The following is a 72,089-nucleotide window of genomic DNA, read 5'->3' as shown; positions in this document are numbered from 1 at the left end:
GATGTAATATGCAGTTTCTTGACGATTGTTTAGTTTTCAGTGCTGCTACATTTGAAATATAAAGTAAGTTAGTATGAACACTTTTTTAAGCTTTTTCGTAAATTAACGCAGTACCTTGTCATACAACAGTGTCAAAAGTAGCAAAAATAGAAGATCTGCAAGCTCACAACGTGTCGCATGTGATGCGTCGTGAGCTTGTAGATATGCAATTTTTGCTATTTTTGGCTTTATTTTTTAAGAGGAAAAAAAGTGAAAGAGGTTGAGTGTGTCTGTGGGTTTTATGAATATTGAACCAATGAAAAGTATTAACAATAGCTTATAGTTCAATAATAACTACGTTTGATCCGTAGGAACACAGGTTCTCTTTCCCATTAGCACTTGGAATTGTAGGAGTTGAGGCATTACATTTTGTTTGACTAAATATTTCGGCTTTGTGGCATTTTCACAATCTTTGCCTCTTTCTTACGTAATATTTGACAATTTGGCCAATTTGGTATTAAAATTGTCACTTTAGAAATGTGCAGATACCCTGTATACACTTATACTGTATGTTGGTTGAGTGAGAAAACAATGTGCACATTAAAGGGCATGCCCACTGTAAAAAAGATCGCAAAAATTGCTAAAACTATAGAAAGCAGTAAATGAAAAAAATGTAACACTCATCTTTTATTTACTTTAATTACAAGCTAAAACAGGGGTCTTCAACGTTTTCAGCCCAAAGACCCCCTAGTTGAGAGAGATGAAGCAGGGACCCCCAATATATTGTATAAGATTGTGTTGCAGATTAAACTTATTTTCTTTTCTTTTTTTACTTGGTCTGCTCTTTTTTCCCTCTACACCTATACCTCTCTGCGAGGCGTTGTGAGCTTGTTGATCGGCTATTTTTGGCTAAGGTTCTTTTCAGAAAAGGGATGCTACGGTTCAAGTGGTTAACGAAAATATATATAAATCACACAAAAATTTGGCGGACCCCCTGTACTAACTCTGAGGACCCCCTATGGGTCCCGGACCCCCTGTTGAAGACCCCTGAGCTAAAATATAAAGCTTGGTTGTAAAAAAAACAAAGTTGTCCTTTAAGCAAATCATCTGGGGACCCCCCAAATATATATTTTTTTGGGGGGACAGAAAAAGTTAACTCAATGTTCTCTATCCATGGATTCAGGAGGTGGTGACCCTTCGTAACCTGTGGAGTTTGGGCTACCAGGTGATCGTGTCCTATGAGCTCCACCAGGCCAGCTGTCACGGTGACCTTTGGCCTCACATTCCATACTGGTGGGCCAACAAATGCAAAGCTGAAGCTCTGATCGAGGCCTTCGAGGAGATGAAGAGACACGGCCGGCCAGGTACAGCCAACATGCCACCGTTTCCCTAACTATGGGTCGGGACTCGGGACCCATTTTGCGCTCACACAACCATTTTTATGGGTTGTGAGTAAAAAAAAAAAGTTTCCTATTTAAGTATATATCATTTTTTATTATAATTTAATTCAATTTTCAAAATGTTCAAAAGATTTCTTAGATTTTGAAAAACAAAAAGCAAAGTAGTGAAAATAGCAGATCTTCAAGCTTGTAGATCAGCTTTTTTTTTTTCCTGAAACTTAAGTTAATTCATACTAGTGCATACATGGGCAACTGGCGGCCCCCACCTTCACTTAATGCGGCCCGCAGGTTAATATCGGAATACTGTAGTATAGTAGGAGTAATGTATTATTGATTTCAGCTGTTACAATTGCAAACATGACCCGCTTCAATTACTTCAGTCTATATTAGTAGCTTAATGACTAGTATTAAAATTCTATTTTCTTTTTTATGTCCAATGTATTAGTATTTAAGTTCATAAAGTTAACATAAGTATAACTAAATGCATCTTAAATTAAATAAAAATGTTACTTTTTAGGATTCCAATAAAAAAATAGCACAAAATTCCAATTCGAAAATAGCAAAAATAGCAGATCTACAAGCTCAAAACACATCACGCTGCGACACGTTTTGAGCTTGTAGATCTGCTATTTTTGCTACTTTTGTGTGACATTTGAACCGACAGCAGCCAACTATTTTTCTCCCCAATTTATTCATTATGCCAATTAATTCCTTCCCACACATTTCTGTGTGTCTGCTGTCGTAAACTGACGAGGAGAAGGAACACTTTAGACAGGTGCTGAGCACAGAACAATGTCTTACAAAAGGGAAAATAAATCACCTTGCGCACACAAAGGGCTCAGGTTGAAACGCGGTCATTTCTAACGCCCACAAGTGCCACACAGGCACTTAAATGAGTACGTTTCAACTGGAGCCCTTTGTGTGTGAGTTGGTTTTAGCCACGGCTGTCTTCTCCTTCTGACCCACCTGTCAGTGAGGAGCCCCCGTATTAAACAAAGCGACAAGTTCCCTCCCCCGCGGGCGCGTGCGTGCGTGCGTGCGTGCGTGCGTGCGTGCGTGCGTGTGTGTGCACGTGCACGTGCACGTGCGCGCAGAGGAAGCCTTTATGACCAAGGTCATTAAATACCAACCACTCCTACATACCATCTCAGAGCTGGGCTATAGCTGCAGACTATTTGTTTTTACATTTGCCAGCCTATAGGACATTATACCCACAGACTGGTTGCTAGAGGGTATCAACAATTTGGGGATGCCCCAAAAAAGAAGGCAAAAAGGCTGGCAAAGTACTGTGCTGTCTCTGACATGACTGGCAGCCGCCACATATGGCAGAGACACTGTTACTCATACCCATATATAGAGTAATGAGTGACATGCTTATTGTATCATGAAGACATACAGTAAAAGGGTTCCCAAACTTTTCAGCACACGACCCCCCAAAATAATCATATTAGAACTGGGGACCCCCCACCCTGACAAGTACATGGAATTGTAGGCATTACATTTAGTTTGACTCGGTTCCACAGATAAATATTGTGAAAATACCAGAACTACAAGCTCACAACGCCTCGCACTGCGAGGCGTTGTGAGCTTGTATGGACTATTTTAGCAATGTTTGCCTCTTTCTTGTGTAATATTTGACAATTTGGTATTACAAAGGTCTTAAAAGTCCTTAAATTGAAACTTTAGAAAAGGGCAGATACCCTGTATACACTTATACTGTATGTTGGTTTGTTTACTGTTGAGTGAGAAAACAATATTGCACATTAAAGCCAGGGTAAGTGATTTACTTTGGTTAAATTAAGTGTTAAATAGCTCTATATTGTGATAGTAATCATTACTATAGAGTGTTTGTTCAGTAAAATGAGTCTCCATGTCTCTCCAGCTCTTTACAGAAAATGCATTTTCAGTACTCTCTCCTGATTGGCTTAAATGTTGTCACCTGAAAATGTACTACAGTATATTGTGTTTACTAAAGAGCTGGAGAGACCCATGTGACGAACAAACGCTCTGTAGCAATGATTACTATCACAATATACTACTTTAACCTTTTAACAAAATGTATATATATCACGTACCCTACCTTTAAGTAAGCAATTGAATTCAAGCCAAAATTGTGTGTGTGTGCGTGTGTGTGTGTGTGTGTGTGTGTGTGTGTGCGTGTGCGTTCCTTCCGGCAGCGAGTTTCTTTGTCACAGGCATCAACCTCACAGAGGACCTGAAGTACATCTGCTCTCATCCCACTGAGTCCCTGAAGGACCTGGTGATGGCCACGTACCCGGCGCTGCTCGGCTGGGTCACAGAGCAGAGCCCCGGCTCCAGGATGTCCTCGCTCAACATCATTGCCGGGGACTTTATCACCGAGAGCCACTTTGCACCCGCCGTGGTCGCGCTCAACGACAAGTTATTGAACTGGCCCTCGTGATTTTTTTACTTTTTGTTCTTTTTTTGCATCAGAAACTTCTCACATCGTCACCTTCTTAAAGTAATGGCATATGTCATGTTTTAAAAACGTTTTTCAGAAAACAGAAAAAACTGAACCAAAAGAAACTATATGATATTTCTTAATAATTTCACCCAAACAGTGTATAACAATATATGTCTATTGACATACAAATAACACTGTCTGTCATTTATGTAACATAAGAGGATTAAATGATTTAGGCAATTGTAAATCTGACTTAGGCCAAATTATTTATGGAGTAACTGACTTACTCCAGGGCTAAGTCACAAGAAAATGTGACTTAGGCCAAAAGAAATTGGCCTAAGTCAACATCGTCTTTGACTTAGGCCATCAAATGGCCTGGGTCATTGGTTCTCAAAGTGGGGTCCGGGGACCCCCAGGGGTCATTGAGGGAGTTCCAGGGGGTCCCCAGCTAAATGATGGATATTTAGGAACCAAATGGACCCTTATGGGTCTGTAACTCAGAGAGTGTACAAATGGAACCAAATGGACCCGTCAGGGTCCATTTGGTTCCATTTGTACACTCTCTGAGTTACATTAACATTGATTTTACAATATAAATTGGGGTCCCAGAGATAGAAATGCCGTTAAATGGGGGTCCGTAGCCTACTGCATATCAAACTGGGGGTCCTTGAAATTAAAATGGTTGAGAATCACTGCTAGAGCCGTAAAAATCGTCTCTTATGGGGGTCCCTGGCATATCTTTTTCAAATGGGGGTCCGCGGGCTAATAAGCGTCAATTTGGGGGTCCTTGACATGAAAAAGGCCATTATACTACTGTGAGTATCTGTTCAATAAGGATATATAGGTGGCCAGTGTCATGGAGAGCTGATTTAGGCCAAAATATAATTCTCCTCAAAACATTACGTATGCCATTACTTTAAGAAGGTGACGTCATGCATTAACCACTTCAGCCCCATGTGGGCTCTATACTAGAGTCTTTTATGTTCTCTGTTCTTGTTGGGAAAGCTTTCACTGAAAAACAGCAGATCGACAAGTTTGTCGATCTGCTGTTTTTCTGTGAAAGCTTTCCCCACAACACGGACGCTGGGGTTTAAGTGGTTAAAGGTCCAGTAAGTGGTATTGTTTTGTTAAAGCAAAGCGTTCAACAGCTCTGTGTTCTGATTGTAATGATTGCCGTGGTGCGTTCGCGCTTCTGTAAGCGGAAAATGAGTTTTCAGGTCGTGATATCAATTTCGTCCAATCAGTGACTGGAGAGAGAACTCGTACGGGATAAACAAGTGAAATTGGAAGTGATGACTCGAAAGAAATGAGCAGACACAACTGGAACACTATAAAAGTGAAGCTGATAAATGCAGGTACTCTCTCCTGAATGGATGAAATTGGCTTGAAATTGTATTTTCTCTTTACTAAAGTGTTGGAGAGACAGGGAGACTCTATAGCGATGATTATTATCAGAATAAAGAGCTTTAACGTTTTAATAAAATACTGTTTTAACCATAAAATATCACTTACACTACCTTTTAAGCGTGGTTTATGCTCCATCGTACCACAGTGTCGCGTGCAGAAAATAGCCGATCTACAAGCTCCCAATGCGTCGCGTCCGCGACGCATTGGGAGCTTGTAGGTCGGCAATTTTCGGCGCGTGACACCGCTGTGCGACTTAAGTATAAATTAGGCTTTACAGAAGTGAAAAATTAAAACAAGAAACATGAATTCACAGCATGAAATGCACATGTGCTTGTTTTACCGAGCGAGAAAATATTCCAGTGACTTGAATTATTTAAGAATTTTTAATTTCGCTTCTTGGAGACGATGACATTGTGATCTCTGTCTTTCAGAGCTGCTTAAAAAGAAAACACATTTTGCACAGTAAAATCCAGAGTGTTTATTTAACTCCAGGAGTATACAAGTGGAACATTATGGGTCCAGGTTATTATATTGAATATTGAATAATTCATTAGTTTCTGTTTTTTTTTTTTTTTTTTCAAGTTTAGTTCTAATTTGTTTTTAAAGTTGCCAAGATTTAAAAACAAATTATCTTGGGAAAAGGCTTAGTTTTAGATTTTTATTGAATATTTGTCGGGGCCAGATTCAAAAAGATCAGAAAAGGTATTATGTAATTGTGTTAAAAAAAAACAATACCATAAAATAAATATTTTCACAGTTAAAACTGGCACAGCTAAGGCATTTAAAGGTGGAAAACAAAGACCGTTTTAGCTGTGATTTTAGTTTATGAGTCGACTAGGCTGCACTAGCCTTCCTGCTTTCGTGCCTAGAGGGGCGGGTTTAACATCTCCGGCGAGAGAATGCGCCTGATCCCATTGGTTCACCGATCTGTCCGTCAGCCCCCACCCCGTCAACACAACATTACGAGCGACGCCCACTGCACTCTGGTTGGTTGGGGAAATGAAACCAGTGGCGTGCATAGACATTTTGAGGGGCAGGTGCTCAAGTAAATTATACTTTTTTTTGTTTACTTGGTCTGCTCTTTTTTCCCTCTACACCTATACCTCTTTGCCAAAAATAGCAGATCTACAAGCCCACAACGCCTCGCGCTGCGAGGCGTTGTGGGCTTGTAGATTGGCTATTTTTGGCTAAAGTTCTCCTCAGAAAAGGGATGCTAGGTTTCGAGTGGTTATGGTAAAAAAAAAATCACATAAAGATTTGGCGGACCCCCTGTAGTAACTTTGAGGACCCCCTAGGGGTCCCAGACCCCCTGTTAAAGACCCCTGTTGTAAACTGAAAAAAAAAAAGTTTTTTTTTCTTTTTTTCAAAAGGTCGCTTCTGGTCAAGAGGGCAAAGGGCAGGTGCTCTAGCACCACCTAGAGTCTATCTGTGCACGTCCCTGAATGAAACACTTCCTATACCAGGTACACCGACGCGCTGGTCCAGGCTTTTATTTTTTAGCAAAACTAAACAATAAAAGCCTGGAGATCGAGGCTATGAGTCGACTAACTAACGTAAACTAACCATTGTTAGTTTTTTTAAACACCTTTTTCTAGTTTTTGTTATTTTGGCGATAAGCCTTGTTTCAGAGTCAAATAAACGTTCAGGATTTCACCGTGCGTCCTCTCCATGTGCACTGATGTGTTTACCTCGGCCTAGCGTAAAATCCGTGCCACTCTTTATGCCAGTGGTTCTCAACCCGTGGGTCGGGACCCTCAGGGGGGTCCCTCACATGATTTTTTTGGGTGGGGGGTCCCCAGATGACAGTGAAGTGACAATTGAATGACTTTTAAAACCTTTTTAATACCTCAAAACAAAGAAAGAAAAGAAAAAGACCATTACTGCATCAAAATCAACAAACTATGCTATAAAAACAGGTCAAACATTGGCTAAATTGTCAAATAATATAAGAAAGAGGCAAACATTGTGAAAATAGCCGGTTTGCGAGGCGTTGTGAGCTTGTAGATCTGCTATTGTCACAATATTTATCTGTGTAACCGAGTCAAACAAAATGTAATGCCTCATCTCTACATTCCAAGTGCTTTTCAGGCTGGGGGGGTCCCCAGTTCAAATGTGATTATTTTGGGGGTCACGGCCTGAAAAAGGTTGAGAACCACTGCTTTATGCAAAGTACTGTCAAGTATGTGTTTTCACACCTCAGACAATGTGGTCTGTTTTATTATGTTACTGTGACCTAAGCAATAAGAATATAAGAACAATACAACTTCATCTCACCATGTTTTAGACTTATTATAGCTTTGCAAGCACAAGAAATGTTCCATCAGCCAAAAAGGAGCACATACAAGCAAGGTTAGAAAAGTAAACAAATAAAAGCAACAAATTCCATTTCTTAACCATTTGAACTCTAGTATCCCTATTCTGGGGCCGAGCATCCGCAGAAAATAGCAGATCTACAAGCTCACAGCGTGCCGTGTTGCGGCGCGTTGTGAGTTTGTAGATTGGCTATTTTCAGTGAAGACATTTGAGCGCACCAAAAACGGCCAACTCAGGTCAGGTTATAGTATAGCGGGTTTCAATCGTTAAGCCCTATTTTTGAAAATAAATCCAAAAATGTTCATATAGATATAGGGAATAATAGACGATCTATAAGCTCACAACGTGTCACGTTGTGACGCAGTGTGACTTTGTAGATCGGCTATTTTCGAAACATTTCGAAGATCGTCAATCAAAGATTTTAGAAAACCTCGGCCTATGATGACATACCTCAAATAGGGACGCAAGTGGTTAAATGTGTCCAGTTATGTATAATGAAGATTGAATGTTTCACCGACATGGAAGTACATCAAGTGCATGAAAAAAAAAAAAACGCCACGCAGCATGAACACGACCTTGACTGGACATTCTGAGAGGAGGCTAACGATGTTTTAGACACTCTGAGAGGTGGCTAACGATGTTTTTAGCCCACAGTTGAGGCATGCTTTCATTTCAGATCAAACTGCACCTCCGTGCCTGTGGAGAACAGCTCTTCAATAAATATGAGCTTTTTTAAGCAATCCGACGCTGTCATTTGATGCCTTTGTTGTTGTCACTTCATAGATAATCTCTCAAGAACAGATTCTGCTCTTCGTTTGAATCTGTCGGTAGCCGTGTTGACAACCCGTGCGCATTGGTTACAAGTAGGCGTGCCATCAGATCAGGAAGCAGGCCGCGCTTTACCCAATCAAATGTAGTGGGCGGGATTTACGTATGTGCCGTTCGTTCCCCACTAGAAACAAGCCGAAACTCATTTAACAATAGCGTCCTCGAAGCCGACAAGACCACGGAAAGTTAGTAAGGGACCAGTCGAAATTTACAGAAGGGGGTCCCTGGAGGAAAATAGGGGAGGGCCATGCCTTTCTAATTGTAGTACAAGGGAGGGTCAGCTAATTTTACTTTGAATCCAAGGGAGGGTCATGCAATTTTGAATTGATAAAATAGTCAATTTGTTATATACCTTTTTAGTACACCAGAACAGTGGTCAATGGCCCCTCTATTTCAAATGATACAAAGGATTCAAATCCAGTAACACCTTGGTCTATTTAGATGAATGACGGTCGTTAACAAGCCATCAACGCACAGCAAGTGTGATCGACCCAGTGAAATCTATTCGGAGTCTTAATGATGGTGGTTGAACAATTAAGCAACACTTCAACAGGTGTTAGGCATATTAGGGAGATGCATTATCCCAATTTCCAACACAGAGATATCCTCTTTTAAGTGTGTTTTTGTTACTCATAGAATTACATACACCGGGTAGGTTACAATGACCAATTTATAACTGGATATTTATAATACAAGGTCTACTAAACTGGAAGACTCATAAAGCACTAAGCTTGTTTAAAATGAGATCCACATGCACACAAATCATGATGACATATGAGAGACAGACAGATATATTATACACACTACTATACAGAACGTCATACAATCAGCTTACAGGTTACTGGTATGAAGAGTGAAAACTATGTACAAGAGAAGAAAAAAATCAGGGAGGGGGGGAGTGGGGGGGGGGTTAAGACTTAGACAGGGGCCATTTTCGAATTGCAAAAGTACAAGCAAGCACATATGATTGATATGGGCACATTTCCTACTAATGATGACTCAACCAGGTAAACCGGTACAGTTTCCCTTGAAATTCTAACTCCCATTTCTGTGGAAGTTCTTGACATCCGACTTCCAAGTAACTGACAACATTGATGCGTCTTAATGCATCAATGCAACCTGAGACAGGCTTTATTTGAGCCTGTAACTAAATACAGGCTCAAATAAAAGCCTGTATTTACCTTGATGTACTAAAACCTCCCTTAAAGTCATCCTTGACCTCCTCCCACGGGGAAACCCCCGACCGGGGTCACGGCACCGCTGTAGCGGCTGGGATTCGAACCCGGGGCTTCCCGCGTGGAAAGCCAACATCTTAACCACTAAGCCAAAGGGATATCCCTATCGCTCGGGGGAGATGTTAGACGTTCAGCCCATCAGGCTGAGGTAGTGAACCACTCTGTTACAAAAGCATCAAAAGCAGCAGATCTACAAGCTCAAAACGCGGCGCGAAGCGACGCGTTTTGAGCTGGTAGATCTGCTACTTTTGATGCTTTTGAATTTGAATCCTGAAAATGTACAGTTTTGGACATAATGAGTGTTTTCCACCGGACAGAGACGATATACAGTGTATAAATGTTAAAGAGAGAGATGACCTTCAGCTGCAGTTTACTTCATAAACTCAGAAGAAATATGATGATAATTAATTCATCGACACTAATCCGAGTAACCTTAAAAACAGGGTTACAAAACTTGTGTTCAACCATATCTTTATATAATTGGTCCTGCTCATTATGAGATGGCACAATGTCTGTATATACTCTGCATCTCAATGCAGTGGTTCTCAAACGTTTAAATGTCAAGGAACCCCAAATTGATATGTATCTGGCCTCGGACCCCCCCCCCCCCCCCCCCCCATCTGAAAAAGGTTGTGTGCCAGGGACCCCCAGAAGAGTAGATTTATGTAAAAAAAAATAAAAAAAAATGTTTGCGATATTTTTAGGTGAGCTTGTAGATCTGCTATTTTTGAACGGCCAACGTATAAATGGATAAAGTGGTTAAGATGATTGTGATGCTATGTTAACTATACTTTAGCTGGGGACCCCCTGGAACCCCCCCCCAGGACCCCACTTTGAGAAGCAATACTAGATGTTTCACTCTTCAGTGATTATATCTTCATTATTTCCAACAAATTGGTGGAAGCAGAAGGTTTTCAGACTTATTATTATATGTCTACAGTGTTCTACTGTAGATGGAGGTTTTCTTTTAAGTGACCAACTGTCCTTTATTGAAAGGAGTCAGTTGGTTCAAACACAAACCCATTCAGTATGCTATATGGTCTATATGTCCAAAACTGTTACTTTTCAGGATTCAAATTTAAAAAGTGGCAAAAGTATCAGATCGACAAGCTCGAAACGCGTCGCAAAAGCGATGCGTTTCGCTTGTCGATCTGATACTTTTGATGCTAAAATGTGACGCTGTTCATTTATCAATAAACACAAACAGTTAAAATATGGGGATAAGAGGTTTCGATATTTTACGAGATGTCAGGTAAAATATTAGGGAGCGTACTGTACCTATGTTCCCTCAAAACTAACCCTAACCCTAACCGCAAAGGTCAGTCCACACCAATGCAACTCCTTGCAACATCACCGGCTTCGAATGCTATCAATGCATTGAATGGGAGATTATCACGTTTTATCAGACCATTGAATGGGCGAAGTAGGCGAGCTACCGTCTACCCCGCGATTTGTCAGACCATTCATTGGGCGTAATCAGGAGCTACTGACCTACCGACGGAGGCGGAGCAGTCCCCACAACAATATTTACGATTCTGTCCATATCGGTACATAACTCGAACGGCGCTGAGTAGGCACAGGCGAGGGTCGCACCGCTCCGGACGGCAACTCAGTCGCCTTAGCTCCTTCGGTGGCCCGTCGCGGGGCTCCACCTCGCCTGAGACTGCGCGCCTCCGTCATGGTCCGAAACCGAAACAACCAAAACCAAAACCGAAACTGAAGTATTTAATTCATCTCCGTCGGTAGGTCAGTAGCTCCTGATTACGCCCACTGAATGGTCTGATAAATCGCGGGGTAGACGGTAGGTCGCCTACTTCGCCCATTCAATGGTCTGATAGAACGTGATAATCTCCCATTCTATGCATTGATAGCATCCGAATCAGGTGGCAACATGCAACTACTTGCAACCATTATCCCCAATGGCAGTTGCAAAGAGTTGCATTGATGTGGACCGGCCTTTAAACTGTTTTGTTGCAAGTGTAGCCCCCACAGTAAAATTAGCCAGAAGAGGCATGCAACAGACATGCCAATCGGGCTCAGCCCTATTGGCATGACTGGTAACACGTCGAACTAGAGAGTGGGAACCTTGGGTTCAATTCCAGCTCACTGTATTCCACTACACAAGGAGTTGCAATGATGTGGAATGGCCTTTAAACTGTTTTGTTGCAAGGAGTTGTGACGAGTTGCATTGATGCGGTCTGGCCTTTAACCCCAAACCTAATCCTAAACTGAGGCAACATTCTGTAAGTATGACTCCATATTAAACTGACTCCTGACAGGAGCACAACATTGTCCATAAAACTACATGTGTTTGTCAGGTGAGGTCGTTGTTGCAACATGATGCAACACTGATGCAAACTCACCAGACCAGTTCTGAACACAAGCTCACTGAACCAGGGAGGAGAGTTGACACACTGCTGCTAATGTTATGTCATTGCCGTCGGGCAGAAACCTTCGTAAAAAAAATCTCCGTATTCTAACTGTTTGTGTTTTTTGGTAAATGAAGGCTTATACTTGAGCGTACTAGAGCGTCACACAAAAGCATCAAAAGAAGCAGAGCTTGTAGATCTGCTACTTTTGCAAATGTTTTTATTTGAATCCTGAAAAGTAATACTTTTGGACATACCTGTATGAGGTTTCCACCCGACAGAGACTATTTAGTATTTACATAGCTTGTTGTTTAGGTTGATCACAAAGTGATCAACTTTGGTCGATCACAAAGTTCAGGTTCATCTACTGTCCTATGATCTTGCACTTTGTAAGTTGCTCAGGATAAAAGTGACTGTTTAAACCCAGGGGGTCCCCAACAAACTTAATTAATATAGCGTCATTTTAACCACTTTAACAATATTTTATACTTTGGCTTTTCAAAAAAAGAATCATTGTCGGCATGTGTAGAGAGTCTGACGTATAAGCCTGAAACAAATATGAGTGATAATTAATTATGAACAGTAAGGATTTCTGGTTAAACATGAGCAAAAAAAAAAAAAGAATAATTAAGGCAAACAAACACACACGCACGCACGCACGCACGCACGCACACACAGTCAGACAGCACGGATTAAAAACCAGCCAATTTTAATAACACCATCCATCAAAATGATAAAATCTATTATTGTGTAGCCTGCATGACATTTGCAAATTAGCCAGTGTCCTCAGACACTTTCCCAGGCCAATAGTTGCGGTGGGCACTACAGTCACATGTCATTCTTGTGACAAGGGTGAAATGAGGGGTTCTTAAAACTTTTGTAATTTGTTTTTATTGGTGCTTAATGTGTATAATTGCCTCATTTAACCCCACCATCTTATTATTTTTGTACCAATTATTATTACGCACTGTATTGTTTATAATTGTTTTCCCCATGATCCCCTGGTCACATGTATTGAGAGACATTGAGTGGCAGAGCGGCAGTCACGCGGTCACGCCCAAGGCCACGGTCATGGCCAATGTCCCCAGACAGACTGTCACCACGGACAAATGAAAGAAGAGGGAGGTGTGGTTTGGCAGGTACAAAAGCGGAGGCGGGACCGTTTGAAAGAAAGAACAGAGCACCCAAGTGACAGAGGCGTCAGTGAGGAGAAGGACAGCAGAGGGGAAGGTTGTGCCGAGACACGGAGTAGAGGAGTGCATAGATGAAGTAGACATACCAGCCACCTAGGAGTTTGGAAGCCGAGGTGTGCCTACATTCAAAGGAGAAACCAAGAGGAGAAAGCGATCGAACCGAAGGGGAGGAAGAGGCGAGTGAGACCAGACCATATGAGAGACGAGTGAGACCAGACCATATAAGGAGCGCTGAGACTGGAAAGTGGCGATAACGTTGCATACGCAACCAACTCAGCGCCAGGTGTAAAAACCTGGCTGGCGAGTGAGTATTCGAACAAGCAACGTTGAATCCCTGTATAACCACTGCCTGAGACAACGCAAATGTATCGTGTAAATGCACAGTGAACTGGTCTAGATCTCTATAATTGCAGGCGGAGAGAAAGAAGAGAGAAGACGAAGACGACTGGCCTCAAACCCTTTCCCATCTTACCCCCATATATGGACATGCAGCATTACCCCTGAACAAACCGTGTTGAGTATCTTGAAGCACTTTATTGGCACAGCACTTTACTTGAAAAGTATTTGTTGCACAGAAACCCCCCATGCTAAGGAACCCTTGTGATTAAGCCCGCGTAATTTGCACAACTTTATAATTTATTTTATAGTTGTTGTGTAGATTAATTGTGTTTTGTATGTTTATATAGGTTTTATTAGTATAGTGTTTATTTGATTGTTTTTAAGGCACAGAAGCCAATGTATTAGGGACCCAATAAATATGACTTACCTTTTTTGATACACTGTATTCGTGTCCAGTTTCTTAAAGGGATATTCTCATGCCAGTGTTGTATTCTCAAAAACCAAAAGTATTGAAACTTACCAGTTAACCTCGAACCTGGGAAAGCCTGAAGAAGAAGTTAAAGTGTATTCAAAGGGGACTTCCCTCTATAACAAAAGTGGCGTAGTCGACAAACAATTAGTTCAGATAGGACTCACAGTAATTACGCACCCAGCACTTTATTGTGCATTTATATTTTATTGTTGTGAGTTTTATTCTGGATTATTTATTAAAGGAGAAGAGTGCAATAGTACAAACAAATTGCAAGTCAAATGTGATACAATTTCGGCCCTGTTCACATATTTGGCGTTGGCGGCAGGACTGGTTGAGAACAAACACATGAGAATACCCTTAAGAGAAACTGTACTGTTTTGTTGTTTTTGTTGCTTTTTGTTTTTTGCTTTACGGATTCAGAATGATGATGATGGCGGTGTATCCCGGTGCCCCATGGTTACCCACCTTTGGTGGAACAGAAGGCGAGAGTAAATATAGGGAATGGAAAGACCAGATTAGAGGATTATTAAGTACCCAGGAACTACCAGAAATCAGGAAAGTTGCTATTATAATTAAAACGCTAGCCAACGAAGCTAAACGGCAGATTAGTGTGGTTGAGGAGGGCGAACGCGACACAGTGGCAAAAGTTTTTAAATACTTAGATGCTTTATATAAAGAAACTGTCTCTGTCGCAGAAATGCGCTCACTATTCTATCGGTGCGCACAGCGCGCAGGAGAGAATGTACAAACTTACACCCTGAGACTTAGAGAGCTGTTTTGTGGGCTGCGGCAGCACGACCCAAGCACCGCTCCCTCCGAAGCCATTCTTCGTGATCAGTTTGTTATGGGTTTAGCTGAGGGCCCCCTGGGCCAAGCCTTAAAAATATATGCTCGACGACACCCAGATGAAGATTTTGCTGCTTTACGCGAAGAAGCCTACCTGTTAGCTGCTGAACATGGAACTACTGAAATAACGTGCCACGCTGTTAATCCTATTTCTGTCCCCTACCCTTCTCAGGACCCTGCTTGGAGAGAAAAATTAAAACAGGAAATCATGGACGACGTAAAAACTCAAATGCAAGGATTCACGCAGGAACTCATGAAGGAAATCAGACCGCTCCTCCGCACTGGCACCAATGACGCACGAGCGCGCACTCCACCGCCACCTGAGCGACGGTATACGGCCTCTCAGCGCTACGAATGGGATGAAGGAGGTAGGCCGATATGTAGCCAGTGTAGACAGGCGGGTCATATAGCGAGATTCTGTAGATCCGACCGAAGTCAGTTAAACTAGTACGCCCTGTCGCCGAGGTCCGGGGGGCAGAGGTGCAACGTTCACAAAAAAAGTTAAGGGCCAATGAAGTGTTTGTGGGGGAATGTCCGACAATTGGGATAACAATGGGGGGAGTCCAAATGAGGGGTTTATTAGATACGGGGTCTCAAGTCACATTGATGCAGCAGAGTTTGTTTAACGAAAAGTTCTCGCAAGATAAAATGGAAAATGGGCCTCTGGTGTTTAGCCTACGGGCAGCAAACGGCCTTGATCTACCCTATTCTGGCTATGCCATATTCGATTTAGAATTAGAAGGACTGAAAATACCGGGAAGAGGAATCGTAATTGTAAAAGATGAACATTGTATTGAGCCGCTGATCATTGGGATGAACGTAGTCCACGCAGTGTGGCATGCATTATTTAAACTCTCTGGGAGGTCTGTGTTTCCATGCCAACAGGAGAGGACACCATGGAAAAAAGCATTCGCCGCCTGTAGGAGAGTGGAGGCAGTGACCCACGAAGACGGAGCATTGGGCTATGTGTGGCCTGTCGGCCGACGGAGAATCCGAGTCCCCGCCCGCAGTGAGTTAGTAGTATGGGGCCGTGCCTGGAAAGGTCCAAATGGAGCCGAATACGAGGCCCTGATGGAGGCCATGCCGGAAGGAACTGATCTGGGAGTGGCCCGAGCGTTGGTCACCGTGCGTAATGGCCGAGTCCCCGTGCGCATCTGCAACCCCCACGCGTATAGCGTGACCGTGGGCAGACATCAAAAGTTAGGGAAGCTATATCCAGTGGAGGAGGCCGACGTCCGTGGACGACGAGACCTGAACCTGTCCCTAGGAACCGACGGAGCCGTGGAAGTGTCCCTGGTGAGCATCGAAGACGAGGGACCCGTGAAGACCTTACCTGAGGAGATGGAGGCGTTGACCCGGCGAGATGACCTACCTGACCAGCAGAGAGAAGAGCTGCATGCGATGATGTGTAAATGGAAGAAGGTGTTTGCAGTCCATAATGAAGATTTTGGGCAGACGGACGTGGTGCAACACCAAATACCAACTGGAGACGCGGCACCCATCCGCGAGAGGCACCGACCGCTGCCGCCCTCCATGTATAGAGAAATGAAGACCTTATTGAGTGACATGCTGGACAAGGGAGTGATAAAAGAGAGTTGCAGTCCCTGGGCAGCGCCCATTGTCCTGGTGAAGAAGAAAGATGGCAGCTGGCGTTTCTGTGTCGACTACCGTAAACTGAATGCCGTGACGCACAAAGATGCCTTCCCTTTACCTCGGATTGAAGAGACTTTAACAAGCCTGACCAAGGCTCAGTGGTTCTCCACACTCGACCTGGCCAGCGGTTATTGGCAGGTGGGTATGGACCCTCGGGATCGAGAAAAGACAGCGTTTACCACCCCTTTAGGACTGTTCGAGTTCCAACGTATGCCGTTCGGTTTATGTAACGCCCCCGCGACCTTCCAAAGATTAATGCAGCGATGCTTGAGTGGCCAGGTGACAGAGTCATTATTAGTGTACCTCGATGACATTATTGTATATTCACCTGACTTTTCCTCTCACATGCAGCACCTTGACCAGGTTTTCGAGCGGCTGTGGAGACACGGATTGAAACTGCGCCTCGATAAATGCAAGCTTCTCCAACCGGAGGTAAAGTTCTTGGGCCACGTTGTAGACAAAGAGGGAGTGCGCCCGGACCCTGAAAAGTTGGCTGCGGTAAGAGACTGGACCCCACCCTCGACTGTCCGCGAGGTCCGCGCTTTTCTAGGTCTGGCTGGTTATTATCGCCGCTTCGTGTCCTCATTTGCTGCCATAGCTAGGCCGTTAAATAGTTTGTTGATCGGAGTCCCGAATGATGTGAAGTCCCATCAGTGTAAAATAGAGTGGTCCCCTGAATGCCAAAACTCGTTTGATGCTCTTAAAACTGCCCTTACGCAGGCTCCAATACTGGCTTATGCAGATTATGACCGACCGTTTGTAGTGTATACTGATGCGAGTGGCCGCGGGCTCGGCGCCGTTCTGGCACAGGTCCAAGATGGCCAGGAGCGAGTAATCGCCTACGCCAGCCGAAGTCTACACCCTACCAAACAAAATGATGCAAATTATAGCTCCTTTAAATTAGAACTCTTGGCACTTAAATGGGCAGTGACCGAAAAATTTAAAGATTACTTAACTGGCGCTCATTTTACGATTTATACAGATAACAATCCTGTTGCGCATCTTCAAACAGCTCGACTAGGCGCGGTGGAACAGCGCTGGGCAGCCCAGCTAGCATCATTCACCTATGATATAAAGTACCGACCTGGAAAAAGCAATGCGAACGCAGATGCCCTGTCTAGGTTCCCTGTTCAACCTGTAGGAGTGGCCGTAGTGGAGTTGGCACCGGTGGAGAGAGAGGACGGGTGGGCTGGAGCTGAGTGGCGGGGAACACAGGATCGAGATCCGGACATCCAGATGGTGAAGAGTTGCGTAGAGCGGAGGAAACTGCCTACCCTTATGGAGAAGAGGAGTTGGTCACGGGAAGCCAGGCAAATGTTACGACAGTGGGACCGGTTGCGCATCAGAGACAATGTGTTGTATAGGCAAGTGATTGATCAGCATACACAAGAATGTTACTTACAGCTTGTTTGTCCAGGGGCGCGACGAGAGGAGGTGTGGAAAGGACTCCATGAGGCCTCGGCACACGCCGGAGTGGACCGGACTTTGGCGCAGCTTCGGCGCCGGTTCTACTGGCCGGGCATGGAGGGGGCGGTGCGACAGTTCCAGCGAGGTTGTGTTGCCTGCAGCCTACTGAAAGACAGGATAGAGCCCAGGGCCCCCTTACAGCCATTCGAAGTATCGTATCCTATGGAGGTAGTGGCTATTGATTTTCTCACATTAGGTAGGCCGAATGACGCATGGCAGAATATTCTTGTAGCAACCGATTTATTCACCAGGTACAGTTGGGCTATTCCAACGCGTGACCAAACTGCGCCCACGACTGTCCGTGCGCTTTGGACACATATTATTCAGCCATTCGGTTGCCCGGCTCGTTTCCATTCGGACCGAGGCCCGAATTTTGAATCCGAATTAATGCAGCAATTGTGTCATACATACGGTATTACTAAGAGTCGCACCACCCCTTACCACCCAGCTGGTAATGGGGGGGTGGAGAGGTTTAATCAAACACTGTTAAACATGTTGCGCTCTCTAGATACTGATCGCCAAGGCAGATGGAATGAACACTTACCTGAGTTAGTACACGCTTATAACAATACTGAACATGGTGCGACAGGTTATGCGCCTGCGTACTTAATGTTTGGTCGCCACCTGAGGCGTCCGGTAGATGTAGCATTAGGAGTACCGTTGTCACAAAATCGAATGGGAGTGGGAGATTGGGTGCAAGATCACCAGAAACGAATGGCCACAGCGTATAGGACAGCCGAGAAAAAAATGGTGCATATAGCAGGACAGCGTAAACAGGTCTATGACCGCCGAGCCGGTATGCCACCATTGTTACCTGGAGAGAGGGTGTGGGTACGAAACCGGAACCGACAGGGACAAGGTAAACTGGGCCCATGGTGGGACCCAGAACCTTTTGTGGTATTGGAGAGGGTGGGGGATGCGGGCCTAGTATACAGGATCCGACCTGAAAAAGGAGGGCGAGATAGAACGATCCATAGGAATGCATTAAAAGTGTGTATAGCCCCCAGGTCACCGATGGAGAGCCCCGAACCTGCCCCAGTAGCCGAACCGGTGGGACCAATATGGCCGCCTTATGTAGGGTTTTTCCCCGGTCCTAGGGAACCTGAAGGTCCGCGGCGCTCTGGAAGAGCGAACCAAGGACAGCCACCTGAGAGGTACGGGCATGACGTTTAGAACCAGTTGCCAGGGACTGCCAACGAAAAAGTAGGGGGGAATGTGACAAGGGTGAAATGAGGGGTTCTTAAAACTTTTGTAATTTGTTTTTATTGGTGCTTAATGTGTATAATTGCCTCATTTAACCCCACCATCTTATTATTTTTGTACCAATTATTATTACGCACTGTATTGTTTATAATTGTTTTCCCCATGATCCCCTGGTCACATGTATTGAGAGACATTGAGTGGCAGAGCGGCAGTCACGCGGTCACGCCCAAGGCCACGGTCATGGCCAATGTCCCCAGACAGACTGTCACCACGGACAAATGAAAGAAGAGGGAGGTGTGGTTTGGCAGGTACAAAAGCGGAGGCGGGACCGTTTGAAAGAAAGAACAGAGCACCCAAGTGACAGAGGCGTCAGTGAGGAGAAGGACAGCAGAGGGGAAGGTTGTGCCGAGACACGGAGTAGAGGAGTGCATAGATGAAGTAGACATACCAGCCACCTAGGAGTTTGGAAGCCGAGGTGTGCCTACATTCAAAGGAGAAACCAAGAGGAGAAAGCGATCGAACCGAAGGGGAGGAAGAGGCGAGTGAGACCAGACCATATGAGAGACGAGTGAGACCAGACCATATAAGGAGCGCTGAGACTGGAAAGTGGCGATAACGTTGCATACGCAACCAACTCAGCGCCAGGTGTAAAAACCTGGCTGGCGAGTGAGTATTCGAACAAGCAACGTTGAATCCCTGTATAACCACTGCCTGAGACAACGCAAATGTATCGTGTAAATGCACAGTGAACTGGTCTAGATCTCTATAATTGCAGGCGGAGAGAAAGAAGAGAGAAGACGAAGACGACTGGCCTCAAACCCTTTCCCATCTTACCCCCATATATGGACATGCAGCATTACCCCTGAACAAACCGTGTTGAGTATCTTGAAGCACTTTATTGGCACAGCACTTTACTTGAAAAGTATTTGTTGCACAGAAACCCCCCATGCTAAGGAACCCTTGTGATTAAGCCCGCGTAATTTGCACAACTTTATAATTTATTTTATAGTTGTTGTGTAGATTAATTGTGTTTTGTATGTTTATATAGGTTTTATTAGTATAGTGTTTATTTGATTGTTTTTAAGGCACAGAAGCCAATGTATTAGGGACCCAATAAATATGACTTACCTTTTTTGATACACTGTATTCGTGTCCAGTTTCTTAAAGGGATATTCTCATGCCAGTGTTGTATTCTCAAAAACCAAAAGTATTGAAACTTACCAGTTAACCTCGAACCTGGGAAAGCCTGAAGAAGAAGTTAAAGTGTATTCAAAGGGGACTTCCCTCTATAACAAAAGTGGCGTAGTCGACAAACAATTAGTTCAGATAGGACTCACAGTAATTACGCACCCAGCACTTTATTGTGCATTTATATTTTATTGTTGTGAGTTTTATTCTGGATTATTTATTAAAGGAGAAGAGTGCAATAGTACAAACAAATTGCAAGTCAAATGTGATACAATTTCGGCCCTGTTCACATTCTGACTGCATGATTTTTACCCTTTAAGACCGGAAAGGCATAATTTGTGTCATCTTAAGATTTATTTGGCTATTCAAAAATAGCAGTTATACAAAATAATAGCCAAAGATGACAAAGATGTGTTCCCGGATTGAATGGGTAAAGGAATGATAGTAGCCATATATGTATCTATTTAATTAAGGTGCCTACTGTAGATAGATTTAGGCTTTAGATGTTCAATTAAAGACTTCCTGACTGTGCACTTTTATCATCAAATTGGATGAAATGTATATATAGGGCTGACGTGGTTAATGTATGTTTTGTAATAATTATTAAAATCTATAAAGTAACTATAGTAACAAAAGTTGTCAAATACTTGTAGTGGAGAAAGGGATAATATTTGCCTCTGAGATGTAGTAGAATAGAAGTTAAAGTACAGTACTGTTAAAGTAATCCAGTAAAGTAAAAATACCTCAAAATTGTACTTGAGTACATTTAATACTTAGTTACTTTGCACCACTGCCATCACGGCGGAAATGTGCTTCCTTAACCATGGCTCATTTGTCACAATACAAGCGTCATGGAACCAGTTGTTCCTGGTTTGCGATTTTTTAACATTTATTCTGCTACATCTACATAAACGTTAAGATTTCACATATAAAGTGCTAACCCCCACGGCCACGGATGTAACAAGTTGAGCCGCAAAAGGTCTAAGTACCCGTATCTTCCGTATTGTTCAATAAAAAGCTTTTTAATCTGATCGCCAGCCATTTTCTTCCAAATTTTCTCCGACGCTTTCAACTATGCGATACTACCGGTTGGGACGTGTATTGCACTCTGATATATACTTGTGCGACGGTCCCTTAGTTCCCAGAAGGAGGAGGAATGCATGTCGTCTCTTCTTAACAATGACAACAAGTCCACGTTCTTGTGTCTCTGTGTAAAAGTCACTCCTCACACCTGATCGCCGTCGTCTCGTCTGCCATTGTGCTGACTGACTTGTGCAGAGGTAAAAAAGCAGTTAAAATCCATCCAACATCCATAGAAACTAATTTAGCCTCCATGTTTAAACCCTAACTAGCCCTTAAACCCCTAACCCTGGCTGGAACGCTTGTTAGAGGACATGGATTATCATACAAATCAAAACAATGAAGAATGGATGACCCGTTTACCTGAGGATCTGTGGGACACTCCCCTTACACACCTGTCTATACCTGGTAAATATGACCATTACACACCTGTCTATACCTGGTAAATATGTCCATTACACACCTGTCTATACCTGGTAAATATGTCCATTACACACCTGTCTATACCTGGTAAATATGTCCATTACACACCTGTCTATACCTGGTAAATATGTCCATTACACACCTGTCTATACCTGGTAAATATGTCCATTACACACCTGTCTATACCTGGTAACTATGTCCATTACACACCTGTCTATACTTGGTAAATATGTCCATTACACACCTGTCTATACTTGGTAAATATGTCCATTACACACCTGTCTATACTTGGTAAATATGTCCAGCCTTTAACACTATAGTGCTATATTTTTTACTTAAGTACACAACTTAATTTATTTAATTTCCATCACTGTCAAACCACAAGAAACATAATGACATGAATCTAATGTTAGGTTTTTAATGTAATCTGTTGTTCATAGGAAGCCATGACGCCATGAGCTACTGTCTGGACATCAACTCTCCTCTGCTCAGGTCAGAGTCTGACACCTTGAGGTTCATGGACGGCCTGTTCCACTGTTTCACCAGACCTGTTATATTCAGATGGGCTACAACCCAGGTACATGTGGTGAACCTCAAATAATACTAACCCTATGTTCATGTCAAGGACCCCCACGTTGGTATCATTGCTGTCGGGAGCAGAAACCTCCCATCTCCATATTCTAACTTTTTGTTTTTTTGGCAAATTAATGTCCTACTTGATCATACAGTGTTACATAAAAGCTTCAAAAATAGCAGATCTACAAGCTGGTAATCCTGAAAAGTAACCCGACAGAGACCCGACAGAGACTATATGTCATAACTAGGGCTGGTAAATTAATATTTGATATTCGAATATGGGGGGAAAAAAACATATTTGTAGATTCGTAGATTATTATTATTTTTTTGTTTATGTTTATTTGTATCAAGTTATAAAAAAAAGCACTTGATACATGTTTTTTGTATTGTACCTATCGAATAAACATAAAACAAAATGTCTAAAAAACTATAATAATATTAATAATAATAATATTCGAATATATTCGAATATTAGCCAATTTTTCAGACCAATATTCTGAGGAATGTTAACCTTAGCCTTAGTCGTACACCACTTTGAGAACCAACCACTGCAGTATGACATAAAGGTACAGTTATGAGTCATAGGGAACTACCAGGAAGTGACATGAATTCCCCTGGGACACGTGTTACAGGTCTAACTAGTCCCGTATGAAAGGACATTGTTACACCAGGTGACAGACAGACGGAACAGCTGTACTAGTCCTGACTGATATATGCTGTTAAGTTAGGGGAATGGGAGAGGGGGTTGTCACGGTTATAGGGCCCTAGAAGTTGGGTATTGTTCACAATTAACTGTACAAGTTACCGTTTTACAAAGGTGGCATAGCGGCTCCAGTTCACTGTCACCATAGCTTTGTTTGAGTGGCTTGGCAGCAGATTTGAAACCGGAAAACGGAAACACATTATTATGACACCTTCGTGTGTGCGTGTGTGTGTGTGTGTGTGTGTGTGTGTGTGTGTGTGTGTGTGTGTGTGTGTGTGTGTGGAACAGGAAACGGGTATACATACCACTTCCTGGAAACCTGGGTCTACAGTTATGCACGGAGCCTATACATGCCGGTGGTTCTCAAACGTTCTAATTTCAAGGACCCACCAGTTTGGTATGCATTAAGGGCACAGACCCCCCAAAACTCTGAGGAACCAAATGGACCCTTGCGGGTCCATTTGGTTCCATTTGTACACTCTCTGAGTTAGAGGCCCCTAAAGGTCCCCCTGGGGGTCCCGGAACCCACTTTGAGAACCAGCGCTATAAGCACAATAATAGAACGATAACGTGGGTGCATCCCTGAGGGATGCTGGGAGTCCTTCCTCAGCGAGTTAACAGCCCTGAAGTAACGACATGCAGTTTAACCCATTAAGACCGGCATCTGTGTGTCATTTTAAGATTTCTTTGTGGCTATTAAAAAATAGCAGATCTACAAGCTCATAGCGCGGCACCGAGTGCGGCGCTATGAGCTTGTAGATCTGCTATTTTTGAAAAAATCGTGCATTTTTTTGCAAATCTTTGAATATATGTATTTTTAAAGTGGACATTCTTTTTAAGTATGTTGCTATACAGTATATATCAGTGGTTCTCAAACTTTTTCATGTCAAGGACCCCCCAAAATAATATGTATTTGTCCGCGGACCCCCATCTGAAAATATTCTTTTCCAGGGACCCCTAGAAGCAAAGATTTGAGTTAAAAAATGGATATATATATATTTGCACACATTTTTACAACTTTCTTTTCAAGAATAGCAGAACAATAGCAGATACAGTATAGCTACTGTATGAGCTTGTATATCTGATTTTTTTTTTGCAGTTTTTGAATAGCCAAAGAAATCTGAAGTGACACAGATGTGTTCCCGGTCTTAATTTGTTAACAGCCTTGAATGGAACCATATACGCAGTTTAAACCTATTTCTTCTACTTCTTAAACGCTTCTCCTCCATTCAGGATAAGAGCATCGTGGAGCAGCTTTCAACGGGCATTCGCTACTTCGACCTTCGTATTGCACAGAAACCTGACGAGTCATCCAGCTTCCTGTATTTCACACACGTCATCTACACGTATCTAACAGTTCTGGTGAGTATAGGGGCTTAGACATTAGAGCTGCAACTATTCATAACTATTTATTATTTTATTTGTGATTATTCTATCGATTACTTTTTCGATTAATCAAGTAATCAAGAAGCGTGTTTTTTAATCCTTTGTTTGACTTTTTATAATATCAACAAATCGACCCAAATCTTTTATTTTTTTTATTGATTAGTCTGATTAACCACGTAAGCAATATTTGATGCTTTGTTATACAACAGTGTAACACAAAAATAGCCAACGTAGCAGATCTACAAGCTCGCAAGAGCTTGTATAGATTGGCTATTTTCAATAAAAAAAAATATTAGGGAAAAAAGCAAGATTTCCCCTCAAAATCGATTATTTTGATTAACTTTTGCAATGTATACATTGATTTTAATAACTTGTTCCATTTGCAGGTTGTATTTACATGAATTGTTCAAATAAAGTTGTAATTGCCATCATGTCTCTGTAGGAAACCCTGACATCAGTGGAGTCATGGCTGGACTCTCACCCAAAGGAGATTGTTATTCTGGCTTGCAGCCATTTTGAGGGACTGAGCGACCAGCTCCATCAATCCTTCATTTGGTCTCTGAAGAAACTCTTTGGCTCCAAACTCTGTCCACGTAAAGTGAGTTTACTCCAGTGGTGTAAAGTAACTAAGTACATTTACTTAAGTACTCTGTCCACGTAAAGTGAGTTTACTCCTTGTCAAAGTGTTATTGTCTCCTGCTTTCATTCATCTTTAGATGAAATAGTTCAAGCAGTTCAAGCAGCACAAACCCTAGCGTCTCTACTCTCTACCCATTCAGCTATGGTTGCCCAGTAGTGTTGATATTGTAGTCTTTTGATGGCGTCGTAATGTCTGATTTTACACTTGGTTGCATGCTGAAAATAGCAGATCTACAAGCTCACAACGCGTCGCAGCGCCAGCAGGTCTAATTTAGCAAAACACATTTTTGGAACAAAATACTTCAAATCATGAATCCAGAGTCTGATTGAAAGGTCTAAGAAGAAATGACACCCTTTTCACATATTTCCCTATTATAGCGCCACCTGGCGGAGACCTGTGCTCCGAGGAGCACTTTTTCTAGTTGATGACTATGTTTTGAGATGCTTGTTATTCTATGCAGATATATGTTGGTTGCTTCAACATGTACAGTATCTTGTGTTTTGTTATTTAGATATGCTTTGTTTGACCACAAATGTTACAAGAATGTTATTTAGATAGCACGTTGTTTATACATAATTGCACGTTCGATGATTACCTGGTATCGTAGTTTCTTTGTAGCACTAAATAGTTTTCTACTTTGGAGCATTTACCCTGTTGTTTCTTTTGACTAGGGTTCATTCCATCTCCTCTGATCTTACATAAGAGCATCTCTGCTAAGTGCCTGCATGTTTAATTGCAGTGTACTTCAGACAGCATGCTGCTCTAGTGTGTCCTGGCTTTTTAAGTGCTGCTTCTTGGACCCAGTTCACTTCTTCAGTAGCACGAATAACACATAACAGCCATAGGGCGGGGGGGGGGGGGGGGGGGGGGGGCATGGTGGCGGCCATAGCTGTGTGGGCAGAGAGGTCGCCTGGGAAACAGAAAGTCCCCGGTTCATACGTGTCGTAGTGTCCCCGAGCAAGACACTTAAAGGTATAGTTCACCCCAAAATGACTTTTTTTCTATCAATTAGTCACCCCATGGAGACATGAATTCATGGCTATTGATTAAGACAATAATTTGATGACCGGCAGCGGTTCCGGTAGGAGACACAAAGAGTCTCCTTTGTGTCTCCTACGCGAACCACTGCCTACCGGTCCGCTGGTCGTCAAATTATTGGGTTAGAAAAAAAACTAAATATCCATGAATTCAAGTCTCCATGGGGTGACTAATCCATAGAAAAATGTTTTCTTTGGGGGGTGAACTATCCCTTTAAACCCTAACTGTGTTTGATGGATTATTTATTTATCAGGAGGAGGAGGCGTAGTAGTAGTAGTAGTAGTAGTAGTTACAGATTGTCCCTCTCTTCTTGCCTTACGGCTTACAGATTGTCCCTCTCTTCTCTCCTCCTTCAGGAAGCAGCGGTGACGTTGAGGACCTTGTGGTCATGTGGTCATCAGGTGCTGCTGTCCTATGACGACCAGGCAGCGATCAGCCACCAGGAGCTGTGGCCGGCCATCCCGTACTGGTGGGCCGACGAACCAACGGCCCAGGGAGTCATCACATACCTGGACCGGAAGAAACACCTGGGACGACCAGGTACACAGTACAACACGTCACTGAAACACATCTGGTTACTCGTTGATCTCTGGAGTTAGGAAATTATATAGTGGATAGTTTAACCACTTGAACCCTAGCATCCCTATTCAACATTTGCTACGAGTAGAGATGTACCCATACCTAGGCCTGTCACAATTGTTACATAATTGCCTAATCGTAATTATTTGAGATAATCGCAATTACTTTAGTAATGTCGTCATAATCGTTTCCATGTTGAAAAATGTTCAGACATTTTTAAAAAATAGCAAAATGACGTGTTGTAAGCTTGTAGATCTGCGATCGGCTACTTTTTACTATTGTAGATAGCTTGTAGATCTGCTTATCTACAAGCAGATCTTTAGAAAAATCTTGAAAATGTGTGCAAATCTTTGAATATATATTGTTTTAAAGCGAACATTTTAACTCGAATCTTTGCTTCTGGGGGGTCCCTGGAACAACATATTTTGAGATGGGGGTCCATGGCCAAATACATATAATTTCGGGGGTATTTGACATGAAAAAGTTTGAGCACCACTGATATAGAAATGTATGTATTTTCAGAAAACTGTTAGGATTTAGAAGACATTTTGTAGAATCGGCTTCAGGTCTCGATAGGTTATATTTAATGGTGACAGCCCTAACTGTGTGCTGACTGTTTTTCCTGTCCCAGAGGGCTTGTTTGTCTCAGGTCTGAACCTGACGGCTGAGAGGGGCTTCATGGCCGTCCACCCACAGCAGTCACTGAGGACTCTGACCACCACCAACTGGGCGTGTCTGAGGGCGTGGCTGCAGGAGCAGACGCCCGGACCCCAGCCCGACGGTCTCAACATCATCGCCGGAGACTTCGTGGGACCCGTCCCGTTCTGTCCTCTGGTCATCGCACTCAACCACAAACTGCTGAGGAAAAAGACCCTTTAGATACAAGAACTTTGATTGGCTGTAAAATATGCCAGTTCTCTGGCTTTGTCATGACAGCCATATTGACATGAATAGGCGCAAGTGTTCAAAGTGGGGCCCATGGACCCCATCATGGACCCCCCACTTTGAGGGGGGTCCCGGACAGCGGGTCCCCAGCTAAATGAGTTAATATAGCACCAAAATCAGTTTAACCACTTTAACCCTAGTTTATCATTCGGCTATTCGAAAATAGACGATTTACAAGCTCACATCACGTTGTGAGTTTGCAGATCGGCTATTTTCGAAAAAAGAATTTGACATTACAAAATTAACATTATACAACTATTTATGCTAATATTGCTGCTATGAAAAAGGTCAATTAGTTCCAAATATAGCTGCTATGTAGACTCCTACAAGACTATAGGCCAGTGGTTCTCAAACTTTTTCATGTCAAGGACCCCCAAATTGACACTTATTAGCCCGCGGACCCCCATTTCAAAAGATATGCCAGGGACCCCCATAAGAGAAGATTTTTTACGGCTTTAGCAGTGATTCTCAACCATTTTAATTTCAAGGACCCCCAGTTTGACATGCATTAGGGCTACGGACCCCCATTTAATGGCATTTCTATCACTTGGACCACAATTTAATTTATATTGTAAAATCTATGTCAATTTAACTCTGAGAGTGTACAAATGGAACCAAATAGTTACAGACCCATAAGGGTCCATTTGGTGCCTAATCTATCATTTAGCTGGGGACCCCCTGGAACTCCCTCAAAGACCCCTGGGGGTCCCCGGACCCCACTTTGAGAACCAATGCTATAGGCTACAAGACTGCCTTGTAGCACTGACCTTTGAGCATTGTACCATTGATTTATTAGTCACAAGACACCAAGAAAATAGCATCTGATCAGCTGGATTGGACACGGTGACTTCCTTCTTATTCTACAGAGAGGACGTCACGTCACACACGGTCACAGCTGAAGCTCTTTAGCCGTTTGGTCACAATGGTCTCTGTCGGGGCGGAGACTCATTACGTGACGTCCAAAACTGTTACTTTTCAGGATTCAAATTCAAAAGTATACTTTTGATGCGTTTGTGTGACGCTGTGGTGTGATCACGTAGGGCGTTGATTTACAAAAAAAACACCAAAAGTTAGAATATGGAGATAAGAGGTTTACTGTAGAGCAGGGGTCTTCAACAGGGGGTCCGGGACCCATAGGGGGTCCTCAGAGTTACCACAGGGGGTCCGCCAAATCTTTGTGTGATATATATATTTTTTTTTTTCCTTAATCACTTGAACCCTAGCATCCCTTTTCTGAAGAGAACCTTTGCCAAAAATAGCCACTTAAGCACTTTCACTTTAAAAACCTTTCAGAAATAGTGAAAAGAGCAGATCTACAAGCTCACGTGTCGTGACGATGTGGCACGTTGTGAGCCTGTAGATCAGCTATTTTTACACTATACTTTTGTGGGACACTCTTATAAGAAGAAGTAGGGCATTAGTTTACACCAAAAAAAGGTGAAAAAGTGAAATATGGACATACAGTGTTTATGCCGTCCTGTTTGTTTACAATAATACACACGGTAACAATGTGTACATTACTGTTCTGTTCTAGGGACGTCACAGGCTCTCAGAAGGTGGGGGGGGTGGACTTTCGGTGGACTATACCCCTTATTTTACACTTTCTTTACACAAATCACGGATCTGTGAGAGATAGGGTGTCGCGTCGTGACGCCCCTGATCTCATAAAACATATATGGATTCATCCAACTTTCTGTATGACTGGACATTTACTGTCTCTTGTCAAAAGTTGGTTAAAGTGCAGTCAAATTTCGTGTGCATTTCATTATTTCTATGTACTTTCTTTGATTGGTTGTAGCCTTCAAATGAAGGCTACAACCAAATCAAATCTGTTTCATGGGTCTTAAACAGGGTGTGATTTTTTTCTTCTTCTTTAAAACCCATTAAAACCTGGAAAGTTTTAATGTCATTTTAGATTTTTGTTGGCTATTCAAAAATAGCAGATCTACAAGCTCACAGCGCATCGCGTTGTGGGCTTGTAGATCTGCTATTTACAAATAGCTGAAGTTTAAATTGGGCTGAAGTGGTTGATGTGTTTTGTAATAAATACATAAATAGTTGTTCTTGTAGTGGATATTTGACTCTGAGATGTAGTGGAGTAGAAGTAAAAGTATAGAAAATTGTTAATACTCCTCTAAAGTAAATAAATTACCTCAAAATTCTACTTAAAGGACAACTTTGTTTTTTTACAACCAATGTTTATGTTTTAGATTGTAATTAAAGTAAATAAAAGATGAGTGTTAAAAAAATTAAATTTACTGCTTTCGATAGTTTTAGCAATTTTCACAATCTTTTTTACAGTGTTTTCACAGTGGGCGGGGGCATTCTGTCCGGTGGCTAAATATGTATTTTTTTAACACATTAACCCGGCGTTTTCTTTATTATTATTTACAGTAGCTCTTCTAGCCCCCAATAACTCACATCTGGCCATCTCAGACAGCCGGACCTTTTTTTATTGTGTAAAAAAGGCATATTTAGCCACCGGACAGAATGCCCCCGCCCACTGTAAAAAATATCGCAAAAAATGCTAAAACTATAGAAAGCAGTAAATGAAAAAAAAATTACACTCATCATTTATTTACTTTAATTACAAGCTAAAATATAAACCTTGGTTGTAAAAAAACAAAGTTGTCCTTTAAGTACATGTGCTTAGATACTCCACTACTGTCTATTATTAATATTTCATAGATCACCATGGATATTCCATTTTACGTTTTCTTCTCGGTGTGTAACTGTTACGACAGTCCCTTACCAGCCCTCACATAAACAACAGCTATTTCCTGAAAATGTGAACGAGATGGTGAGAGAGGACTCCCTCTGTCTTTGGTGTTTCGCCTAGGTAGGCGTGGTTTTGAGGCATGGGGCTTTTGTGGGATTGGGTGGGTTGGGTTTAGGCATTAAAGCAACGCCCACCTGGCCCAGGTGGGCGTGGTTTTATTCCTAAACGAACCAACCCACCCAAACCTCATAAGCCAGTGGTTTTCAACCAGTGGTCCTGGGACCACCAGTGGAGTGGTCCTTGGGGGAGTACCAGGGGGTCCCCAGCAAAGTTAGTTAACATAGCGTCAGAATCATTTTTACCACTTAGCTATGGGCTATTTTTGAAAAATCTCGAAAATGTGTGCAATATCTTTGAATATATTTATTTTAAAGAGAACATTTTCACTCAAATATTTGCTTCTGGGGGGGTCCCTGGAACCAAACATTTTCTGATGGGGGTCCGCAGCTGAATGTGTATCAATTTAGGGGTCCTTGGCATGATGAAAAAGGTTGAACCCCACTGTCATAAGAGAATACAACTCTCGTAGACGTATTTATGATTCTGACGTTTTCAATCTAGTAGAGTTGTAGGGTTCACGGCCCAGACAGGGACTTTCTGCACTATGCCCCATAGACACTCCAAACATGTACAAATTGAAGAATAAATGTGTTTACCCCCACGCCCCAAATGTTAACTCTCGCTACGGGGTAGTAGTTTAATGTAATAATCAATATATTTCAATAAAGAAGTGTTTTAATGCCGTCTGTGGCCGAACGCCATTTTTTCACCCGCGTTTACTTCCTGTTTACATTGAGTGTAATTCCGGGTTTCACCGGATGCGCCCCGTCACTACCGCCCATTGGGAACTTCCGACAGAATCGGCCACAGACGGCATTAAAACACTTCTTTATTGAAAGATATGGATTATCACATTAAACTACTACCCCGTAGCAAGAGTTAACATTTGGAGCGTAGGGATAAGCACCTTTATTTTCAATTTGTACATGTTTGGAGCGTCTACGGGGTATAGTGCTGAAAGTCCCTTTGTCCACGTCTACGAGAGTTGTATTCTACAGCCACCTCAAAACCACGCCTACCTGGTCGAAACACCAAAGAAAGAGGCTCTCTCTCATATTGAGAGACGCATCAAACAAACTGGGTCTCTGTCGTCTAATGCAGAGGAAACAGAAACAGAACAGAAACAGCCTTTGTGTGTTTGAAGGAATAATAATGTCCCAGTAAAAGAAGATCAACAGTTTTAATAGCTCATAAAAAGCAGAATATGATCCCATAACATCTAGAGGAATGCATGGAGAAGAGGATCAGCATCATAATAATAATATTTATGAAGAATGGATGAGTGGTTTACCAGAGGATCTGTGGGACATCCCCATCACAAAGCTCTCTATTCCTGGTAGGTTTATAGATCAGCATTTAACTCTTATTACTTTAGATTATTAGAGTTTTCTGCCTCTTAGTTCTGCTTATAAACGTCTTAATCGGTCTGACTGATAGTAAAATGCAGTGGTGGGAAGTAACTAAGTACATTTACTTAAGTACTAGTCCGTACGGAAGTACAATTTTTAGGTACTTTTACTTTACTGGAGTATTTCCAATTTTCAATACTTTTACTTCTACTCCACTACATCTTAGAGGCAAATATTGTACTTTTTACTCCACTACAATTATTTGAAAACTTTAGTTACTAGTTACTTTGTAGATTTTGATTATTATTACAAAACATATATTAAACACTTCAGCCCTATATACATTTTGGCCATTTGAAAATAGCAGATCTACAAGCTCACAATGCGTCGCCTCTTTCAAAAGATTTTGTATACATTTTACACACGTCAAAACTTGTGAAATTGGACATTCTGCATAATGAGTACTTTCTACTTTTGGTACTTTAAGCACATTTTGATACCAATATATTTGTACTTTGTGTACTCAAGTAAATTCTGGACTTTTACTTGTAACAGAGTATTTCTACATTGCAGTATTGATACTTTTACTTAAGTAAAACATTTGAGTACTTTTTTTCCCACTACTGCAGTCACATGAGTCTATACTCATCATGTGACAGCAGGGTTTTACTATCACTTTTACTTCTATATATGCAGAGCAGAGACACTGACTCAACCTTATGAATGCAGGGACACAATTTGATGCATTTATTAGACCAGTTGTTCTCAAACTTTTTCATGTCAAGAATGATATGTATTTGGCCACGGACCCCCATCTAAAAATATGTTGTTCCAGGGATCCCTATATTCTATATTCTCTACATTTTCTTATATTTTCTACTTCAGTACCCGAGGGAAGGTGCAGTTCTATCCTAGTCTATTTCTATTCACTGCACCAGTGTCTGCTGATGCTGCTTTTTCACACTAATTAGGTTTTTTATCCTTACTGTGTTCCTTATTACAACTGTCACAACCTGGCTTGTAAGGCCATGACAAAGTGGGAGACACGCCATTGTAATACTTAAAAGCATAGTATGCAACTTTGCATTGTGTTTACTGTTTGCATAACAAAATCAATAAATAAATGTATACTAGCATGCATCAGCCACTGGACTAGTGTGGTGGTGTTTACCTGCAGAAACACAGTGACACTGCTGTATTATTTTTTTCACTGTTTGTTTTGGTTGCCCAAAAACATCCCTCCACCAAAACAAACAGTGGAAAAAAAACCAACATTCAGTAAGAGGGCAGTGTTGATTTCGTCGACTAAAACTATGACGAAAAAAGGTTGGTCGACTACCGTTTTCACTGACGAAAAACTAAATAAAAAATATAGCTGCAAGCAGCGATAATATGGGGCCAGGAGAGAGAAAGAGAAATGATAATTCCTTTAACAGGTCAGTTCATGAAAGTCCTTGCGGTCTTGTTTCCAATGAGTGCCTGTGAGCAATTAGGGGTTAAGAGTCTTGCTCAGGGACAAATTTCATTTCATCGACACATTTGCTGACCTGGCCTAGAATCGTACCTGGTGCAACCAGAGTCTCTGGCTCCCTAGGCGGGCTCACTAACCACTCAGCTATGGCCACCCCTCAGAGAGAGAGAGAGAGAGAGAGAGAGAGAGAGAGAGAGAGAGAGAGAGAGAGAGAGAGAGAGAGAGAGAGAGAGAGAGAGAGAGAGAGAGAGAGAGAGAGAGAGAGAGAGAGAGAGAGAGAGAGAGAGAGAGAGAGAGAGAGAGAGAGAGAGAGAGAGAGAGAGAGAGAGAGAGAGAGAGAGAGAGAGAGAGAGAGAGAGAGAGAGAGAGAGATACGGAATAGATTGAAGAGACATAGAGAGAGACAAATGGAATAGATTGAAGAGACAGAGAGAGAGACATGGAAACGGAATAGATTGAAGAGAAAGACATGGAAATGGAATAGATTGAAGAGAGAGAGAGAGCGCCATGGAAACGGAATAGATTGAGTCATGTTTTTTTGCATTTCAACTTAAATGAGTCTGCATCAAGTGAGGCTTGAACCGGCAACCTTACGGTCATGAAGCACTCTTAGGTAGCTGCAACACTACCTATAGTGCTATATCTTTGTCCAGGCTGATATTGTCTGTTGAGGATCACAAACTCTTGCCTTCTGTCATGACCCAAGCCCCTGTTTCACTAACACTAAGATCACTCGTTCACAAACCATTTACCAATGAAGAAATTGTACATCTCCTCAGAACCAAAATTAGTGAAAGTAGCCGATCTACAAGCTCACAAACCATTAAAAGTTGTCAGATTGTACATTGGCTATTTTCACAATGAAGTATGTTATACATTGAAAAAACATACTTTCATTGCTATCTGAAAAGTTGTGAGATTGTAGATCAGCTGTATGTAAAAAACACTCAATTAAGTATTTCATGTTATCTTTAACAATTGCAGATGTATTCATTGATAGTCATGTTGTGTGAAATGCAACTTAGATGAAGTCTGCACCAAGTGAGGCTTGAACTGGTGACCTTCAGGTTGTGGGGCACACATTTAAGCGAGAAGCCACCAACAGACAAGAACCTGTGAAAGGAGATCACAATGATGATACAGTTTCACGCAAATAGCTGAAAAATCCTGGGTTTAAGTGTTTTTCAAACTGCTCAAGATTGCGGACAATCTAAGGGCGGTGCTTACTGGTCAACGTGATAGATGTGTTCCTCATTAGTCAAGGCACATGTGTAAGCAGGTCTAATGGCTGTCGGCCAAACGAGGCATGACTTTTGCCTGTTTAAAGTTTCAATTTTCAAAAAATTGCTATAGCGCCCCCGTTTGACCAATTGGAGTAAGATTGGTTTCAGTGATATTTGGAATGGCCCTTTACATTTCTGCAAAGTTTCAAAGAATGGTAAGTCTGCATGTATGTGTTAGGGGCAGATGAATAATTGTCATAAAACTGCAATATTCATTGGCTCATTAAAGCTTCATTTTTTCACTTATGGAAGATATTTTGCAAACGTTTTTTGGTATAGGTCCAAAGTTCATGTGTAAAAAGTTTCGTGCAGATTACTCAAAAATCCCAGGAGGAGATAGGTTTTAACTGTTTTTCATATAATTCCAAATGGTGGGAGATCTAAAGGTCAGAGGTCAAAAGTCAGAGTGGGAAAGTTGTTCAGCATGAGGAGACGCATGTGTGCATCAAAGTTTCATGGCTGTAGGTCAAACACGGCATGAGTTGTACCTGTTCAAAGTTGGCATTTTTCAATTGAGTGCTATAGCGCCACCTTTTGACGAAAGATTGTGAGAATTATTTCTTGATCGTTTTTCATGACCATCTATCATATGGCCGAGTTTCATAAAAAGCGACTGCACGGTTCAGCCAGAACTGCCAAAAGTGGCAGAAGAAGAAACGGAATAATGCGAATAACAATATGGGTCCATGCTGGAAGCCTGGCCCCATAACTAAGCTATGATATGTTTGCCAACCCTATGTAAATACAATGTAATAGGCCTACCCTCACTCAGGAGTAAACAACCCAACATACAGTATAAGTGTATACAGGGTATCTGCACATTTCTAAAGTGACAATTTAAAGACTTTTATGACCTTTTTAATACCTCTAAAATGGGGGGGGGGGGGCAACATTAAGTAGTAAGAAAAAGGCAAATATTGTGAAAATAGCCGATCTACAAGCTCAATATGCCTTGCATTGTGAGCTTGTAGATCGGCTATTTTCACAGTATTTATCTGTGGAGCCGAGTCAAACTAAATTGTATGCCTCAACTCCTACAATTCCAAGTGCTGGTCAGCACTGTCACTGATGTCACCAATGTCACTAAATGTCACTAATGTTACACAGAGTCTGCACTTTCTGCTCACATAGTGTACTTACTCGTCTTGTTTTGCACCTTAATGCACTTGACTGTTCCTATACCTAAACTTAGAAGGTACTATGGTGTTGTTTATGTAAGGTACTGTGGCAGCTGCTGATAAATGCTGACGGTGTATATATAATATGCCAAGCTTAGACGTGCAATGTACATTCGCTGATCTGTTTTTATTATCCTATTAGTGTAAAACCACTGACACTTTTTTCTCTCTCTTGTTTTTCTCTCTTTCTTTTTTTCCTTCTCTTTTATTATTATTATCCATATGCTGCTGCAATGTCTGGAAGCTGGACAAAAACAAGTTTTACTCTTATGTACCTGTGCACAAGGATTGATTTTGACAGCACATTTTGATAGTTTTAGTCATAGTCTTTTGAATCAAATTCCATTTAGTTTTAGTCATATTTTAGTCATCTGAAATGTTTTAGTGTCAGTCTAGTTTCAGTCAACTAAATATCATAAGATTATAGTCAGTATAAAATGTATTTTCAGAGCGCAACACCCGAGCGCAACCAAACATAAAATGACTTGTCTTTTAGTTCTACTGGATCTCTTCTCCACTAGTCCCTCTCTAACATTTCTTTTTTTAATGTTCATACTAGGAAGCCACGATGCCATGAGCTACTGTCTGGACATCCACTCTCCTCTGGTCAGATCTGAGTCGCTCATTCTGAGGTCCCTGGATAAACTCTGCCACTGCCTGACCAGACCTCTGATATTCAAATGGTCTAAGACACAGGTATGTATATGTACTGTACTGTGTGGCACGGAGGCACCGGGTGATTCTATTACTATAAGATCTGTGGCTCTCAATCTTTTCAGGCCGTGACCGACACCCTAAAATAATCCTATTTGAACTGGAATTCAAGCTCATAGCGCGGCACCGAGTGCCGCACTATGAGCTTGTAGATCTGCTGTTTTTGAAAAATAGTGAAAATGTGTGCAAACCTTTTGAATATATTGTTTTAAAGGGAACATTTTTAACTCAAATCTTTGCTTCTGGGGGGTCCCTGGAACAAAATATTTTGAGATGGGGGTCCGCGTCCAAATACATATCATTTTGGGGGTCCATGACATGAAAAGGTTTCAGAACCACTGATATATAAACATACGTTTTTTTTTTCAGAATACTGTTGGGATTTAGAAGACATTCGTAGAATTGGCAGCAGGTCTTAATGGGTTAAAACGTTCTTAAAAGTCCTTAAATTGTCACTTCACTGTCATCTGGGGACCCCCCCCAAAAAAAATCATGTTGGGGTCTCGACCCACAGGTTGAGAACCACTGCGATAGAGCAGTTGTTGTTGTTTTCGAACCTTCTCTTGCTTCAGTGCCTCTTTTCCCTGCTCTCTGAATCCAAAGTGACCTCATTTACCTCCACTACACAGAAAACCTGCACGAGATTCATAGTCATTCACGAGTCATCATTCATTCATGATATGAATGAATGATGAATGAATGCTTTTCGTTGTTGTCGGGCAGAAACCACACATCTCCATATTTCAACGTATGTTTTCTTTGTAAATTAAGGCCCTGCATCATCATACAAGAGTGTAGGGAAAGTAGGGAAAATAGCAGATCTGTAAGCTCACAGCGCGTCGCGATGCCACGCGTTGTGAGTTGGTACATCGGCTATTTTCACTATTTGTTTTATGTTTTTGAAATAATAATAGAAAAGGGCTGGTTTTGGACATAGAGTACAAGGTTTCCAACCAACAGATATATATATAATTATTATTTATTTATTTGTGCCTATGACAACATGCCCAAAATAGGGATGCCAGGTAGAAAGTAGTTAAATATATATAGTAGTCTTTTGGGTATAGAATTGGCCTCAGTTAAGGGGGAAGAGTGCGTACAAAGTAAGTACTGATATGGTGAATTAAAACTGATCATTCATAACTATTTTTGATATAGTTGTATACACTATAACGAAAAAACATCACATGGATGCACCTGGGACGTATCATCAGTGTTGTAGCCTGGGGTCATAGGATGTTTCGGGTCTCGCAACATACACCCTCACCCAGGTGACCCAGCCAGGGTTGATCAAGCCCCGACTTACGTCCCAGGTAGCTAGTACCCACGGTCAGTCCTAAATAGGGAAAGACAGGGCCACTCAATACGCTTGTCCGAAACTACTCTGCCAGGAATGGGGGAGAGCGGAGGCTCTGGCAGGTGGAGGGACTAGGCTCTGTGGATGGCCTCCTGGCCGGGCTCCTCCTCCGTCTCACCAGGACCAGGACCTGTGCGTTGCACCAGACTCCCCCGCTCCAAACATTTCATTCTGGTGTGATGGTGTCTTGGCCCGTGGTGGTACTGCAGGCTCCCTTTGCGTCTTGCTTGAATGGCCCTCCTAAAGGCCTCACCGTGGATTTGTTGGGCTTCTTCCTCACGGAAGACACAGACTGGGGCGCCAACCCAATCTGCTCCCGGATGCCGTCTACATTCCGGCTGTCACCCGTCTCTCCGGTGGTCACCAATCTATTCCTGGTTGTCACGTAGTCTATAAATTCCTATGAGCCACTATAAATAGAATAACTATAACGCAAAAACATCACATGGATGCACCTGGGACGTATCATCAGTGTTGTAGCCTGGGGTCATAGGATGTTTCGGGTCTCGCAACATACACCCTCACCCAGGTGACCCAGCCAGGGTTGATCAAGCCCCGACTTACGTCCCAGGTAGCTACCCACGGTCAGTCCTAAATAGGGAAAGACAGGGCCACTCAATACGCTTGTCCGAAACTACTCTGCCAGGAATGGGGGAGAGCGGAGGCTCTGGCAGGTGGAGGGTCTAGGCTCTGTGGATGGCCTCCTGGCCGGGCTCTGTTGGAGACTGGGCTAAAACAGCAGACAAATTGTGCAATGTAATAATTTGTAACCCTTCAGATCACACGTCTCCGCGCGTCCGTTGAATTGGTGAAATTAAAAGCAGACAAGACTGTTAAAATGAAGTGTATTTAATAATTAAGCAGTAAGTTAAACTAATTACAGATTGAATATAGAAATGTACTTAACAGAGATCTCTGGGCTCCCAATCAACTGTCCTTAGCAGCAACAAGTTACTTCGAGGTCAGTTCATCAGGTCTGAGCCCCGCTATCTGTCCCTGGAGCCTATTTATAATATCCTATACATGTTATACTAAAGGTTATCAAAAGAAGTCGCTGTCGGTCCACCATGGTTTCTTCATCAGAGTAGGCAAGTGGTCCCCCCCTGGCTGATTTACGGACCGAGTGCCTCGCACCTATGGAATGCAGCACATCCTCCCTACAGATAACAGTCTGGGCATACTGTCTCAATGCATCGGCCGGCAGTAAGCATCTCCATTGGTCCAGGTTATCTTCCCAGGGTGTGCAAGTGGCCCCACTGATTTACCGGTCCAGCCGACGGTCTTGGTCTCACCAGCCTAGTCTCAGCACCTGGTAATGTCAAAATAGACGCAGCAGACACCATTGTATTCTCTCTCTAACCGTGACGGTCCTAGACATTAGAAGTGAATTGTGTCTTCTGGGAGATAACACAGCGTTCTGCCATGCGAATAGATCATGTTTATCACAGTGACTGTATTTCTAAGGACATAATTCCAGCAAGGCTATAATGATTTCATAAGTTAATAATGTGTTTTCTGTCAGGGTCTATGCGAACAACAATACAACAGTACTAATGAAGACACACACATTTGCTCTTAGTAACTGGGACTTGAAAAAACAGTAATAGTAAAAATGCACACATTGGCTCTTTAATCACTAGGGCTAAAAAAGGATACACATTGCCATATAAGGATATAAGTCATTTGCTCATAATAACTAAGGCTTAAAAAGGATATCAGTTGCCATATAAGGATATCATTTGCCAACAGTCCCCCTTTTCACGTGGGTTTCCCACGTGACGAGAAGTGGCACGGGACTACACTGTCGCCTCTGCATCGGCCACCTCCACCGGTCCTTCATTGTCCATCAGGGACTGTGTCTCAGCGTCTATCACTCCCATCTGATATGGAGCACTTGGGCCCATTTTCTCTGTCAGGCAGAATCAAGCAGCGGACACAAAGAGCACATACAAGGAATACAACAACAAATGCAGCAGCGGACACACAGAGCGCATGGAAGGAATGCAGCAACACTCACACCCAATAAGCACATGAGCCTTCAGCAAACATACAGCAAACATAACATAAAGCAAACATACAGCAAACATAACATAAAGCAAACATACAGCAAACATGGCATGTATTTTTATGCACAAGTGGTTATTATGCACAGGGGGAACACAGGTGGTACTGCTGCGGTTGGTGCCATCGGGACAAATCTCTCAAAGGGTTTGCATGGTGTTGCTGGCTTCTGGGTAGATCTCCTGTGTCTGTTGACAAATAAAGGCTTCCAATGCAATTAGGATTTGTATTACATATTCTTACAGATTGCCAGTGTCCAGGGGCGTCCCCCTTAATCACTGGTCCTGGAATGTCGCCCTGTGGTTAGTTTGTATGTGGAATAACCAGTACTGCTTGTTAACAAATATACATACAAATTGAATTACTTAAAACTACTGTTGCTAACTACTGGGCTGTTATACCACTTCCATCATATCTGACTAAATTACTGACCATCTGACTAAATTACTGACCATTCAAAAGATTTTTTTTTTTTTTAATTATTATTTATTAAGTTCATATTTATTAAGTTACTCATCACTGTTTCACACACAACTCACAACACGAGTGACGGCCCGTGTTTCTTTTTTTTTTTTTAGAATGATATCACACTCAAATAAACATGAGCCCACTACACATTTCTTTATTAACTATTCATTATTGCCTATAAATAAGGTCCATGTTTTTCAAACCTACTTATTTATGTTCACATTTTTAAAATAGTTTTTAAACAAACCTCTCCTTATTCTTATCATATATTTTATTTCATTACTTCTGACATTCATTCCTACCCCACAAGGGTGTCATACTTCTAAACATCAATACTTCATCAAATTTAACGGCCCTAGGTATGGAGCTTTCTAGATGCGTCACTTAAGTCTTCAAAATCCTTCCCAATATTTAAGAAACACACTGCTCCCCTTATAAACTTGTATTATTTTATATTGTTCTTAATGAACATGTAATCCTGTTATTTTAAAGCCCTCTTCCATGAAGGAAATGATTCCAAATACAATTGGATGAAATTGTCTCAAACTTACTTATTCTTACTTGCCTGACTACTTCATATCCTGCTTGTAAAATTGTCTCAAACTTACTGTCACCTTCTTACTTCATATCCTGCTTGTAAGCCTTGGTCAGGGTGCCTTTAATGCTTCAGTGTGATTGTGCTGTCTGATTCGAGTGGTGATAGGTCATGTCTGATTTTCACATTGATTTCAATGTATATTCATGGGGTTCATGTGGTATGTTGTGGCTGTATACTATATGTGTACATATGTTGAAATGCTTTGATTTGTCAAAACCGTCAGAGGGCTTATCTCTCTCCCCCTTTTTTTCTGAAAAAGGGCTGCACTAACATTCTCACCTTTTTCAGAAACATATAAATAAATCCTGATACGTTTTGGGCACTGATTCTATCTAGGAACTAATTAAACCAACTCTGCCCTACATAAGCCATCCACTATTCAAATGCCAACTTGTCAGAAGAAAATTTGCTTTCACATGCTTGTGACCGGAGAGTCCCGGTATGACATTGTCCAGCGACTCCATAACACCGTCACGTGACATCTGTTGGAACGTAGATGCAAAACAGTTCATCTTTCCTGAGCACTCCCCCAAAATGCTCATTTGATGTAGCAGATGTATTTCCAACGGGTCCTGTGGTACAGTCCTCTCTCCTGCACAGCACATATTTCACTTGTGATGCAGCACCAGTTGCATTGTTTATATCACTGCCCATGTAGACTGGCCCATCCACACTTGTATTTTATTGTCCAAGAGCTGCAAACAGTGTAACTCCATTTGGGAAAGCAGATAGTCCATATTGTCCAGACCATAGTATGTGACCGCAAAAATTCTCTGCACTTGGGTGTTTTGTTTTTTGGAAAATGGCCGTTATTATGATGTGTAGGTTAGCAGCTACAGTATAAGGATGTGATTATTGCACCATGGGGTGTACTTCTTACTAGACTGCATGTTTGTCTATGTTTTTGTTATCATTACACTTCTGCTCTGCGTCTTTAATTTGGGCTTTTAGAAGTCTGATCTTTAGATCCTTCTGTGTTTCATCATCAACTTTAATTTTCGCTCTATGAGATTTTAAGTGGTGGACTACATTCAGTTGCCATTCTGTGTAGGGCATAGCCATAAGGCCTGGGGTGTCAATTAATTTATTTTTAACTGTAACGGGGAGTCCAGACATCACTGCTTGTTGAAAGACTATAGTCATTTGATCTCCTCTAGTCGGATTCGCTCCTGTATGATCTTGCCATGTTTGTTTGGCTCTGAGAATAAATTCATCTGCTGTCTCATCTGTTTTAGGTTCAAATTGTAGCTGACTACAGGTGGAGATTTGCACAGGGAACTTGGTACGGAGTACCGTTCCTCAATTGTTTCTATACACTCCCCATGGCGTGTCATTCAGAACCATAGATGTTCCGGCATCCCTCTCAATGTCATGCAGATCAGAGGGGCTAGTGCAAGAGGCTACTATAGCTCTGATGTCTCCCAAAGCTAATGTGTAACCTTGGGTCTGTGCATTAAACTGTCTAAGCCAGGGAGTGGCACCATTTCTAAGTTCAGGAAGTTTGTCTTTTAACATCTGCATATCAGTCATAGTCCACGGTTGGTACACTGGGAATTTGCCTTGCTTTTTGTACTAGTGGAGCCATAATGGCTGGCATTTTCTTATCATGTGTGTGGCGTCGAGGTGGAGAAAGGCTGTTGTTACGGGTATAGGGTTCTGTATGTGTACTGCTGCGGCCATGCAATGTCATGTTGTGTGTGGCTGTCCGTGCACCCTGACCTCTGTCATACTCTGTCATAGTTCCTTCTAATCTCACCTTTCTCTGCCTTCTCCGCTGGTTCTGCTTAAACCTGTAATCCTCCTCTTCCTGTCTTAACAACTGTTCTTCCTCACTCGCTGTCGGTCCTGTGTGTGACCTGTGACCAGCGCTTTCTATGTCTGACTCCTCAATGTATGATTTATGCATTCTCTCTGTTCTCAGCCTCCGCTCCTCCTGGTTTCTCTCCCAATTCGTTTCACTGGCCTGATCCTTCTTTGACTGTTGCCTCATTTCTGACTGAATCTGTCTTGCATGTTCCTTTTCCTGTTCAGATGTCATGCGGTCCCTATAGTGAGCTACTGTATCTGCTTCAGTTTGTTCTAAGTCTATCATTCCTCCTTTTTCGTCTACTAGTGGGGCCTGCATGTGTGCGTTTGCGTATGGGAGTGGAATATTGGCTAACTCGCCTAACCCTGGATAGATTGAGGCTGTCGGGATGGGGTTAGGCCCCTTCTCTGAGCTGGCTTGTTTTTTGGGTGACATAATCAATTTGGATCGAGTTTGTACACTGTCATGTGCAGACACAAGAGAGAAAATCAGTGCCTTTCTATTCTCCATAAATTGTACTAATTCCCTAAATTTACCTCTTTTGATTAGAGACGCAGATTTTAACGCTTCTTTAGCGGCCTCAAGTTTTTTCTCAGCCTCTTTGTACTCTTTCAGTAAAGTGGCTGTTATGGGCGTGACACTGTCATCTGTGGGGAAGATTTTCTGAGTCTGCCATTCCTCTTTTAGGGCGTCTAATTGTTTAGCTACTTTTTCCTTTTTATCAACTGAGGTTGCCATGAGGACAAACCTCCTGATTTCAAACCATGTTTTAACAAAATTATTCATCTAGCGTGTTCTTATGCTGGGCCAGCTAACTCTAGCCAACACCAAACAGTCACTTCTGGTTTCAGGTGATTTTTTTTATCTAGGTCTGTTTCAACCAACGCTTTAATAATATAATAAGATTCTCACTACAATTGCCAATGTTATGAATCCACACGTTACAATGTCTCCCTGTTTCTCTCTGAACTGCAAGTGCGGCCATATAACCAGACAGTTTCTCTCCTCTCTTTATCTCCGTCTGACTCCCTGTGTGAAACTTCCAAGGCCTGGCTTACAAAGTGATATACTACAAGCGACCTAGCTCAGTCTCTGTGTGGGTGTGTGCATGTGTATGTGTTTGTGTGGGTGTGTGGCTATATGGGCTCGAGTGTGTATGTATGTGGGCTGGGGTGTGTGTGCGTGTGTGGGGGTTTGGGTATGTGGAGGTATAGGCGCGTGTGTGTATGTATGTGTGTGAGTGCGTGCGCTTGGGTGTGTGTGCTTGTGTACGGGTGTGTGTATGTGTGAGCGTATGTGTGGATAGTGCACAAAAGTACTCAACTTGTTTTACTCAAGTACAAATATCCCTACCAACGTGACAAAGTATACTCCTACCACCAAACGTTTAGAGTACAAGATTTCACTTGGATAAAAGTACAACCAATCTTAATTTCAAAGTATTCTCAAAGCGCCAAGAACACTAGTACTAAACAGTATGGAAACAACAGGTTAACAATTTCACACAACGCACAGCAGTGTCTCGTTCTGATTGGTCTTGCCCAAAGTGCGCATTCGACCTGGAACCTTCTACCACAAATCGATTATTATAGATATTATAGATTGTTGAGGATTTAACCCAATGTGCACCTTGTTTTAAATCAGTTGAGAATCACTGCTGTCACTAAACTATGCCTCCCACAATGTGCCCCACAGAAACTCTTCAATGATATACACTCTTAATTTTCTGATGAAGAGCGAACCACCCTCACAATATATCCCCACAGATAAAATAGTTACAACTTTTAATCATAAGTCATTTTGTACCATCGCACGGGACCTGCCACCCTTTATTCATAAGTCATTTTGTACCATCGCACGGGACCTGCCACCCTTTATTCATAAGTCATTTTGTACCATCGCACGGGACCTGCCACCCTTTATTCATAAGTCATTTTGTACCATTGTATGGGACCTGCCACCCTTTATTCATAAGTCATTTTATACCATTGTATGGGACCTACCACCCTTTATTCATAAGTCATTTTGTACCATTGTACGGGACCTGCCACCCTTTAACATAAGTCATTTTGTACCATTGTACGGGACCTGCCACCCTTTAACATAAGTCATTTTGTACCATTGTACGGGACCTGCCACCCTTTAACATAAGTCATTTTGTACCATTGTACGGGACCTGCCACCCTTTAACAACATTTTATAAAATGTGTTCTACGTTCAATCTGTTTATGTCCTAAATTTGGATTAACAACATTTGCTTGCGTGGGGAGACAACAGATTTGAAATATGTCCAATCACAGAATTTTTTAAAGGCTTCTGCTCACCTGATTTTTATGCCCGGGCTTATTGTCTCTCCCAGCAGTGAATGTTGATCGGTCAGTTGAGTCCTGTCCTTGGTTAGCTCCTTTTCACCAATCACGTCGGGAAGGCCACCATGTTGTTGGAGACTGGGCTAAAACAGCAGACAAATTGTGCAATGTAATAATTTGTAACCCTTCAGATCACACGTCTCCGCGCGTCCGTTGAATTGGTGAAATTAAAAGCAGACAAGACTGTTAAAATTAAGTGTATTTAATAATTAAGCAGTAAGTTAAACTAATTACAGATTGAATATAGAAATGTACTTAACAGAGATCTCTGGGCTCCCAATCAACTGTCCTTAGCAGCAACAAGTTACTTCGAGGTCAGTTCATCAGGTCTGAGCCCCGCTATCTGTCCCTGGAGCCTATTTATAATATCCTATACATGTTATACTAAAAGTTATCAAAAGAAGTCGCTGTCGGTCCACCATGGTTTCTTCATCAGAGTAGGCAAGTGGTCCCCCCCTGGCTGATTTACGGACCGAGTGCCTCGCACCTATGGAATGCAGCACATCCTCCCTACAGATAACAGTCTGGGCATACTGTCTCAATGCATCGGCCGGCAGTAAGCATCTCCATTGGTCCAGGTTATCTTCCCAGGGTGTGCAAGTGGCCCCACTGATTTACCGGTCCAGCCGACGGTCTTGGTCTCACCAGCCTAGTCTCAGCACCTGGTAATGTCAAAATAGACGCAGCAGACACCATTGTATTCTCTCTCTAACCGTGACGGTCCTAGACATTAGAAGTGAATTGTGTCTTCTGGGAGATAACACAGCGTTCTGCCATGCGAATAGATCATGTTTATCACAGTGACTGTATTTCTAAGGACATAATTCCAGCAAGGCTATAATGATTTCATAAGTTAATAATGTGTTTTCTGTCAGGGTCTATGCGAACAACAATACAACAGTACTAATGAAGACACACACATTTGCTCTTAGTAACTGGGACTTGAAAAAACAGTAATAGTAAAAATGCACACATTGGCTCTTTAATCACTAGGGCTAAAAAAGGATACACATTGCCATATAAGGATATAAGTCATTTGCTCATAATAACTAAGGCTTAAAAAGGATATCAGTTGCCATATAAGGATATCATTTGCCAACAGCTCCTCCACACTAAATAATAACTACATTGGATCCATTGGAACGCAGGCTCTTTTTTTACATTTTGTGAGAAGTAACAGTTTTGAACATACAAGGTTTCCTGACGATACAGTATATACTTTTATACATAAAGTATGAAAAAGTAGCTGGTACTGTATGCAGTGGTGGAAAAAGTACTCAAATTCTTTACTTAAGTGAAAGTACCAATACTGCAATATAAAAATACTCTGTTACAAGTAAAAGTCCAGAATTAAAAATGTACTTGAGTAAAAGTACAAAAGTATTGGATTCAAAATGTACTTAAAGTACCAAAAGTAAAAGTACTAAATATTTGAAAATAGCCGATCTACAAGCTCACAACGCGTCGCGATGCGACGCGTTGTGAGCTTGTAGATCTGCTATTTTCAAATAGCCTAGGTTTAAAATAGGGCTAAAGTGGTTAATGTATGTTTCATTATATCATAATTTATGTCTGAAAAGTAACTAGTAACTAAAGTTTTCAAATAATTGTAGTGGAGTAAAAGTACAATATTTGCCTCTGAGATGTAGTGGAGTAGAAGTAAAAGTATTGGAAATTGGAAATACTCAAGTAAAGTACAAATACCTCAAAATGTTACTTAAGTACAGTACTTAAGTAAATGTACTTAGTTACTTTCCACCACTGACTGTATGTACGTGAGTTTATACGTCTAGTCTGCACACAGTGGTTTGGGAACCACAGCTGTAGCATGCTAGAAGTCAATGGTTCCTCATATATACTTTAACCCTACCAGGAAGTTAAGTGACTAAAATTAAATCACACACAGATGTCTGCAGTTAAAGCTGTACTACGTGACTATCCCTCTTCAGATTGAACCCGGGTCTGCTGTGCAAGGACTGACATGTTTACCAATGAGCTAATAGCCCTGCCTGCTTGCTCAGAGGAGAAATATAAAAACAAATCTAAATTTGTGTCAAACCAGAAACAGGATCTATAGTCAAAGAAAGGTCATGTTCAACCCAGACACACCATCTAAATGTCTCAATGGAAGAGCAGGGAGACCAAATACAACCACCTCAATTGTATACGTTATATTGTATTAACATACTCTACCACACAGATTGGACAAAATTACATTTTATCCACCAAAAAAAAAGGTTACATAATACAGCTTTAACACGCGTCTAACACTGAAAAGCTGAGTATAGTAATATCAGACCTTATGCCATTAGACCAGCTGGTCTTCAACGTGTTCAGCCCAAGGGCCCCCTAGTTGAGAGAGAGATGAAACAGGGACCCCCTCTATATTGTATAAGATTGTCTTGCAGGTTAAACTTCTTTTTTTTCTGCTCTTTTTTCCCTCTAGTCTACACCTATACCTCTTAGCCAAAAATAGCAGCTCACAACGCCTCGCGCTGCGAGGCGTTGTGAGCTTGTAGATCGGCTATTTTTGGCTAAAGTTCTCTTCAGAAAAAGGATGCTAGGGTTCAAGTGGTTAAGTAAAAATATATATATATCACACAAAGATTTGGCGGACCCCCTGTAGTAGCTCTGAGGACCCCCTATGGGTCCCTGTTGAAGACCCCTGCATTAGACCTTATACTACTGATATGTCAGATATTTGGAGATGAAAATGAACCCATGCCTTTCCTACTCTGATGGGTTATAAATATCTCTCCTCCATTCAGGACAACAGCATTGTGGAGCAGCTGTCGATGGGAATTCGCTACTTCGACCTTCGCATTGCACAGAAACCGCACGATTCGACCCACTACCTGTATTTTGCACATGCCTTATACACATATCTGACCGTTCTGGTGAGTATATACAGGCTAATAACTTGCTCCATGGTAGGGCTGCCTGCTACTAGCTTTTTATTGTATGATATCTTTTATTAGCGATTATTCTCGGATAATCGGATTACTTTTGAGATTGATTGATTAATCAAGAAGCGTGTTTAATTTTTTTTCTACTGTATATCAAAGAATTGATGCGAAAAAAATCAAATTGATCTACATCCATTAGTCTGATTAGCCAATAGCCACTTAACCCTTTAAGACCGGGAACGCATCTGTGTCATTTTAAGATTTCTTTGGCTATTCCAAAAATAGCAAATACCAATACCAAAAATATTTTTGAAAATAAATCGTGAAACTATGTCCAAATCTTTGAATATGTTTAACTCAAATCTTTGCTTCTGGGGGTCCCTGGAACAAAATATTTTGAGATGGGGGTCCAGTGGCCACTGACAAATAGATATCATTTTGGGGGTCCTTGACATGAAAGAAGTTTGAGAACCACCGATTACAGCAAGTTATTTTTTCCAAAACACTGTTAGGTTTTGGGAGACATTTATAGAATCCCCATGAAGATTTGAGTTAAAAATGTTCGCTTAATATATATGTATGTATGTATATATACATACACATACATACATGTATGTATATATACATACATGTATGTATGTATATATACATATATACATACATACATGTATGTATATATGTATATATGTATATATGTATATATGTATATATGTATATGTATATATATTCAAATTTGCATTAGCGCGGCACTCGGTGCCGCACTATGAGCTTGTAGATCTGCTATTTTTGAATAGCCCAAAGTATAAAATAATAACAGTATGCGTTCCCGGTCTTAACTGTTGCAACCAAGCAGGTTGTATAGGGCATAGCGGTGGCAGCCATTTTCTGGTTCCACTTCAAAATAGTCAATGCATTTTTCCCATTGACATTTCCAAAAATATTTATATCAATTATTTTAAGCCTAGAATCAAGCTATCCAGGGTGAATCATGACCATAAAACGTTTGATTCTGTGGAAAAAAAATATTTGAAAACGCAAAACAAAGGGTATTTATTAAATATAGTATATCATATAATTAAATATAAAATTTTAAAAAATCACAGAAAAAAACGTTTTATGGTCATGATTCACCAGGACCCTGGATGGCTTGATTCTAGGCTTAAATTAATTGATATAAATATTTTTGGAAATGTCAATGGGAAAAATGCATTGACTATTTTGAAGTGGAACCAGAACATGGCTATATGTAAGTGTCCAAATAAATATGTGTTGTAATTAGGGGTGTGGGAAAAAATCGATTCGAATCGCGATTCTCATGTTGGACGATTCAAAATCAATTCTCAAAAAAAAAAAAATTGAATTGAAAAAAAAAATTTTTGAATCGAGAATCGTTTGTTTTGAAAGAAATCAGAAAAAAATCTGAAATCGTGACCCAATAATCGGAATTGAATGGTGAGATCGCAGAAGATTCACAGCCCTAGTTGTAATTACCATCATGTCTTTGTAGGAAACCCTGACGTCAGTGGAGTCATGGCTGGACTCTCACCCAAAGGAGATTGTTATTCTGGCTTGCAGCCATTTTGAGGGACTGAGCGACCAGCTCCATCAATCCTTCATTTGGTCTCTGAAGAAACTCTTTGGCTCCAAACTCTGTCCACGGAAAGTGAGTTTTACTCCAGTGGTGTAAAGTAACTAAGTACATTTACTTAAGTACTGTACTTAAGTACAGATTGAGAATTTTGAGGATTCTACAAGCTCACAATCGCGACGCATTGTGAGCTTGTAGATCGGCTATTTTCAATTGGCCAAAATGTATATAGGGCTTAAGTGGTTAATGTATGTTTTGTAATGATAATCAAAAGTAACTAGTAACTAAAGTTTTCAAATAATTGTAGTGGAGTAAAAGTACAATATTTGCCTCTGAGATGTAGTGGAGTAGAAGTAAAAGTACAACAAGTAAAGTAAAAACAATACCTTAAAATTGTAGTTAAAGGACGACTTCACCCATTTTCAACCTATCTTCATATAATAGGCCCTCACTAATGCTCATGATAAAATGGTAAAAAAAAAATCTACCTAGTCTGTGTCTCATAGGAGGACTGTGGACAGTCCAGAAACCTGTCTACCAGTGACATCATCATTAGGCAGGACTTTTGTTTTCAACAAGATTTAAAACTTTTTATTTCGATTTTTATTAACGTGAGAACAATGGCTTCTATTATTGCATTGCAACTTTCCAGGAATACAAAGCCTGCAGTTTCTATTAGCTTGGATTCCCCATCGATGATATCACTGGTAGGTGTCGCTAACCTGGTACAGTTTTATCATGAGCATTAGTGAGGACCTATTACTGTATATGAAGATAGGTTGAAAATCTGTGAAGTCGTCCTTTAAGTACTGTAGTATTGTTGTCCCAACGTTTGTGAGCATTGCCTTACAGATTGTCCCTCTCTTCTCTCTCCTTCAGGAAGCAGCGGTGACGTTGAGGACCTTGTGGTCATGTGGTCATCAGGTGCTGCTGTCCTATGACGACCAGGCAGCGGTCAGCCACCAGGAGCTGTGGCCGGCCATCCCTTACTGGTGGGCCGACGAACAAACAGCCCAGGGTGTCATCACATACCTGGACCGGAAGAAACACCTGGGACGACCAGGTACACAGTACAACACTATGAATAAACACCTAGAAACACCTGGGACGACCAGGTACACAGTACAACACTATGAATGAACACCTAGAAACACCTGGGACGACCAGGTACACTATCATTTTTTTATCCCACGATTTTTGTAACCCTTTTTTCACCCGATGCCAATTTTCTAAGTGATCCTGAGCACTACACTCCCCCCGCCAGCCTAGGGAGCCCAGGGCCAAGCTCATGCCTCCTTCAATCCATGAGAGCCAACTGACTTTCTTATCACCTGACAGGGGAGAGTTTCCCTGGTTGGACGTAGCGCGTGGAAGGAACACGTTATTCCAACCAGTTCCTTTCCCCTCCATCAGGCGCCCGTCTGTCATGGGGGAGGTGGTATAGCGACCAGGATTACTCCATGTTTTTGTGAGGGTATTAACCATAGACATATAAAGGTAGACGCCTCCTTCGGCTCTGAGGCATTGGTATCTCGGGCGCCATTTTAGCGTAAACCGCGTGTGTCACAGAAGGGGGAGTTCGGTAGGCCAATCAGAGGCAGGTGGGGGCGGGTCTTTTTGTAAGAGGCAGCCGTGCAGCCAAAGTCAGTTAGACGCGTTGTGATTGGCCAGTATTCTACGCGCTGTGATTGGCCAGTAGTCTTGATGGCGTCGTAATGGCTCATTTTACACTTGGTTGCATGCTGAAAATAGCCGATCTACGTTGTGAGCTTGTAGATCTGCTATTTTCAGAGCGCAGAACACCTGAGCGCAACCAAACATAAAATGACTTGTCTTTTAGTTCTACTTCTCTTCTCCACTAGTCTCTCTCTAACATTTTAGTCTAGTATTTGTTGACAAAATTGCCAATATATTTAGTCATAGTTTTAGTCATCATAGCTTACTTTTTATTTAGTTTTCAGCTACCTTTTGTCAGCGAAAAAAGGTAGCTGACGAACATTTTTTCGTCATAGTTTTAGTCGACGAAATCAACACTGTACAACTCTATGAATTGAGTAGACAGGGACCCCATTTGAAACAAGCCACTGAGCTTTCATGGGCTTTTCAATGCTATTTAGTTGACCTTGTATTTAAACTGTACTTTCATGTGTTTTTTTCCCCTGCAAAGTGTAGCGCCCAGGATTCCATAGACAATTGGCACTGTGTGTAAAAAAAATGGGGTTAGAAAATAGTGGGATAAAAATGTTAAGTAAAAAAAAAACATCACTGAAAAATACCAAATTATATTGTCGCTGTTGGGCAGAAACCTTGTTTCTCCATATTTTAACTTTTTGTGTTTTTTCGTAAATTAACGCACTACTTGATCATACTACGGCATCACACAAATGCATCAAAAGTAGCAGATCTACAAGCTCGAAAATGTTAAACCATTTTCACCCGAAATACGGATGCCAGGTTTGAAACTCGGGCTGATTGTGTTCTAATCTCTCATTTTGTCCAGACGGGTTTTTCGTCTCTGGCCTAAACCTGACCGCCGAGGCGTTTTACATCGCCACCCACCCCAAGCAGTCGCTGAGGTCTCTGACGCAGAAGAACTGGGCGTGTCTGAGGGCGTGGCTGCAGGAGCAGACGCCTGGATCCCAGCCCGACTGTCTCAACATCATCGCCGGAGACTTCGTGGGACCCGTCCCGTTCTGTCCTCTGGTCATTGCACTCAACTACAAACTGCTGAGGAAAAAGACTATTTAGATACAAGCACTTTATGCCAAAATACTGTAGTTACTTTACACCACAGGTTGCAAGTTGCTGAGACAGGTGCACTTTTATGGCGGTTTTTAAGGAAGGTACTCAGGGTAGGGAGTCACACTGTGATGTCTGGTGGTGGTGGTACTGTAGGACATTACACCTTCTGGTGCCATAATAGTAGAATTCATCCCCATGTTTGCGCCAAATCTAGGGGGAATGAGATAGGGCTGCACGATATATCGTTATCGTATCGTTATCGCGGTATGAACGTGCGCGATGTCAGTATCGCAAAAGGCAACGATATCGGCGATATAAATTCCTCCCGCTCGTCCACTGCAAAAGCGAGCAACATCCCTTTGTTTTAGCCAGTATATAAACCACCGCTCCGTTTCTCTCTCTCTTTCATGCGCCTGTGTGTGTGTGTGTGTGTCCGTCCGTCCGTCCGTCCGTCCGTGCGTGCGTGCGCGAGCGGGGGGGGGGGGGACTCTGCATGTAGCGTTGATTTCAACTTGTTGAAAGTTTGTGTGACGAGCATACATGCGCGTGTCAGACTGCTCCTCCTACCTGCTGCTTAGAGTTAGAGGAGCTGCACTCGCTCGCCTCTCATTGAAAATGAATTGCTACGCGTCGTCTGAAATGTTCTTATTTCTTAATGTAACAAGCTGCCTAAAGCCTTCTGTATGAAAAGCTTGACTGTCACTGTTTATGTCCATTCGTCGGATTGACATTCGTTTTATTGAACTCAGTGATTTTCCGCGACTTGTCTTTCACTTAGAATCAAATGTCCGTCAAGTCAAACGAGAGTAACACTTGATTCCGGACGGTTGGCCTTCAAAATAAGAGCGTATGTCCCGTTTTACTTTAGGTCAGAAATTCAAAATAAGAGTGCACTGACTTGCTTTTTCTTTTTAAAGAATGCTCAGTTTTCATTGTTGCTACACTTAGAATATCAAATAAAAAGTGTGAACCAAAAAAATAGGATACTCAAAGTTAAGGGTGATACTGACTTGTTATAGAAGTTTTTTGAAGAATGCTTAGTTTTCAATGTTGCTACACTTAGAATATAGAATATGGCATTTTAACGGTAATATTGTATATCGTATCGATATCGCAATATTTGCCATAAATATCAAGATATGAAATTTTGTCCATATCGTGCAGCTCTAGAATGAGATCAGTGGAGCTTCCTCTGGTGGTACCGTGGTCCCTTAAAGGACGACTTCACCACTTTTCAACATATCTTCATATAATAGGTCCTCACTAATGCTCATGATAAAATTATATATTTTTTTCCTACTTGGTCTGTGTCTCATAGGAGGGCTGTGGACAGTCCAGAAACCCGTCTACCAGTGACATCATCGTTAGGCAGGATTTTTTCCCCCAAAAAGATTACAATGTTTTTATTCAGATTTTTATTAAGGAGAGAACAATGGGATCTATTATTGCATTGCAACTTTCCAGGAATACAAAGCCTGCAGTTTCTATTAGCTTGGATTCCCCATCGATGATGTCACTGGTAGACGGGTTTCTGAACTGTCTACAGCCCTCCTCTGAGACACAGACTGATTAGAAAAAAATTGTATCATTTTATCATGAGCATTAGTGAGGACCTATTATATGAAGATATGTTGAAAAGTGGTGAAGTCGTCCTTTAAGTATCCTGAAGACCACAACAAACTCTTATAGTGGAGCGGCTAAATGCTTTGTATTGGCAGAATCTTTCAGTTGATGATAAAAGCGTGAAAATTGGCATGAGCAGTCTCCATGGGTCACTTGACAAGAAAATTGTCCGAGGCAGTTGTAATTTCAAGATGGCGGCCATTTTTCAAGATGGCCGACACCTTAGTGGGCAGTTAAGTAATATGATGGTTTATTTGGTGATACAAGCATGAACATTGGCATGAATAGTCTCTGTGGGTCACTTGACAATAGGCCACCCACAGCTACTTGACATTTCAACATGGCGGCCATTTTTCAAGATCGCCAACACTTTAGTGGAGCAATTAAGTTATATAATGGTTTATTTGGTGATACAAGCATGGAAATTGGCATGAGCAGTCTCGGTGGGTCACTTGACAATAGGCCACCCACAGCTACTTGAAATTTCAAGATGGCGGCCATTTGTCAAGATGGCCGACACTTTAGTGGAGCATTTAAGTTATATAATGGTTCATTTGGTGATACAAGCATGACAATTGGCATGAGCAGTCTCTGTGGGTCCCTTGACAATAAGCCACCCACAGCTACTTGAAATTTCAAGATGGCGGCCATTTTTCAAGATGGCCACCACCTTAGTGGAGCAGTTAAGCTTAAGAAATCATTTAGTTGGTGATACAAGCATGAAAATTGCCATGAGCCGTCTCAAAAGGTCATTTGACAAGAAACCCCACAACCACCACTTGAAATTTCAAGATGACTGCCGCCCGCCATGTGGATCTTTAAATGATACCCTTTCTCATAGAAATGTATTGGGTTCCTCAAAAAGCTCTGTCAAGAGAGGTTGTTTGACTGTGTTTTGTCTGACTCCTCGCCCACGACCTGTCCAGTTTGGTAAAACCTGTCAGGAGTTGCCTCCCACTGGCATAGCTCTCAGGGTTCACTGAGGTACACAAGCTCCCTTACCACGACAAGGTAACAGTCACAAGGGAGGATTTATTTTTCATTTTTTATGTTTTAACTAACAGCCATTACATGTGTCAAATAAGTACTAAGAAATGGGGAAACAAAAAATATGACTAATAAATGAGCACAGTTGTGGTGCTGAACGGACAGTGCTCCAAAATTATAATTGAGCAATGGCTAATACTGAATGGCAGTGGCCACGAAACCACGACAAACTATATTAAGGAACTAAACTGAAAATGTGCTTCACTGTTACGTATGGCAGTGGAAGGCAGTGGAAGCAATGTTACAAAGTAACAACTGAAAATTACACACTAATAGACTGGTGACAAAGTAAAACATGATGCACTGATGTGGCGAGGGGAAGCCATAGGCCTACACTTGAAAACACAGAGGACAACGGGGAACAACTCTGGCAAAATAAACATGCAAATAGGTTCTAGCAGGGGCAACTACATAGGCATGTGCAACTGAGTCCATATCTGAAGCACTTACACCTTCCCGTACATGCCTTGGTGCACCCACATTTGGTCAACTCCCAACAACTCTCCGCAATAGGTGGAAGTGGAGTCCAGAAGACTTTCCACTTCTCGTCCTGTTCCACCCATCCCCAGTCAGATGGGCTCGGCATTTGTGGAAGTCGCTTCAATGCCTGTCCCCACACGTATCCAGCCTCATAAGAAGCACGTTTGGCATGCTCTTTGAGTGCTGCTTGAGTTGGTGGGATCAAGTCATAATGTCTTTGCTTTCTGGCAAAGAGATCAAGATATAGATGCTCTCTTTTGGGCCCTTTCCAGATCTGTGTTGTTGAACCTAAGTTTACAGCTTAAATGATATTTTGCTCTGTTTCTTGTCAATGTGCTTTCTATGCCATCACCTTCATCTAGTCGGGTTAGACTAAGTAAGATAGGCAGAGCATTGATCTTATGAAATAATGGAACATTCTTGCAATGGTATCATAACCAGTACGATCGTGCTCTCTGTTGAATAAACTCGGCTGAATGAGTTTTTCCTTGGTGACCTGCTGACAAATGAAACATCGGTCCCAGTTAGTTTTCTCAACTGTTATGATGGCTTCTGCCATGTCTGCAGCATAGGCAGAGGCCGAGGGTTTATCCTTTTACCACCTTTTACCAAGCACTTTGATGTATGGGATACAACTAAGTTTGTGCCTTAACCCTACACTTAGTCCGATCGTTCATCCAATGCCATTTAAATCCTGTGCGATCTGTACACCATCCGGTTAACTAAAACCCCATTAACCTTGGCTCGGCTCTCCCGCGCTGGCACAACCTGTCAATTCAGGTGCGGCTATCTAATTGTTTTGGGGTAAATTAGACAGCATTTGGGGTACTAACTTTCAATTATCTGACATTGAACCCCACTCTGAGTTTAACAGCAGTGATATATCACCAGTGTGCCCTGGTAGTGCAGATTCACTCTTATCTAATCTATCTATGATCAACAAATCAACGCAACTGTATTGTGATGTGTTAAAAGTTGTTCTTTAGCATAATAACAATAATCGTATAATTGTCCTTAATGAAAAAAAACATACATTTCTATGAGAAAATGTATCTTTTGAGGATCCAGGGGGCGGCCATCTTGAAAATAGAAATTTCAAGTGGATGTGAGTGTTTTCTTGTCAAGCAACCCTTAGAGACTGCTCATGCCAATTTTAATGCCTTTATCACCAAATAAACCATTATATAACTTAATTGCTCCACTAAAGTGTTGGCCATCTTGAAAAATGGCCGCCATCTTGAAATTTCAAGTAGCTGTGGGTGGCCTATTGTCAAGTGACCCACAGAGACTGCTCATGCCAATTTTCATGCTTGTATCACCAAATAAACCATTATATAACTTAATTGCTCCACTAAAGTGTTGGCCATCTTGAAAAATGGCCGCCATCTTGAAATTTCAAGTAGCTGTGGGTGGCCTATTGTCAAGTGACCCACAGAGACTGCTCATGCCAATTTTCATGCTTGTATCACCAAATAAACCATCATATCACTTAACTGCCCACTAAGGTGTCGGCCATCTTGAAAAATGGCCACCATCTTGAAATTACAACTGCCTCGGACAATATTCTTGTCAAGTGACCCATGGAGACTGCTCATGCCAATTATCACGCTTTTATCATAAATTGAAAGATCGTAGCACTTATCTGCTCCGCTATTACAACAAAACACATGAACCTTTCACTGTGTTTAAAACACAAGAGCCAAATAAACTATATATATATAAACCTTCCTGTTTTGGCTGTTTAAAATGTCTTTCAGTCAGGGGTCTTCAACAGGGGGTCCGGGACCCCCTCAGAGGTACTACAAGGTGTCCATGACCCTCAGAGGTACTACAGGGGTTCCACCAAATCATTGTGTGATAGGAACTTAGTTTTTTACATTTGAACTTGAACCCTAGCATCTCTATTCTAAGGACATCTTTAGCCGAAAATAGCCGATCTACAAGCTCACAAAGCCTCGCGTTGTGAGCTTGTAGATCGGCTATTTTCAGCAAAGAGAGGCGGAAAAAGAGCAGACTAAGTACAGAGAGTGAAAGTTTACCAATTATTGACGGTTTAAGTGGTTAAATGTCTGAAAATACACAGTAACATGAATACAACATCTATGAAAGGTTTTAATCAGCAACACAATTGTATGCAATATTTAGTGGGGGTCCCTGCCTTATCTGTCTCTCGGAGAGGGGGTCCTTGGGCTGAAAAAGAATCAATAACATAAACATAATCTGTTATTAAAACATGAATATATTGATACATGTTGAATATTGGAATTTCTGTTCATTATCTCTATATGTTGTATTGTATTTTGTTATACATCTATTTTATCTCCATATCGCCACCTTCAATTAATTTACGGTAAAAAAAAAACATGAAGATGAGAGGTTTCTGACCCCGACAGTGATGATAAAACAGCCTCTGCTGGCTTCATAATAATAATCTGGTACCACAAACATCGTAGCATCTCTTTAATCCGATATTTTACAACTGTGATGGTCAGTGTGGGGGTACTTAACGAGGGGTGAAAGGGAGGGGGGGGACACAGAAATGGACACTACACACAGACCACTTTTGGTGGCTTTATTTTTATTTGATTTTTGAAATAAGTTGTTTTCTCATATTGTGTTTTAATCTGTTTTTAAAGGACATGGGTTTGTCCTCATGCTGGAATTGAATCAGGTGTAGGATTAACTAATTCTCTTCCTTCCCCCAAAACGACTTTGTTTCTGTTGTTGTTGTTGTTGTGTGCAGTTTAATCTCTAGACCCATATGATGTAGGCTACTTGATGCCAAACCTGCTATGCAGGCAGATCAGATTATAGTAGATTTTTTTTTTTTTTTTAAGCTGCTGAGCTAATAGAACACAGCATGATTCTACATATCTACCAGTATGTTGACATTTATCGCCTGGGTTTTATACTTCGTCGTACTACGGACTTTGCGTAGTGGCAGCGGTGGCCTAGTGGTTAGAGGGGCGGCCTTGATACCGGAAGGTCCCTAGTTCGATTCCCCAATTCATCACATCGATCATGAATCACCGCTGAATAGCCCTTGAGCAAGGCTTCCATGCAGGGTCCGGCTGGAAACAAGTTTCGTACTTAGTCCGACACCCTGGGTAAACAACAAACTTTGCTTTGCTTTTGCGCGTGCCCGAAACTAGCCGATCTACAAGCTCACAGCGCGTTGTGGATGCAACGCGATGAGAACTTGCAGTTCGGGCATCATTGGCTAGTCTTGGACTACTAGTTAGCTTGTTAGCTAGTTGTTGGAGAGGGAGGGAGTATTTCCTGGTCCCGGGGGGGGGGGGGGGGGGTTGTGTTTTTTACGGCTCCACCCAGCAGAAGGCTGCTCAGATGGCTCAAGTGTCCCATTTTGACTCAATTATTTTTTTCAGAGACTCATCAACTTTATTAGAGACCTGTCTCTGTCCCAGCAACACACTCAGTAAACAGGACGTTGGTATGCCATTGTATGCCATCTAGTGGCTATAATTGGGATGGACGATCTTCCTATATCTACCATCTTTGATACACTCTATGGTTATATCACCTCCCTTTAAAAAGAAAAAAAAAACTCCGGCCTTGGAAGGAGCCTGTATTGGCCTTTATATGCACAGAGCCTACTAACTTCTAGTTCTGGGACTACTAGTTAGCTTGTAGATCTGCTATCTTCGGGGCGTACGACCAAGTATAAAGCGGGCTTTAGCGGTACTCTTTTAGTCAGCTGATGATGTGTATATGGGTACAGTACATAGTCCGGTCATTATGATGATAAACTCTTGTATAATTATGGTACATGTTGGGGTCAGTATGGTAAAACTCTAAGAGCAGTGGTTCTCAAGGCTTGGGTCCATTTTCAGAGCCACGTTCTGGGCTTGGATCAACAGAACTGAAGTTCATATTTATCGGTTTCCACGATCAAAAGAAAAAAAATCACGTTTATTTTAAAAGAAAAGCAAACCATGATTTTTTTTTTTTTTTTACATTATTATTGTTTTAATCTTTTTTTTTTTTTTTTGCCAATTATTTGGGGGCCGAACAGGACGGTTGAGAACCGCTGCTCTACGGTACACTGTCAGCTCATTGGTGTTGGTTTTGCACCTTCAGCCATCCTGGTCCCATCCGGCGTTTGCATATTGCTAAGCATGGGGGGGTAGAGGTACTTAACTGGGACGAATCTGATGATGATGATAATGATGATGATGATGAGAATATTGAAACTGTATATGAATCTAGCAGTCTGTATTTTGATACTTGAATGAGTTCTGCTTTTATAGATATCTATATATATGTATATGTATGTATGTACGTATGTATTTTTTTTTGGGTCACATTTGTGGAGAGAGAGAAAAGGACGCATATGTCTTATAAAGTTTGACATATCATTCTGAAAATACCCTGTGATTTAAAAAAAAAAAAAAAAAGGACTGAGGATATATGACTCAGAATAGGGGCCTCACAACAGATTAAAAAAATAAGAAAAAGAAGAAAAAAAGATTGTAAATAATCTTGGGCTTCCAGTCTTTTTTTATGATTATTTTTCATAATTGTACAACTAATAAATGCCACAATTAGAAGGATTGCTCATTGTGACTCTTTATTTATCAGTGTTGTGTCAACTGTTGCCATTGGAATTAATCACTTTCAACCTGTTGTCCCTATTTTTGGACATGCCTTTATATAGGTGAGAATATTCACTATTTTCTGTTTAAGAAAGTAGGTAACTGATATATTGCACTTTTACCTTAGCGCTAGGTATACTCTTAGTTTCCTTGCCTACCTATGTTGAATGCACTTATTGTAAGGCTATGTATTTATAATAGGTGAGATTAACTGGATCAAATCTGTAGTCATAAAAATGGTTTTGCAAAAAGCGGCCTCCTGGTGGCGCTATAACAGGCCTATGTGAACATTTTCCTAATTCAGGTGCCCAGTTGTCCAGATGCCCACATGTCCCAAGTGCCCAGTTCCCAGTTGACCAGGTGCCCACATTTCTCTAGTGCCCACGTGTCCCTAATACCCTCATATCCCTAGTGCCAAGAAGGGTTTTGGTGCCCAGTTATCCCTAGTCCCTAATGTGACATTCTGCCTAATTACTACTTTTACTTCTGGTACTTTAAGTATATTTTGATGCCGATACTTTTGTACTTTTACCAGACTTGTACTTGTAACAGAGTGTTTCTACAATTGCAGTATTGATATCATTGATTAATTGATATTCATTGTTAAATAAATATTACAATTTATGTCTATTATTATTATTATTATTATTATTATTATTATTATTATTATTATTATTATTATGTAATATTATTATTATTATGTAATATTATTATTATTATTATTATTATTATTATTATTATTATTATTATTATTATTATTGCTGTTATATATTTCGCTAACTTCTTCTCTTTAACTTTTAAATTAGTGAAATGACGTTTGCATTGAAAACAAATGTATCTATTTTTGGTTAATACTTCAATGTCTTTTTGTTTGTTCTATGAAAACAAATACGGAAATGGTTTACCTGCGTGCGTGTTTGTGTGTGCACGTCATAGAGTTGTACGGGTGCGTGCGCATGTGCGTGCGTGTAGTAGTGTGTGTGTGTGTGTGTGTGTGTGTGTGTGTGTGTGTGTGTGTGTGTGTGTGTGTGTGTGTGTGTGTGTGTGTGTGTGTGTGCGCGTGCGTGCGTGCGTGCGTGCGTGCGTGCGTGCGTGCGTGTGTGTTTGTGTGTGCACGTCGTTTGGGTGCGTGTGCATGTGCAGGCGTGTGTGTGGGCGGGGGTGGCTGTGCTTGCGTACATGCGAGAGAGGGAATTCCCGGGCATGCCCTCTCGCATGTACGCATGTCTGCTTGTCTGACCAATCACAGCCCTTGCGGATTTTGTCCCTCCCCTTAAAATCACCCCTCTTGGCTCATCTCCGTCACTTTTCAAGTTGGCGTGTGGATACTAGGTCGCTCCGAACGGCACCTCCGAACGATGATAGATTACTATTGGAAACTGTTCTACTTGATTTCGCTTCATATTATATCACTGATCTACTTTCATTTCGTCGTCTTTTGTCTGAGGTGAGTAATATTACTTATAATAATATAATATACTTCTTTCCCGCCTTTTCTGGACCCAACATCTACATGAACGTTCAGATTTCAAACACAGTGTTTACCCCATGGCCACGGATGTTATGATTATGTACGGGCCCTCAGAAGTAGCCGTATCTTCCGTATTGTTCAATAAAAACGCATCTTAATCCGATCGGTGGCCTTTTTCTCATAGTAAGCACACTGTATCAGAGTGCAGTACATCTACCAACCGATGGGTAATGCAGTTGAAAGCATGGCGGACATGCTGAGAAAATGGCCACCGATCGGATTAAAATGCTTTTTATTGAACAATACTGAAGATACGATTACTTCTGAGGGCTCGAACAGAATTGTCACATCCGTGGCCATGAGGTAAGAACTTTATATTTGAAATTTGAACGTTTATGTATATGTACGGGGCTTAAATGAATTAAGTGCAATCGCCAGGTTACGTTTGTTTCAGGCTACTGTTACGTGTGTGTGTGTGTGTGTGTGTGTGTGTGTTGTGTTTGTGGCTGCTCTCAGCGCAGTCCAGAGTCCAGTGTTGCCAAATCTGTAATTATAAGCGACTTGGGCTTCCTTTTTTTTCTGTAAAGTAGCGTGTAAATATTGGGGGTCCATGCCATGAAAATGTTTTAAAATCACTGCTCTCAACATTAGACAATACAGTTTGACTGACCTGCCCCCTATTTGCTTATTTTGGGCTTCTTTGTATAGACTCGCTGCTTATTTCTTTCGCTAGATCTGGCAACACCGACTTACGCTAATGTTTAGCGGCTAGCTGGCTCCGTCGTGTTTCTGTGATCATGGTTATAATATATAGTCTGTGATCCATGCTCTGTGGAAAACCATTTCGCTACTCACCGAAGCAAATGCTGTTTTGTGTTGTTGAAAGTATATTCTCGGAGGTGGGAAGCCTCTCAGCACCCCACCTACTCTGTAAAATACACTTTTTGGGCAGAAAATAAAATATGTCAGCGAGACGGACATTATTTGTATTTACTCCACAGTGCCCTCTACAGATCTGGGGGATTTGAATTTACCATTAACCAAAATCTGTAGAGGGCACTGTGGAGTAAATACAAATAATGTCCGTCTCGCTGACATAGTTTATTTTCTGCCCAAAAAGTGTATTTTACAGAGTAGGTGGGGTGCTGAGAGGCTTGCGGGGTTGGAGACTAGACTTTCAACAACACAAAACAGCCTTTGCTTCGCTGAGTAGCGAAATGGTTTTGTTTATTTTCACTACTCTTGAACGCTGGCAGGGCAGTGGAATTCCTTGTACATGCGCAGAGCGCGTGGTCTTACAGAGCGTTAGAGAGAACAAACTAACGCTCTGAACCAGGGCTACGTTATAATATATAGTCTGTGATCCATGCTCTGTGTGGCTGCTATCGACAGTCCTGGCTGGAACGGTGGATAGATCTGTCTGTTACAGTAAGATTGATTGATTGATTGATTGATTGATTGATGTACTTTATTTAGTAAGACATGAGAACAGTACATGGCAGTACATAACAGTACATGGAAGTACAAATTCGCAATACAAGGTCTACTAAACTGGATAGCTCATTAAGCACTTAGCTTGTTTAAGATGAGATCCCCATGCACACAAATCATGTTGACATATAAGAGACAGACAGATATACACACTACTATACAGAATGTCATACAATCAGTTTACAGGTTACTGGTATGAAGTATGAAGGGTGAAAAATATGTACAAAAAAGAAAGAGAGGGGGGGGGGGGCGGGGGGGTAGGTTAGGTTAGGACATGGGGTAGGTTAGGACTTGGACAGGGGCCATTTTTGAATTGCAGCCTCCTGAAGGTGTATCTTCAGGAGGCTGCCTCTGGTGTTATGATCATGGACTTGATTAACATTTTGGAAGTATTTTGGCAAATACAGGGGGATCCCAATGTTGTGGTGTATCTTGAAGACCAGGCCCATAGCAAGTTGCTGTACTCTGTCCTCAACCCTAAGCCATCCAAGCCTAGCAAAATGGGCATGGGTTAGATGGGTTTTGTAATTGAGGCCAAGAAGTAGCCTTACAAGTTTGTTTTGGGATGTTTGGAGCCTTGTTTTTAGGGCCTTGGAGGTGTTGTGATACCATGAAGTGCATGCATAATCATAATGACCTTGTATGAGGGCCCCTACAAGAATCTTCAGAGTATTCTTACTGACTTTACGAACAAGCCTCCACATCCTCCGTGTTATTTTGTGGACCTTTTTGATCGTCTTTTCAGCGTTTTTGTCACCTGAGAGGTTTGCCTCCAAGATGGAACCCAGGTAGGTAATTTCCTCCTTTCTTGTGATAACATTTTCACCCACTTTGATCGTGAAACTCTCAGCCTTTCTAAGGTTAGGGTTGGACCCAAAGAGGATGGATTCAGTTTTACCCAGGTGTAATGAGAGTTTGTTGTCGGAGAGCCAGATGCAGATCTTGTTGAGTTCAGTGCTGAGAGTTTTCTCAACCTGCAGCCTGTCCCTGTCCGAGACCAGCAGAGCCGAGTCATCTGCGAACAGGAACAGTTTGCAGTCGCAAGCTGAGGACATATCATTCACATATATCAGGAACAGTAGTGGTCCTAGTATGCTTCCTTGAGGAACACCACAAGTCACTGGGAGGGGAGGGGACTGGGTGCCGTTTACTTCCACCACTTGCTCCCTCCCTTCCAGGTAGGATCTCATCCAGTTCACCGACGTGTCATCAAAGCCTATTGCTTTGAGCTTATTGATCATAATTGGGTGATTAACGGTGTCAAAAGCCTTCTGGAGGTCCAGCATGACCATGCCGCAATATTTGCCCTTGTCGACATCTTGTTTGATAGAGTCGTTCAAATAGAGAAGGCATGTGTCAGTGGAGTGGTTTGTTCTGAAACCAGATTGGAATTCGTAAATTAGATTTTTTTCGGCAAGGTACTTATCAACCTGTTCATAGACTATTTTTTCCATGACTTTCGAGATGGAGCTAAGAATAGAAATAGGGCGGTAGTTGCCAGGGTCTAATTGGTTTCCTTTTTTGTACAGAGGGGTCACTCTTGCTTTTTTGAAGTCGTTAGGGACCCGTCCCTGTATGATGGAGAGGTTTATTATGTGGGTAATGATTGGGGCAATGGAGGCGGCTGAGTCTTTTAGAAATTTAGCGGGGATGTTGTCGGGACCTGTGGCTCTGTGTTGTTGGAGTGCACTCAATTTTTTAAACACCTCATCTGTTGACACAGGGGAGAGTTTAAAATCATCTTTGCGTACACCCTGTTTATCGTAAAATGAATCAACATACTCTCCACCATGACTCCCAGAGTGAGGGGGTAGTTTTTCAACTAACTCTGAGGCCACGGTTGTGAAGAATATGTTGAGGATTTTACTCACTTCCCGTTTGGATGAAATGAGAGTGTCATTCACCTTGAGGTTTATGTTTGTAAACCTGGTTTTCAATTTCTTGCTGCAGCCTAGTAGGTTGTTGAATAGCTTCCAGAGCTCACGTGGTTTGTTTTGATTTTCCTCAATTTTGCCATCGAGGTAGCTTTTTTCTGCTAACAACAGCATGCCATTAACCTTGTTTCTTAGCATGTTTTTCTCTTTTTTGAGTTTCGCTACGTGGGATTCGAGACCTTTATTGAAGCTTTTGGCAAGTTTGATCCTACTTTTATGATAGTCAGAACACTTTTTGTCTCTGACTTTCATGGTAGTAAGGATATCCGAATTCATCCATGGAACCGAGCGGGTTTTGACCCTGATGGTTTTCATGGGAGCCACACTGTCCAAAATTTGAATGAATTTGGTTTTGAAACCAAGCCAAGATTCGTCTACCTGTGTGCTGTTTAGTACGTCGGACCAATCCTGTTCCTCCAGTCTGTGATCTAAGTCCTCACTCTTGTAGTTTTTGAGGTCTCTGATCGTGACTGTTTGGTGGTAACCGGTCTTAGGTTTACGTTTCTTTCTGGTGCAGAAGATCATGTTATGATCAGATATGCCACAGGTAGAAACACCACTATTGAGGATTTTGTCCTTGTCCGTTGTTAGAATGAGATCTATGATAGTTTGAGTGGAAACACACAGCCTTGTGGGCTGAGTGATCAGCTGGTGGAGTGAGTGCCGATTACAAAACCCCCTGAATGACTTAAACACTGACGCTTCCTTACGGAGCATGTCAGTGTTAAAGTCACCAAGAAGTACTGTCTCCTCATTGTCCACTTTAGCTAAACATTCATCAAGTCTATCATAGAAATCAGTCTGGTTAGGAGGTCTGTATATGGTACCGACTAGCACAGGTTTAGCATCCATCTAAAAGTACGGTAAGTACCACACACTGACTGCGACTGCAAGTTAGAAACTCACAAAGTGTGTATAAGAGGCACAGCTGTTTACAATGCGATGCAAATCTGTGCTGTGGTTACACGCAACACACTCTCGCATCGAAGCAGCATGCATTTGTGTTGAAAATATAGCCACTGCATGATTCATTAGACCAGTGGTTCTCAAACTTTTTCATGTCAAGGACCCCCAAATTGACACTTATTAACCCGCGGACCCCCATTTGAAAAGATATGCCAGAGACCCCCATAAGAGAAGATTTTGTACGGTTCTAGCAGTGATTATCAACCATTTTAATTTCAAGGACCCCCAATTTGACATGCATTAGGGCTACAGACCCCCATTTAATGGCATTTCTATCTCTGGCACCCCAATTCATATAGTAAAATCAGTGTTAATTTAACTCTGAGAGTGTACAAATGGAACCAAATGGACCTGTTAGGGTCCATTTGGTTCCATTTGTACACTCTCAGAGTTACAGACCCATAAGGGTCCATTTGGTTCCTATCCATCATTTAGCTGGGGACTTTTTTGTGTCTAAAATACAGTATTTTTGCTTGAAATTTTCAGCTGTGGCGTTGCTGTACATCGGACCTGATATCTTGGCCAACACAGCTGTGGACTGAGGGGACCGTCCCAGACTGCACTACTGCAAGGTTTGTTTAACATAACATGACACATGTGCAAATCAAAGCGTTTTAGATCTAACTATCTAATGTTAGCATATGGACATTTTCTTGGGGTCAGTCCATTGTCCGTTTTTTAAGGAGGCATTGCCAATATATATACTCTGTAGCTTAACTCTTTGACTGCCATATCAACGGTGTAATAGTGTGCCACTGCTGCCAGCAAAAACAGTGATTTTACTGTATCAGTTTGCATAGAAAAATACTGTACTTGTACTTCTATCCACTACAGCTCAGAGGCAAATATTGTACTTTTAATCCACTACAATTGTTAGAAAACTTTAGTTACTTTGTAGATTTTGGTTATTGTTTAAGAAAACATAGGGTGCATTAACCACTTCAGCCCCATTTAAACTTTGGCTATTTGAAAATGGCAGATCTACAAGCTCACAATGCAACATGTTGTGAGCTTGTAGGCTTACAAGCTCACTTGTCAGCTTGTAGGTCACTTGTGAGCTTGTAGATCTGCTATTGTCTATTGATATGCATGTACTTTCATAGCTTTATGTCTAAAATATTGTATTTATTTGTTTACAGCTCAGGCTGCGGACCCAGGTGACAGACACACCATCCCAGACCTACTGCAAGCTGTGTAACTATCTAATGTTGGCTTATTGACATTGTCTTGAGGTCAAATACTAGTAGGTTATGGGGGTTTGTGGTCTAATGCTCTCCTCTCCCCTATTCTCCCCTTCTCTCCTCTCCACTTGTCAGCTTCCCCCCTCTTTTCTTCTTGTGTTTTAGGAACAGTATTACAATCCAGTAGATGGGAGTGGGTTTCTGGCATGGCGAGTGAAATCACTTCAAAAAGAGGCATCAGAGGGACAAGAAAAGAGCAGAAATGTTCAGCCACTGGCGGGTGTGTGATTTTGCTTGTAGTTAGAATTTAAGGGGGAAGTCACATGTACGTACACACACACACACACACACACACACACACACACACACACACACACACACACACACACACACACACACACACACACACACACACACACACACACACACACACACACACACACACACACACAGGAAGAACCAGTGCAACATGTCATGTTTCCCCCAGTCCACTGTCTAGCAACTGTGAAGATGGATCCTTATAGTAAATGCATATCACTGGAAAGTATTGCAGCAGTATATGTGGTTTCTACACTGTTACAGGTGGTCCAAATGCTGGCGACAGAGCTCCCGTCTGTGAGGAAAACCAGCTAACCACAGAAACCCAGTGTCGTGAGGCCATTGCACTGATGAAGCAATCATCAAGGAGAAGATGAAACAGACCTTCACCCATCGCCAAGCAATGGTTCATGACCCAATGAAGTCCTGAAATATTCACCACCTTTACACGATTCCATTGCAGGAATGGTATGTGGCTCTTCAACTGCCTTGCATTAACCCACTAAGACCTGAGGAAGCATCTGTGTCACTTTTTCATTTGAGCTAAAAAGCATTATTTTACACTTTGACTATTCAAAAATAGCAGATATACAAGCTCATAGCGCGGCACCGAGTGCCGCGCTATGAGCTTGTAGATTTGCTATTTTTTTCCAAATATATATATTCTTATAAAGCGAACAATAACTCAAATCTTTGCTTCTGGGGGTCCATGGAACAAAATATTTTGAGATGGTGGTCCGCGACCAAATTCATATCATTTTGGGGGGTCCTTTACATTTAGTCTGCCTGTAGATAGTGCTTTTGTAATAGTTTCTAATTGTAACACTCCTCATATCGTCTTAATAACATTATTATGTTTTCTCCATCAAAGCATGCATGCTGTACGTGTGAAACATCTTGACCAGCAGAAATACATCTGCTTTGAGGGACCACTGTCTTTTACATCATTTCTGGAGTGTGGTGAGTGAAACATTGTTCCACAGCATGCCCTATGCCATTGATGGTGTACAAATGATTGGGGTCCATTTGGTTCCATTTTTACACTGTCTTAACATTGATTTTACAATATAAATTGGGGTCCCAGAGATAGACATGCCATTAAATGGGGGTCCTTGATATTAAAATGGTTGAGAATCACTGCTAGAGCCGTAAAAGTCTTCTTATTATGGGGGTCCCTGGCATATCTTTTCAAATGGGGGTCTGTGGGCTAATTGTCCATTTGGGGGGTCCTTGACATGAAAAATTGAGAACCACTGCCATATGCAACAACATGCTGGGTGTACAGTACAAGGCACAATCCGTTTTATTTAGGATAGAGTGATTCAATGTCTTCAGTAGGGCTGTCAATCTTCCTCATATGATTGAATTTTCTGTGGCTATTTTAATCCATTTTTATGACACATTAATACAAATTAAATCAATTGCACAACAGATTTATCAATAAGCTTGTGCAATCTTGTTTTGTCTTCAGTTGCCAAGAAATTTGAAATTCCTAGTACCTCAGACTTAAAAGTCTATGATGACTTGAACACTGAAGTTGACGAGGAGGCGTTTCAGTTTTTTATAAAGAAACCAGACCTTGGTGTGTTGGAGATTTGTTCACCCCAAGACCCAAATCCTGAAGGTGAGTTCTGTTGCTTATCAACATGGAGCCTTATAGCCTCATCCATACAGTCCTGGCTAACCTAAAATGTCACACAGGTATATTTTTGTAATTTGAAATGATCTTTGTTTCTATACGCCCAATGTAAGTAAAAGAGAGAAAGTGTCTGAGGAAGAACTTTGTTGGTGTGTGGATCCTTCCGTATCTAATGTGAGCTTTTTACATTACACTTGCCACAAACATTCCTCTCTTGCTAATCACACTTGTTATGTCAACATTATTGCTAGATTCAGTGAGCCCCTCTGCAAGCAATTCCATTGCCAGCAGCAGCAGCAGCTCCTTTCTCAGCTCTGGTGCAGACAATGACGGGGACTCGGATGACACCATCAGTCCTGCTCCAAGAAACAGAGCTGACCTGACTCGTCTCGCTCAGGTAAGCGTTGCTTTTTTTGGGGGGGCGGTCATGGTTTACATTTTTGTCACCTTAAATATACTTGGCCACCAAATGTAGTGGCCTGTAGGACCAGTGCTTTAAAATATTACTGTCTATCCCTGTGTTTCCCCTCCCTTTTTTTTACTTCCACTTAGATGGTTGAAAAAAATCTGAAGGACAGACCTGGCGGAGAGAGGATCCTTACCGAGTATGCTCGGACAAAAAGCCTAACGGATACCAGAAGACGCGACATGGTGAAGATATTGGTTGCACACATGGCAAGTGAACATAGGTATGTTGTCATCTAAAAATTATGCACCCAATACACAATTTTGGTTGTACTTGGTGCAGGCCAAAATCCTCCTTTTTGCAGAAGGCAGCGGCACAGCAATACTTTTGTTTCGATCTCATACGTGTGTGTGTGTGTGTGTGTGTGTGTGTGTGTGTGTGTGTGTGTGTGTGTGTGTGTGTGTGTGTGTGTGTGTGTGTGTGTGTGTGTGTGTGTGTGTGTGTGTGTGTGTGTGTGTGTGTGTGTGTGTGTGTGTGAACTGTAGGACGAGTCCTTCAAGGCGTGTTAAAGAGGACTATGCACAGGGCATCACTGCCTTATTCCCATACCTGGCCGATCCCCAGGGAAATTTGGACTATGTAAGTACATAAAACACCAGTCTAACGTACATTTACACATGCGCATTAAAACCAAATGACACTATCCCCCCCTCTTTTCTTCTTGTGTTTTAGGAACAGTATTACAGTCCAGTAGATGGGAGTGGGTTTCTGGCATGGCGAGTGAAATCACTTCAAAAAGAAGCATCAGAGGGACAAAAAAAGAGCAGAAATGTTCAGCCACTGACGGGTGTGTGATTTTGCTTGTACTGTAGTTAGAATTTAAGGGGGAAGTCACATGTTCTCACACACACACACACACACACACACACACACACACACACACACACACACACACACACACACACACACACACACACACACACACACACACACACACACACACACACACACACACACACACACACACACACACACACACACACACCACACACACACACACACACACACACAAAGGAAGAACCAGTGCAACATGTCATGTTTCCCCCAGTCCACTGTCTAGCAACTGTGAAGATGGATCCTTGTAGTAAATGCATATCACTGGAAAGTATTGCAGCAGTATATGTGGTTTCTACACTGTTACAGGTGGTCCAAATGCTGGCGACAGAGCTCCCGTCTGTGAGGAAAACCAGCTAACCACAGAAACCCAGTGTCGTGAGGCCATTGTATATGTGGCTGTATGTATGTATGTATGTGGCTCTTCAACTGCCTTGCATTAACCCACTAAGACCTGAGGAAGCATCTGTGTCACTTTTTCATTTGAGCTAAAAAGCATTATTTTACACTTTGACTATTCAAAAATAGCAGATATACAAGCTCATAGTGCGGCACCGAGTGCCGCGTTATGAGCTTGTAGATCTGCTATTTTTTGAAAATATATATCCTTTTAAAGCGAACAATAACTCAAATCTTTGCTTCTGGGGGTCCATGGAACAAAATATTTTGAGATGGGGGTCCGCGGCCAAATTCATATCATTTTGGGGGGTCCTTTACATTTTGCAGAATATAAATTATACAGCAGAAAATGTCCTTATGGTTCATCTTGCATATTGTGGCAAGAAAAGTGATTCTGGAGGCTAAATCGTGACCAAAACATCCCATTGCGATCCGGCTCTAAACTGTTTGCAAACGGTGACTAATTTTAATAGCAAGACTAATAAAGTTCTCTTTTCACAGACTGGGACCAGTGTCCAGGGGCATCTGGACAGCATCACAGAGAGCCTTCAACCCTATCTGCTTGCTGTGGGTACCCAGAAGAGTGTGATTCACAAGTACTTCATTGTGATTGACAAACGTGCAATCCCTTGTAAGTCACCCAGGGGTTGACACTAACGCCTGCCCGACTGCCCGGGGCAGGTAAATAAAATGGTAGGGCAGGTGAAGTTTGCTATCTGGTTGCCCGACGGGCAGGTGTGCATTTTGAGTGGGGATGCAACTGTTTTTTGTTTGGTATAAAACACAACACGAGATATCCGTCTTTAGACACTCTAGCGTGGCCAGAGCGCTCCGTCTCCCCCTCTCCCTCTCTCCGACACACACACTGAACCTGCGACACGGCGAAAACAGCTAATCTACAAGCTCACATAATACTGAAGACACGGGCACGCAACTAGTTATAAATCACCGGGTTGCAAAATCACGTTTGGAATCTAGTGTGAAGAGATACGTTTGTGAGAAAGTGGAGTTGATGACGAGCATGGCTGCTTGCATCCCACCCGCGATATAAAACAAAAACACCACTGACTTTTGTCACATGTGCTGCAGGTCCCTACTTGTCTCTAACTGACGTGTAAAAATACAAGAAGCAGCTTGTAAAGCCTTCCTTATGTCAGTATCAGTTCAAAACGGCAGCGCAAGCCCAGTACCTCCGTCAAAGCTTAACACT

General features: G+C 41.9%; 4 protein-coding genes across 7 annotated transcripts in view; all 4 read left to right on the top strand.

The window, feature by feature from the left end:
• plcxd1.1 (phosphatidylinositol-specific phospholipase C, X domain containing 1, tandem duplicate 1) overlaps positions 1-4,383 on the top strand; it is a 26,494-nt gene extending 22,111 nt beyond the window's left edge. The window contains exons 6-7 of the mRNA XM_084065855.1: positions 1,163-1,343; positions 3,557-4,383. Of these exons, the coding sequence (XP_083921981.1) occupies positions 1,163-1,343; positions 3,557-3,801 (426 nt within the window). The 3' untranslated portion in view covers positions 3,802-4,383. The remainder of the gene's footprint in view (positions 1-1,162; positions 1,344-3,556) is intronic.
• Positions 4,384-21,512: 17,129 nt separating this feature from the next.
• Positions 21,513-28,181, top strand: plcxd1.2 (phospholipase C, X domain containing 1, tandem duplicate 2). The gene is made up of 6 exons (XM_084066782.1): positions 21,513-21,805; positions 22,261-22,397; positions 24,333-24,461; positions 24,928-25,083; positions 26,520-26,703; positions 27,374-28,181. The coding sequence occupies exons 1-6, from the start codon at positions 21,712-21,714 to the stop codon at positions 27,619-27,621; spliced, it is 948 nt and encodes a 315-aa protein (XP_083922908.1). The 5' UTR covers positions 21,513-21,711; the 3' UTR covers positions 27,622-28,181.
• Positions 28,182-31,639: 3,458 nt separating this feature from the next.
• Positions 31,640-53,668, top strand: LOC311052019 (PI-PLC X domain-containing protein 1-like). Of its 3 annotated transcripts, none has more exons than XM_084066780.1 (6): positions 31,640-31,866; positions 36,371-36,503; positions 47,950-48,078; positions 49,595-49,750; positions 50,555-50,738; positions 52,176-53,668. In XM_084066780.1, exons 1-6 carry the CDS (start codon positions 31,754-31,756, stop codon positions 52,421-52,423), a joined length of 963 nt encoding a protein of 320 aa, XP_083922906.1. In that variant the 5' UTR covers positions 31,640-31,753; the 3' UTR covers positions 52,424-53,668. The 3 variants fall into 3 exon arrangements, with proteins under 3 accessions (XP_083922906.1, XP_083922905.1, XP_083922907.1); XM_084066779.1 differs by having other exon boundaries at positions 31,640-31,862; positions 36,367-36,503; positions 52,176-53,667; XM_084066781.1 differs by lacking the exon at positions 49,595-49,750 and having other exon boundaries at positions 31,640-31,862; positions 36,367-36,503.
• A 16,075-nt stretch (positions 53,669-69,743) lies between these two features.
• Positions 69,744-72,089, top strand: part of LOC311052783 (uncharacterized protein) — a 12,736-nt gene continuing 10,390 nt past the window's right edge. Inside the window, exons 1-5 of one of the 2 annotated variants that reach the window (XR_014601549.1) lie at positions 69,744-69,869; positions 70,132-70,225; positions 70,319-70,433; positions 70,790-70,889; positions 71,381-71,574. Coding sequence is in view for 1 of the 2 variants with exons in the window: in XM_084067988.1 (XP_083924114.1) it covers positions 69,829-69,869; positions 70,132-70,225; positions 70,319-70,433; positions 70,790-70,881; positions 71,381-71,530 (492 nt within the window). In the remaining variant the exon portion in view is untranslated. Of the gene's footprint in view, positions 69,870-70,131; positions 70,226-70,318; positions 70,434-70,789; positions 70,890-71,380; positions 71,581-72,089 lie in introns of those variants that run through there. The other variant, XM_084067988.1, reaches the window with a different exon arrangement.

This window comes from Gymnoscopelus microlampas (genome assembly GCF_963454915.1).
Source record: "Gymnoscopelus microlampas genome assembly, chromosome: 9".
Lineage (NCBI taxonomy): Eukaryota > Metazoa > Chordata > Actinopteri > Myctophiformes > Myctophidae > Gymnoscopelus > Gymnoscopelus microlampas.
The sequence above is the reverse complement of the archived record's forward strand: the minus strand, read 5'-3'. Positions and strand labels throughout refer to the sequence as shown.

Coding starts and splice junctions, on each gene's coding strand:
- plcxd1.2 (XM_084066782.1), top strand. CDS start 21,712: ATGGATTATCATACAAATCAAAACAATGAAGAATGGATGACCCGTTTA. Junction 21,806..22,260: donor TACACACCTGTCTATACCTG/GTAAATATGACC, acceptor TGTTGTTCATAG/GAAGCCATGACGCCATGAGC. Junction 24,462..24,927: donor ACACGTATCTAACAGTTCTG/GTGAGTATAGGG, acceptor ATGTCTCTGTAG/GAAACCCTGACATCAGTGGA.
- LOC311052019 (XM_084066780.1), top strand. CDS start 31,754: ATGCATGGAGAAGAGGATCAGCATCATAATAATAATATTTATGAAGAA. Junction 31,867..36,370: donor AAGCTCTCTATTCCTGGTAG/GTTTATAGATCA, acceptor CATACTAGGAAG/CCACGATGCCATGAGCTACT. Junction 48,079..49,594: donor ACACATATCTGACCGTTCTG/GTGAGTATATAC, acceptor ATGTCTTTGTAG/GAAACCCTGACGTCAGTGGA.